This window comes from Grus americana, chromosome 26, assembly GCF_028858705.1.
Source record: "Grus americana isolate bGruAme1 chromosome 26, bGruAme1.mat, whole genome shotgun sequence".
Lineage (NCBI taxonomy): Eukaryota > Metazoa > Chordata > Aves > Gruiformes > Gruidae > Grus > Grus americana.
In genome coordinates, this window is record NC_072877.1 from 624543 (window position 1) to 695611 (window position 71069).

Sequence of the window (71069 nt, forward strand, 5' to 3'; positions counted from 1 at the left end):
TACCTCTGCAGCTGGGGACAGGTAAATCTCCCCTGTGCAGAATGCCTTGATATGTTTGTGATTATCTGCCAGATATCTGTACGAATATCTGGTTGCCATGAAAACCCTGGCTAGATCTTAGGGGCCCTGTCCTACAGGGGGTCCAGCCTAGACCTCTGTAAGCCATGCCTTAAGATGGCATGGTGGCTCATACTGGTCTCTTTCTTTGCTTGTTTTCACTGGAGAATGTAAGTTTTGTGGAGTTTTGCAAATATCCAGATTTCAATGGGATCCTGTCTTGCATGATAAATTTTGCACCCACTGGAAGTATTAATAATTAATTATTTGCAATAGGAAGAGCCCCAGATTTGGAAGTAGCTGCTGTCATATATTTTAATGATGGTATTTTAATGGCAGAATATACTGCTGTAATTTCTCGCTGGGTTCTTAACCTTTAAATAATGCTGAAAATTCAGAATTTTCAGCAATTGTCTCACCTAAGGATGGTAGGCAAATAAAGCAACATAGAGCTTATACTGCATTGTTTCTAATTCAAATCAAGTTTGATCATTCAGCCTTACCCTGCACATGTAACTATGGCAATGAAATGTAATAAAGCATCATTCGATATTTAATGCATGAGAAGTAAGTTGGCACATCTCGGCCAGACAGAATAGGAGATCAGAAATCACTAGAGCCATTGATGCAACACAGGTTAGCGAAGGAGTCCTGTGCTCCTGATTTTTTCTAGGCAGGCCACAGATGCCAGAGCACTCTAGCATGGAGGGAGTATTAGTATATAAGCAGAGACCTAATTTCCCACATATTTGGCGAGGAGCCTGCCTACGTCATATCTTTGTGCTCGCATTCTCCCCTCTATATCAATGTAAAATCTTTTTGCAAAAGGATCCGTGTGAAATCCTCGTGTTCTTCATGCGGTCCTTTTTCTTGTATTCGCCAGGGCAAATCCCCCGGCAGGGAGAGTCTTTTGTCATGTGGTACTGCAGTGCTTAAGGTAGGGAGCGCTTATGTCACTTAGGACTTTTGTGCACTACATAAAAGAACCTTAAATTAAGCCAGTTCTGCCACCACTTTCCTCTGCAGTTTCAGGCAAGCAGTATGAGCTCTCCGTTCATCACTTTCATTATTTGCAGTGTTGAGACAATACTACTAGAAGTTGCTTGCCCAGAAGTGTCCTGAGTGTTTTGATGTTTCAAGCCTGATACTGTGATTCCACTCAGTTTCCCTCTTTCATTCCTTTTTATTATGTGATGTGTGGATAATATTAACTGATAAAATTAAGTAATTTTTCATGTATTGCTAAATAGCGTATCTGCAAATAAGTGTTCAAGTTGGTTATTCTTGTCTGCATACCTGTATCACTGAGATACTGCAAGGACCAATTAATACTCATTACAGAATCAGAATGTGAAAGAAAAAGAATATCTTAGGAATAAAGCTGTGGAGTCATGTAGGCATATCAAAAAGTTTTGGTTCAAGAACAACAAAAAGAATGAGTAAATTTGCTACAGCTGGGCATTTCTCAAGATCTGATACATGAGTTTCATAGGTGGGAATAAAAACTTTTGAAATTACTCCATTTTTTTCCTGGTGTCCATAAAAGGACCATAAAGACAGAGAGAATACTATACAAACACCCTGTGAAATATCCAAAAAGGAGAATACAGTCAAAGGAAGGGTGCCTTTTGGTAGTTCAGTGATTCTTTCGGAGTGCCTGAGTTTCCACATAGGTGATGGAAGTCATCTTTGTGAGGCCAATAAGAGACTCAACAGATCAGCCTGTGGTAAGGTGGCTTTGATAGCCTTCCTGTGAGCACAACTGGAAATACAAACAGAACGTAACTGAAGACACTGCTGAGTGTGTCCTCAAGTGTCTGTGGAAAGGGGAAATACTTGGAGATGGCTGTTCGATGTGTGATCATTGTCCATGTTTTGAGGATTTACTGGAAAAGAGAGTCAGATCTGTATGGTGGGAAACCTCAGCTTTTGGGAGTGACCTTTATCAGGCCTGAAACATTTGGAAGCTGCAGTCTTGTCTGCAGGATTTCGTTCTTGTCTCAGTCACTTCACAGCCCCTAGGCTAGCTTACTGGCAGATCATTCTCTTTCCATCCCTTCACAGAGGCCCGTGTCTGTGGCCATCTGAGCATCTTCCAAGGATGTGCCAAGTGATGAATGAGCTTTATTTAAGGCTATCCCTGAAAGCCACTGCATACATTTCAGCCAACTGCAGAACGTGTCAACACAATCGCTTCAAGGCTTTCAGCTTGCTGGAGCCTCTGTCAGCACTCTCTGCAGCTTCTGTGGACTGCCTGATCAGCAATGCTAAGACTATTAATATTTATAAACCTTAAATAATACAGGACTTCAGTGTACCTGAGAGACCATATGTTGGCCTCCAATCCCCAACAAAGCACCTGAGATCAGTATGGCTACAACCCTGGCTGATCCACTGTTGTGGTCCCAGAAGGGGAAGGAGGTGGAGCTTTTCCCCTGGAGGGCCTCTGTCTTTGGATTTCTCTCTCATTAGTTACCAGAGCACATCATCTTCATCCTTTAGGGCCAAGCTGCAGGCTTTTTTTTTTTTCTTTTATTCTGGAGTCTTTTATCATTGTGCTGTGCATTTATTACAGGGCTTCACTTGGTTGTGACCTTGGTTTTGGTTTGGGTTCTTCCCCCCCCCCCCTTTTAGTAAAAATGCATTGATTTGGGTGTGGTTTGCAGGGAGAGAAGGCTCTGAGATTATTATATTTATTTATTTATTTATTGCTTTTGGTGGTTTATTTGGCCTGAATCTTATAAAGGTGCTTGGTAACCATTTGGACACAGATGCCTCTAAATTAACATTTAATGTATGCATGTGCAAAGATGCATATCAATGAATAATGCATACTAATAAACAGCTTGGTGATTGGGTTTGGTTCAGAGCGATACTGCATATGGATTAGCCTTAAGGACCCAGATTGGAGGTGTTAACAACGTGTATCAGGAGGAGACAGCCAAGCTAAACCTATTGTGTGCTGCACCACTTACCTTTGTGATAAAAATGTCTCTCCTCCCACGTACACAGCCTCAGCCGGACTCGCAGAGCCATTCGGTGTACTCTGCTGAAACAAGCCTTTCGGAAATGACTAAGGCAACTCTCCCTCTGCATCGCCAGCTGCTGGAGCGGTTTATTTAGGTACAAACCTGAGAGAATAAGTTAAAAAAAAAAAAAAAAGGATCCCTGACACATGCAGCTGTACCAGCCCCGAGGAGCAGGAGGGTGTGTTAGAGCCCAGCAGCTCATGCGAGGCGCTTTGGGGTGGGGTGGGACGTGGCTGTGAGCCCCCCCGGGCCGGCTGCCGGGGCCGGGCGGCGGCTGGTGCTGAAGGGACAGCGACGGCGGCGCGGCGCGGCCCGGGGGGCTCCCCCGCCCCGGCTCCCCTGCCCCTCGCTTTCTCGCTCTCTGCCGCCTTGCCTCCGTCTCCCAGCATGGGCAAGAGCCGGGGAGGCAAGGGGCTGCTGCTCTGTCTCCTCCTCTAGAAACCTGCGTTCAGCCGGAGCCGCCTTTGGCTGCCTCCCCTGATCCCCCGCAGGGAGGGACTGGGGGCTTCTGGCACTGCAGAGGCTTAATTGACTAGCAAGGTCACTAATTTCGGCTCCTGGAGGTAAGTCCTGGTTAACGGCTCATTTTCCTCTCTCCCTCGGTTCCCACACCCCTCTCCCATCTGTCTGTCTCTCTCCAGTGCCATCAATCAACCCTTTCCCCCCTGAAGAGGCTCTACCCGAGGCACGGCACTAGCGATGCCCCAAAACCCAGAAAGATGAGTCAGCATTTTGCCTCCCACTAACCCAGCCGCGATCTCCCATCCTCTCCCCGCCCTCCGGCTCCGCTGCTTTGAGAAAAGTGAGGAACAAAAGGATTCTCGGAGCACTCCCTGACTCCTCCATTGCGGGGCTAGGGGAGGAAGGGGAGAGGGTGGTGGGAGGAAGGAAGAGATCCTTTCTCCCCTGCCTTGGGAACACGCCTCCAGAGCAGCCGGAGGTGAGGGGGGGTTCTCGGTCCCCCATCAGCCTCCGTGCAACTTGTAGCAATAGCAGCACGCTGCTGGGGAAGGGGAGGGGGGGAAAGGGTGTGCGGGGCTGTTGCTCCAACCTGATCGAGTCTATTTGCCAATTCACCAGTCGCATCACTTCCGGATCAGTCCTCAGTTTCTGCTGCAGAGTGAGGATTTTTTTTTTTTTCTCTCCTTTTCCCTCCCTCCCCATCTGGATGCTGGGAACTTGAAACCTCCTCCCTCGATTGCAGCAGGATCTGCCCCAACCTTCCCTCAACTTTGCACTGCATCAAAGAAAACAGAGCGAGCCACAGGCTATATTGTACCGATGGGGGCAGGGGATCTGCCAGGCACAGCCCTTTGCAATTGATGTTGCCGTATCTCTAGGACCCAGAGCGATCTCTCTTTCTTTTTCCTTTTTTTTTTTTTTCTCTCCTCTTTTCGTGTGCGTGTGTGTGAGGGAACCTCCTAGTTACCGCTGTTATTATTTTCCCTTAGCAGGTAGACCACACAAGCCATGGCTGAGAGGAAGCAGTCTGGCCGGCAAGGTGAGGAAGAAGAAGTGCCAGCCTTCTTCAAAAACCTGGGCTCGGGCAGTCCCAAGCCCCGGCAGAAATTCTGTGGCATGTTCTGCCCAGTGGAAGGCTCCCTGGAGAACAAGACCATCGACTTCGACTCCCTCTCGGTGGGCCGCGGATCTAACAAAGTCGTGGCAAAGCAGAAGGATGTTGCCCACCTGAGTCCGGATGCTCAGTCCGTCTATTCCAGGCAGAGCGGGAAGGGAGGGGAACCATCTGTTGATTTCTGGAGAAAGGTGGAGATCAAGAGTGCCACTGGGAAGGAGGCGCTGCAGAACCTGAATGACAAGGTGGGTGAATATATATGTGTGTGAGAGATGCAACTTGAACATGCGATAGGCTGCAGAAGGGATGTATCCTTTCCACCTTGCAGTTTCTTGCTTTTATGTCACTTGCATGTATGTGGCAGCCAATATATTCCTCTAAGAAGCAGCATCTCTACTAGAGCCTTCTTGCCAGACCTCTGATGTTATCCGTGTGCTCTCTGCAGGTGTGTGTGTATGTGCACAGGGAGGAGGGCAGAAGAAGAAAGGAGCCCCCGCACCCACAAACACCCTCCCTTTCCCCGCCCTGCCTTCCTATTTGGTGATAGGGACCGACTTTTTTTGTTTCTTAGGCGATTCCCCCCAGCACAACACACAACGGTAGCAAAATGCCCCACCCAGCTAGTGAATGCAGCTCACGGGAACAGAAATGCAATTGTTAGCAAAAGAGCATCAATGAGCCTCCACCTACAGGGAGCAAACCCCTGCAGGCTTCTTCCAGGGGAAAATCCTACCCCCTCCTCCCAGGGGAGGACAGACCAAAGTGACCCCTGGGAGCTGTATTTCAATACTGATTTTGATCAAGGCCTTTGGCTACGGGAGGAATTTTTCCCTGAGGAAGATCTGGGACTTTCACAGGAATGTGGCGTTCTCTTAGAAACCCACTGAACTCCTCCCAGTCTTTTAAGACTCCTGAAGCTGTTTTCTCACTCTCTGTATGTGTCATGGTGTAATAAAGCCAATACTCTTCCTGAGGCAAAACCCATTCAGCCCCTAGGTCTAGCTGACCATGCACATTTGCTTTCCTCGATAAATAGATTTAAGCACGCTTTATTCAGATCTGAGCCACGAAATACTCTGTGCGTTCCTCTGACAACGCTGGCACCTATGCGCAGGCTGGAAGAGCAGAAATGAATGAAGCACCAACTAGCAAGCTGATAAACTTCTAGCATACTGGGAAAGAGTTTCTGTGAGTGGTGTCCCAGTGGGTTTATGGAGCAGTCCGTCCTTCTGGAAACTGTTTCTAGGATGTGCGTCCTGATTTTTATTAGTAGTATGGATTGCGTAAACAGGGCAGAAGTCTGCGTGGAATTTATAATATGGGCTTGTTCGCCACTTTCTCCTGCTTTGAGAAATGTGAACTACTACTAGGAGTATTACTGGGGGCTCATCCTCCCCAAATCAGACCCTGCTCTGCTTCTTTGTACCACAGTAACCTAAGGGTTCCACCCAGCCATATTTGCATGCATGAACAACTGCTGTTTACGGTGAGGTCCGAAAGGTAGGCCCTGATTTTCAGAAGTGCTGTGCACCAACCTTTAATTAGGAGTGGGATATGCTCCATGCCACTTCAATCTGGATTTGTCAAACCCGAACAAAAGTTTGCCATTGCAGATGCCTATGGTTTGGTCTGACCATGCTGAAGTCCCTACTAATTGAGTAACTTTCCATGATTAATTAACCTTGTTGGACTAGCCAAGGTGCATCTCAAGAGTAAAGGGCATGCAACTTTTCAGCTTGGGGAGTCAAAAGTTTTGCAATTCAGGACATTTTCAGGACTAATTTTGGACAATTTGATGCAGTGATGTCCTGCAAGACACAAGTATAAACAGTTAATATATTAATTCTGCAAAGATTAATTATTTTGTGATTGAAAGGTACCAGCATAATAAAAAAGTGTGAGTACAATGTGGTGAAAGATCAGAAGTCCACACAGAATATAATCACATTTTTTAAAAAGTGTGGGGTTTGGTTCTATTTTTAAAGATTGACGTATAAATGTTAACCGAGGGTATGAAATAATGGAATAGTGCAAAACAGCTGAGTTGTTTCACATTAGCTTTACATGGCACTGACACCAATGGATTGTGTTGTGAGGGGTTGTGAGCATTTGGGTAAGTGCAGTCTTTTATTATAAATGTCTCGTTATGGATTGGCACTTTATTGCAGGAGTGTTTTAGCTTTGATGGTTTTCCAGCTGACTGCATCTAGAGCTTGAATCAAAGGTTAGATTCTCAGCAGGTAAAACTGGCTTTACTTCAGTGTAGTTAATAGAAATGTGTTTATGATGATAACCAAAGCTCAAATTATTAAGAAGAAAAAAGGTAAGGAAAAATAATGTTGCAGGAAGTGGCATTAAAGGAAACAGTGCATTAAAATAATTTCAGATAGGAGTTAAAAGGCTTCTGAAGTTTTGCAACTGAATTTGGCCCATTATTTTCAAACCTCTGTCTTAAGCATTTAATAACACATCTGAAAGAGGTTCTCCCTGGATAGACACAGTTTCCATGTGATAGGAATCTAAATCATAGTGGAAAGGAACAGGATGCTAATTTATAGGATCCTGAATTTATAACTTGCATAAATTATTTCACAATAGGTTAGAAATCTTACTGCTGCTTTTTCTTTAGCTCGAGGCTGACAATAGTTGCAATTTTTGTCAATCCATGTAACAATCATCACACAGGATGGTCGCTGCTCTGTTTCAGCAACCAAAGGACCACATTGTGAGCTGATGGGAATGGGTGCCGATCAACTGGAGGCAACAGAGATAGGTGGAAGTATTTTAGCCAGTGATTGGATCTAATGTGGGTTTAAAACACAATCATCCCTTCTGTCACTATATAGAAAGATCTTGTATCAGCCTCCACTGAAATAATTAACAAAGCAAGATGGACGAGCTATTTTTTTTATTTTTCTGAGGTCTTCACTGTCCAGAGGATAAAAACAAAAGGAATGTAATTATTCCACATTAAATTGCAATATATTGTTCCGCAGGCAAAGATAAGGGTAATCAAATCTCTTTGTGTCTATGCTGTCTAGGGTATTCTATAGGCATCTATCATGGCCTTGCTTTATTGCCTCTGGGCCATGCCGCCTCATAATTCAGGGTTAAGATCATCTCTAGAGGCACCGGGAAGGCTCTCTATCTTAGTTTAAGCAGCTCTTTACAGTTAGGCCTCTGGAGGCAGCGTGACCTATTCAACAGGTCTGCAACTCAGCACATCTGAGGCAAGCTCTGCTTCTTCCCTGCTGTCAGGCCTGAGAGAAATAACTGTGCTTCTCTTTCCCATCTTAAACTTTGCCATCTTCCCCGTTTAGACTGTTAATGCCTGGTCCTGTTCAACGTCTGAGCACTGCTCAGTGCTTTGAGGTCCTGACCTTGGCTGAGCCATCGCTGCAGTCTAAGAACCACCAATGTCATGTTCAAACCCTGGATTTTTTGAATGAGATAATGAACACTTGGCCTGGCTTTCATGAATTGCCATGCACGTGCAAGCCCGCTTCCTACAGTGGGGTTTGGTATTTGGATAGCATCAGGGCAAGGACCTGCGGAACTTACTCATAGCACTGCTGTGTAGTAGACAGCATAGAAGCTGCAAGCTGCCTTGTCTCGGAGCAGGGGGACTAGTAAAATGGCTTCCCAGGGTATTAGTCCTCTGTGCCTTAGATGAACGGTCTTGAGACACATGCATTCATCTGGATTTTGAAAAACCTTGGCCATTGTTTGCTTGACCTGTGTGTATTTCCAAGATTTCCCATGTGTATAATTGGTATTCCTTCTGTCTTGCTCATCTGTTGAGATTCTTTGGGACAGAGATGTGTCGTGGTTTAGCCCCAGGCGGCAGCGAAGCACCATGCAGCCACTCACTCGCTCCTTTCCCTCCCTGGTGGGATAGGGAGGAGAATCAGAAGAAAAAGGTAAAACTCCTGGGTTGGGATAAGGACAGTTTACTAGGACAGCAAAGGGAGAGGAAAAAAACAACAATACTGATTACAGAGTATACAAAGCGGGTGATACACAATGCAATTTGCTCACGGCCTGGGTCCCCGAGCACGGATCCCTCTTCCCTGGCCAGCTCCCCCCGATAAACTGAGCATGACGTCATATGATATGGAAGGCCCCTTTGGCTAGTTTGGCTCAGCTGTCCTGGCTGTGTCCCCTCCCAGCTTCTGGTGAAAATTAACTCTATCCCGGCCGAAAACCAGGACAAGACGGTCTGTTAGGGACCATCTATAGGCAAAAGCAAGGTGTGATTGCAAGAGGGGGGATCAGCAAGCTGGGACTTGCTTTAATTGAGTTTGCACAGAGAGCCTGAGAAGGTGCTAACACACTTCAATACAATACAAACCCTGGGATCCCAAATATCTTCTTAACTTGCTAAAGTTCCCATTGCCATCTTGTCATTACTCCAGTGATTCAGGTGGTTCCCCAGTGCAACAGAGAGTCCCCTTTACATACCTTTTTTTGCATCCCCACCTTTGGGAAGTGCAGAGGACTGAGTGTAAACTACCAGTCTAAACCAACAAAGCTATGTCCTATTGTAATAAGATAAGTAGCAGTAATGAATAAACAGAGACTAGGAAAATATTTTTATTTTAGAATTGTCAGGAGAGGAATCACTTGCAAAACACAGTGTCATGAACCTTTTGACATGACTGGACTTTTTGCTAAGACCTCAAAGCTCTCAGGATCATGGTTGTTCATTCCTGGAGAGAAATAATGAGTAACAGGACATTGTTGAGAGCTCAAATAATCATAGACTCTGGAACATTAACAGAACTGTTGTGTAAAACAAAGAGGCTGTTCCAGACAGCTGGAAATGCAGTTCTGAGTTTAATTTGTTACAATGGCTGCAATTTTCCTAGCCTTGTTTAGACAACCATTGCTTGCAAAATAATCATACAGGAGGATGACTTGCATGTTCTTCCAATGATCATAACAGTTTGTCTGACTACTGAAAAAAACCCCCAACATAGAGAAGCTAACAATAATGAGCACAAAAGCCAAATTCCTCTTAACTTCTTAGATCCCTCTCAAAGCCATGAATCTGCATAGCTGGAACGTGGCATACATCTGATGGGTGTCCTGTGGAGCGGTCTGTCGATGTTGTGTCAGGAATTTACCAACACCACTCTCCCTCACGCAGGAACGAGCAAGGGGCTTTGATATGGAGCCAGCTGATTATTTGGGCTAAAGACTGGAGGGAAAACTTAAATACCTGGGGCCAGATCTCGCCACCCAGTTTGGAGCTAAGCCAATTCAGAGGTCTGGTCTTTCAGCAGCACATTGCGATGCGGGCTTTATCTTGGGGGATAGATACAGTACCTGGCACGATGAGACTGGCAGCTTATGGCAATGCTATGGACATCATTTGACATGAGCTATCTGTTTTTAGCAGGTGCTGAGCAGTCATTTAGGACTGCCTAAATTTTTTACCTGCAGGGCCGTTTATAACTCCCCATATCACTTGTCTATCTTGTGGCACATTAAATCTGAGTCTGTTGTCTGTGGTGGTGTGACAAAGTTAGGAAATGATGTAGGCAGCAAAGCTCATGTGAAGCTGATGTGTGTGTTCTGCATGAACTCTCTGACTGCAAAAAAGGGACAGCGTCAGGGAGCAGAGCTGTAGGAAATCTACCAAAACCAAACCTCTTCACTGTAGGATTCACACAGAAGTGAAGTGTTCCCAGAGATCTGGAATGAATCTCAGGGTGGGAGAATAAAGGTCTGAATTTCATTTTCTCATTGTCTGTAGTAATGATTGTCCTGTACACCAGAGGTAGGCAAAGCTGGCTGACACAAGCAATGACAGCAATTGCTGACAGCCTGATGCTTTGCCCTGTAGGTTTTTGGGGAAGGAGAAGGGATTATAATGTTAAGAAACAGTGCAAATCACTGTGAAAACAGCTGTTTCTTAGACTCTACCCATGGTTCCCATGGGCCAGGATATGCTAAACTCTCTCCACTGCATGCAAGGGAGGAGCAATGACAAGGATGCCCAAACGTCCTGTGCCGTTGTTCCAGAAATGCTGTGTTTATAGTGAAGGTCACAGCATGAGGCTGTAAACTCCTTAGAGAGGAGAGCACATTTTTGCTATGTATTCTACTACCTATGGCAGAGCAATCCCTGTCTAGAACCCTGAAGAGGGCCGTCTCTTTCCCAACAACATGACATGATAGTAAATTAATTGTGGAGCAGCAGCTCAGGCTTGTTGAAGGACAATTAAGACTGCAGTGCACCTGAAATGCTCAGGGCAGTTCCTCTAAGCAGCACACTGTAACAGTAACAGTCTTCTTAAATGATTATTTCTGAATCTTCTCAAGGTTTCCTGGGATTTTGAAGGAAACAAAATCAATTGGAAAGTTAATTTTAATTTGCAGATCAGATGTACATTTTTATCGACCTGTTTGTGCAGCTAGAAAGTGAATCTCCCCCCTCGCAATCTCAGTCTGTATTAAAATAAGGCTATTTCTCTGAGAAGTTGTATGATATTACCTCCTCATAGCAGCACATTTGACCTCTATGGCCATTTCCATATCATGACACTTAATTTTAATTTTCTCCTGTAAGATAATAATAAAACAAACCAAAGATGCCCATTGGCAAGTATAATTCCCCTCTGTAATTTAATTTATAGTGATTAATAATGGACAGTTCTTTCATCATCTTTTGGGAAGGACAGATGGACTCCTCCTGCCATGTATCAGCCTGTATTTAATCCTCCCAGCACTTCCGAAGATGCAGGGAGGTGCTGGATTCATGGGAATCTCCTTTCAAGTCACTGAGGCTCGGAGCCGATGCAGCAATTGGCACGGGTAGAATCATGACAAAAATGAGGGCCTGATCAGTGAGTTCATGAAAGCTCTTTTGGCCCGGTCCTGCTGCCTCTGATGGCAATAACAAGAGCCTCGCTGACTTTGGCAGGGGGTGATTCCCCAACAGGGAGTAGGGATTATTAGCATCTAACAAGCCTAAAGGGAACTCTAGAGCTTGTTGATGCTGTAGTGCTAGAAGTTCAGATACTTCCAGAAATGCTTTAAATCCATCTCTGATCCCTCTTTTAATTACATTTAAAAATGTGTGTTTCCATTTGCAGGCTTTATAATTTCACGGTGAAATGTCCCTGTGGGTAAAACTTTAAGAATTTGGTAGGAGTAAAAGCAATTGGGTGTTGCAGAAATTCTACGGGGTTTGTCGCAATGACACTAAAAATCCACAGAGACACACACTCTTAATAGTTTTTTCCCAACCATCCAGTCACTCCACAGTGGGAATAAAATTCCTTGCTGAGTGCATTATGGTAGTCCACGGAATCTGTAAAGTTAAGATTCAGAGTTGATGTAAATTGATTTCCACCGATGCCTATGATGATTTATTTTAGCATAGATTATCGCTGTACAGAAATTCTCATGTTCTTGTGCCGTTTTCCCTCCAGACCTTTCCAGAAGACAAATTTAGACGTAGATGTTCCTTTAACATGAAATGTATTACTGCTGCAAAGAGCCTGCACAAGATGTCCTGCACCAGCTGATATCTGTGCAGAAATGGCTGACGACAACCTCGCGTATCCACTGGCCAATATACCCTGACTACCCTTGGCCTAAGGATGGCCAGAGACACTCAGCTACTGCAGAGCAGAGCTCTCTGTGTGGCTCTGGTAGAGGCTGGCAGTGCAAATGTGGACGAAATGTTCAGTTTTGTGCATTTTCTCCCCCCTTTCTGCCATTTGGGGAACGTGTCAGAAGTGCTGATGTAGCGTCATTGAAGATATTTATGTTCTTTTGCTGTTCCTCTACTGCTGATGTGACTTGGCTGCAGCAACCTTGCTGGTCCTGTTGTAGCGGCTGCAGTCAGGGAGCTGGGCTGGGTTGGCCAGCCATCCTTCATCACTTTCCTTCGTTAACTTTTGGCAAGGAAGATTTGGCAGTGCTCATTCTCTATAGCGCCTTCTAATTTTAGCTTGCTCAGCCTGCCGTGTGCATTAATAGATCTGTAGAAGACAAAGTGCACCACCATTATCTAGAAACCCCATCACTTCCCACAATACCTTGGCAGGTACCAGCACTGCTGTATGACACCTGGGCTGGACACAAACCTGCAAGGATTTAAGAAGCGAGTTCAACTCTCTTCTTTTAACCTAGGACCTGACTCCTGCCCCTGACACTTCCTAAGTAATGTTTCTTATTCTAATTTACAGGGAGAATTTATACATAAACCATAGCTTTACCAGGGGAATGGGAAAAAAAAAAAAAAATTTAAAAAAAAAATGCAGGTGCACATCTTGGTATTTTCTGACTCTCTTCCCCGCTTGTTCTCATCCCAACACTGTCCTTTAGCTTCAATAGCTCTTCTCCTTCCCTCCTGATCACCTCCCCTCATGTGTGTTTATACAACAGATCATATCCATTCCTTGCCTTTGTTTGGCAAGGCTAAATACACCAGTTGGCAACTCCATTAATAATTTTTAAATTATTTATTTTGACAACCTTTTAGCTCATAGCTAAAAGGAAAGAAAATTGGGTCATATTGGCACTTGGTATAATGGAGCTAAAAGATACATCTGGAAGCTCAGTTCTGGTCCTCTGGGTACACACTAAATTGTATGGAATTTAAATCATTAAAATTTGGTGCTGTGCAGATGTTGAACATTGAATGACCATGTCTTTCAGCCCTTTAATCTCTTCATTTATTTTATTCTGTATTACTTAGGTTCTTGCAACATGGTGATGGGAAGGAAAAGCTAAGTGTCACCTGAAGATTCGTTATTACTTTCTGAACCTAGTCACTATTGGATTCGAGTTATGGAATTTATTCAAAGTTCAAGAACTGCTGTTCTGAATTAGATCCATGTGCAGTAAGGATTACTTTTTTTTAAAAAAAAACCATTTAAATTTCTATCTTTGAGTAGGTAAGAATAGCTTTAGAAATATTAGCCTGCTGCTGACACCATCCCCTTAGAAGGTGCATCTGTTTCTTCTGCCAGTACCGCTGTTCCACAACTTTTATCATGATGTGGAGGAACGACCTGCCCAAGGTCAGGGAGGCAAGTCAGTGCTGGAGACGAATGGTTTCCTGCACCCATGTTTGTGGTCGTTCCTCTGTAATCACGTTGCTGCTGCCAGGGCAGAACCTTGAAATGGTAGGTGGTGGAGGCAGCGCGTCTCAGATCAGCTGCCCAAGGGCCTCGGTGCTCTCTCTCAAACCCTCAGGCAGTGTTTGCTTCCTCTCTGATAGCTGAAGACACTCTTTTACCTGGCAAGCAAAGGCAAGAAACTATTCAGATATGAAATTGAGGAGGAAAGCTAGCATTAAAGAGAAAAAAGGAACAGTTGTGCTGTCTAAATTTAGAAATCTGATGTAGATGGTTTCTTCCATGTTCTGAGCAAAAATATGGTGAGGTTTCAAAACTTCTTCCAGCACAGATCAGAGAGGGGCAGGGTAACTCATTTAGTTTGTCTGTTCTAATCATTAAATCAAAATAAAGCCCTACAGGCTAACAAATTAATAATTTTGCTACTGTCACGAGCTACTTTTTCATTTGCTACTAATTGGATATTAACTGATTGGCATATTAGTTTCTTAAATGTTGCCTGATGCCCTACCTATACCCAGGACAAGCTCTTTTACTTGTCCTTACAGCCTCCTGTGAACTAACGTACATAAAAAGTCCCGATGGTCATCTCTCTGAACAGATGTTGCCTTTATAATGATTTACTGGAGTAATATACTGAAGGTTTTAATTTCCTATGGGCTGTGCACAGTGTGTTTCATGGAACTGTTTGGGTATGTAAAGATCTCTGCATTTTGTGATAGGAGAAGCTTGCGGTTTGCTTTGCATGACATGAAATTCACCTGCGATTGAGGGATGAAGGTAAGTCTTTGTCGGTCATTACTTGTCTGTTATAACCTTCAAGCAGAAGTGGTTTTGTGCTATCTGGGTGCTCCAAAAGGTGTCTTGTACCTTCCTCCACAGCAACTGATGTAAGAGGAACTGGTGTGAACAGATGTATTGTGAATGGTTATCCCACACTCTGGCCATGAAACCCATCTCTCTTCATTGCACCAGGGCAAGTGCACTGTAAATAACGAGGAAATAGTTATGCCATTTAATGCCTTTCTTTCCTTGAAGTACCAGCTTATGGAGTTCAGGGACTAAGAAATTTAAGACTCCAAGTGTGCCTGAAACATTGAACCCTGGATTAGTAAGAAATGGCCAGAGTGACTGGAGAAGACCACCCTGCCTGCACGCCTAGCTCTGATCCCACATTTCCCTGGCAGTAAAGCTCCAGGTCAGTGACCACAGGAGGGGGGACTTGAATCTGGGCTGTATTTTCTGGCCGAGGAGGTGTAGGAAAAGGCATTCAGGAAGCACGGCTGACATGCTGGGAAATCAAAGGCTCGGGAGTGGCTTCAACCTTATTCTCCCCCCCCCCCCCCCCCCAATTCGCTAACGCTTCCCAACAGCTCTCTGCGCCGGTAGCGCCAAGAAGGGCGGGGTGGGACAAAGAAGATGAAGGCCACCGCGTTTTCCAGCGCCCCGGCTTTCCGGGCAGCCTCCTCCCCTCCCGCCGGGCTCGCAGCCCCGCCGGCGGTAGAAGGCGGATGGCCGCAGCCCCGCAGGGCGATCGCTTCGCAGCGCCCCGCATCCCCGGCTGCCGCGCCGCAGGTGCTGGGCCCGCTGCGGGGCGCGGCCGGCGGCCACCGCGCCGCCCCCCCCCCCCCGGCAGCTCCGCTAACCCGCCGCTTTGCAGCGCGGGGCCTGGGCGGCTCGGCGGTACCGAACGGCGTTGGGGGGGCCGGGGGCGGTGCCCGCTTCCCCGCGCTGCAGGACCCGCCACGAGCGCGCAGCCCCGCGTCCGCACTGACGTCGCCATTGCGCCACTTTGCATATCGGCGCCTTCCCCTCTCCCCATTGCACGGCGGCCGCCTCTCATTTGCATCCCCGCCAGGCGCTCAGCCAATGGCGCCGCGAGCTGCGCGGCTCCCTCCCCCCCCGCCGGGGAGAGGGAAGGGAGCGGCCGGGGGCGCATGCGCCGCTGCCGCCCCGCCGCCGCTGTTGTTGCTGGCGGCGCTCGCCCCCTCCCTGCGCGGCCGGGGCCGGGGCGGGGCTGGGCTGGGCTGGGCTGGGCTCGGCTCCGGGTAGAGGGAAGAAAGGGAGACGCGCAGGGGTGGCTGCTTCTCCCCTTCCTGCCATTGCGGAGAGCAGGGCTCGCCTCCCCGCCGCGCTCTCCCCGGCGGACCCCCCCCCCCCCCCCCCGCTCCCCTTCCTTGTGATCGCATTGATTTGGGTTGGGCTTGGGAGATTTATTTTTATTCTATTGTATTATTTTTATTTTTTTGTTTTTTTTTCTTGTGGAGGGGAGGTCGGGGAGCAGTTGCTGCACGGGAGACAATAGCGATACAGCAGCCGCCCCGCTTCTCCAAAAAAAAAAACCAACCCCACGACAAACCCCCAATATTAAATAAATAAATTGGGGAGTGATTTCCCAAGATGTCTTATCAGGGGAAGAAAAATATTCCACGGATCACGGTGAGTTGAGTGCACGGGAATAAAAGCGGGGAGGGGGGAGGGGTGCGCGGGGATTAAGCCCTTTGTGTGCTCGGAGAGCGACGGCAGGGTTGTGCAGGATAATCAGATCAGGGTCTAATGCAGCGCTTCCTGTGCTGCGGCGCGGCTGCGGGGGCCGCGGGATGCGGAGCGGTGGGCGGCGGAGCCGGGGCGGGGGTTCCAGCAGCATCGCCCGCGGAGCGGAGCCCCGGTAGCGCTGCAGCCGGGCCCGGCCGCGGGTGTCCCCGGCCCCGGGAGAGCATCGGCGGCAGCGCCGGGGGTTGGGGGGGGTGTGTGTGCTGCGGGCGGATGGGGATGGAGCTCCCCCCCCGTCGCCGTCCTGCCCCAGCCCGGTAAAGGGCGGCTCCGAGGTGGGATCGGCCGCAGCCCCCGGCGGGCCTGGGATGGAGCAGCATTTCCTTTTCTTCCCCAAGAAGCTTCTCGCAACGCGCGCGTTTCGGTCCGCTCCTCGATGCAATCCTGGGGGAAAAGGGAAGGAGCCGTTATATAAACCCCTCCCTTGATTTCGTTATTGTGGGAGCCGATTTAGGGCAGGTATTGCGGATCCAAGGGTACTAACTTTTCGTTACGTAAGGAGAGATGTTCGCATCTAACGGGCAGTTACAGCCATTTATTTTTCTTGACACGGAGTTTTTCATTATTGGCAGCGGCGCAGCGGTCACACCCATCCTAGTCCTCCTTCCTCAGCCTCGGAGGCAGAAAAGTGAGCTCTGAAATGGAGCTTTAAAGTGTGACATTTGTGCAGGAACCGCTGGGCTGTACAGTTAGGTTTTAAATGATGTTTATGAAATGCAGGGGATGCACAAAACTGGTACGTGATAAATGGAGCATCCTCCTTTTTTGGGGGGGGGAAGAGTTTCCCTTCAAGAGTCCAATGGTAGAGAGTTTAAAAAGGTGCCGGCGTTTAAATAACGATGAAGGTTAGTGCTGAATTGCTGTCACGGGCCAAAAGTAGTGTGACGCATTTTTCTTATGACTAAATGCTCTGATTTGTGTTACGTGCACCCGATGCAATTCTCTTGTAAAGATAAGGGGTAGGAAAAGCCAGATTCTGGTCTTATTTGCTGGTGTATAAACCCAGAATTGATCTGTGGAGACTAATACTTGAAGAAGAAGGATAATCAAAGTCTAGCTGTCCTGTTTTGACTGCATCAGTAAATACATCCAGATTTAGTGGCAGGCCCTTGCACGGTTGCAAACTGCGTGCGCTTTTGTCTCCAAGGTGGTTGAAATGAGCAGAAGGATTTGCACTCATTTCAGAGCCTACCGTACGGCTGCAGCAGCAGACCTATTTACTAGCAGAAGCGTTCAGAGCATTATTAAAATGGTCTAGGCTGCATTTTTGTTGGTTGCTATATATATATATGTATTCTTTCCTAATTGACGCCCAGTGCATTAGAACTCAGGCTGTCAGTGCCATCGATGGCCAAACTAACCGATTTCAATAGTAGTTGGCCTTTTTAATAGCACAAGGAGTCTGCACTAGAGGTGGGTATAGATACTGCAGTGTTTCTAGAAGTGGTAAACATGTAGGACAGTTTGCTGTAGAGGCTGGCATTGAAAGACAAGTGGGTTTTTCACACCCCAAGTTAATTCATTCGGGCTTATTGGCATTCACAGCAGATCCTAAATTTAAATCTTGGGGTTTTCTTTCTTTGTTTTTTAAATTGGTGGTGTTTTTCAGGGAAAGTCTCCATTGCAGCAGTAGGAGGAAGAAGGAAAAAAAAAAAAAGGAGGGGGAAGGAGAGACATTTAACATCTCAGATGTTTAGCAGTTATATAAAAGGTGGACATAATGGTAGAAATCAGTAGCTGATGCAATTCATGTTGCCCTTTTGGCGTTGAAAGAGCCATGTCAGCATGTGTCAGCTGAGAATCGAGTGCTCCGACTCTTCAGTTTTATTATAAGCTCTTTGGGAAAATGCCTTATTCTTCTGGTGGACCAGCAGAGTCCCAGCTTGAGATAAGGGTCCCGAGCAACACTGTCACTGGCCTATATGTATTTGCTGTAAGTTCAAGGCACCACCGAGTTAAAGTCCTGCTCCCTACCCCTTCTGGAACTCAGCATTTGGCTTCGCCAGCCTGGCTATGCTGTACTGGTATAGCTTTGTTCTCTTGCAAAGACGTTTTTGGGAGGAGGAAAGAGAATCAGAGTAAGTACAAGCGCAGGCATAAAGGCCAAGGTGTAGTTTAAACTGACCGCTGCATAACGTGTATGTGCTTTGCTTTAAATACGTGCATCTGTAATGCAGGCAGTGAAGGAACCAGAGGAACATCGCAGTCGCTTTTAACTTTCCTCCCCATCCAGTGCTCTGCAGAGTGTGTTTCGCTCTTGTTTATGACTGCTGCAAAAAAAGATAAATTTGATTTTGACCTAAAATCTCATAAAAGCGAGATGTAACCTGGGCTGAGATAAAAGCACATCGCCTGATAGCTGCCTTGCTATAATTACCTTTCTGTTCCTGCCAAACTGTCTTCTAATGGGAGGGAATTTTAATAACTGTTTTTTTAAATCCTTCTCTTAAACTTAATTTGTTAATATATGCTTCTTTTCATCTGATGATGCAGTTGTGCTCTGGAAAGGCAGTAAAAGTATCCACTGCATTGAAACATCACTAAGTTGGAGAACATGAGTTTGTTTGTGTTGTGTAACCCGTGGTAACAGACTTTGGGTCCATTTCCCTGACAGCAGTTGACTCAGTTAGCCAAGTGGTGACTCCGATGTGTGGGTGCGTATAGGAAATTTTGCATATGACCAAGGCCGAAAAAAAATAGAGACGTGGCTATTACGCACCCCTCGAAGTGTTATTTAATGCTTTTGCTGTAGGTGATGGTGGCAGACTGCAGGTGTGAGTGAAGATGCCAAGTAGACAAGCCCACTGGAACCCAGTTCCTTTTCCCTTCTGATTTTTTTTGATCATTAGTCTGATGAAAGGACTTGCAGATGAAATAAAATATTTTATCTTCCCAGTTGAAAGTGCAGCAATTGACTTGTGTTTTGACATGCACTTTTGAATAATGCAGAGGTTGTTTCCGTCTCTTTTATCACTGAAGTGACACTGCAGACTGTCAGCGTTCTCACAGAATAATTATGTATTGTTGTATGCTTCTGTGTTGCAGAGTGATCGTCTTTTGATCAAAGGTGGTAAAATAGTTAATGACGACCAGTCTTTCTATGCAGACATTTACATGGAAGATGGGTTGATAAAGTAAGTGAAGCCTGATACCATGTTGTGATTGGAAATGTATAGAAATGTACTGCAGATGAGCAAGGAATAACTTAGTCTCAATCTAATATAGCTGATTGCAATGAAAAGTGAGTATTTCACATATATCCTGGTGTTTGATGGAGGAACTTTAAAAACAAGGTGTTGAATTAAATAAAGAAATGGGCCAAACCCCCACTGTTATTAAAGCGTGGGTCAAAGGAGGTACTTACATGCGCTTAATTTTAGCCATGTGAATAGCCCCATGCTGAGATGACACATATGTTTAAAGTTATCTGTGCTGTAACATTTTACTGAGTTATGACTTCAGATATTTTGAATCCAGAGTTCAGAATCCTAGTACAGTTAATTCTGGTTTAGGGTAGGAGGCTGGACTTAGGTGACCTCTTGAGGTCTCTTGTAGCGCTGTCTTCTATGATTCTATGATACGAGGATCAATCTAACCCCCCTCAAAGTTAATAATGATCCTGTCGTTTAAGGATTGAGGTTCAGAGACGCTTGTGTTTTCAGTCCTGAAACATGCGTTTCTGGCACGTTAAATATATTACAGATTTCTTTGGAAAATTACTCTTAGGAAAAAATGGACGAGCCAGAGGTTACAAACAAGGAATTTTCCTGTTCTGGCTAAACAGTCAGCACATGTGCTTTGTTAATCAAGGTTAAAAGTTAAAGGAGCCAGCCAGAGACAGCTAATTAATTGCAATGTGTCATCCACTATTGCATTTTTAAAAATACATCTGTGAAGAGCTAGACTAGAGAGAGCTTTGAGGGTATCATTAGGAATTTGGTAACCGGTGTCTGCAAGGGTTTATATTTGTCCAGGGACTACATAATATTTATGCGTGAAAGGAAAGTAGACAATATAGAGGCAAAAATCCTTCCCCTGTTCCCAAAACAATACTAACATCGAAATTGCTGTTAGATAGCTAGAATCAAGTGTTGGACTGCCACTTGGCAGCCCCAGTCCAGTCCCAATAAAGCTGCTCGCAAGGCGCTTGCTGTCTTTGGTGCAGCGATCATCTGATTATCTGCATGGTCCCCTCTCCAGCTGCCAGTGTGGCTCCTTCTTTTCCTTCCTGTTAAGACTAATACTGCCCTGAGGTCCTGCAGTAATTGCACACTTTGCTCTCAATTATGCAACTGCTTCAAGGGGAAGAATAAAGTATTATCAGCCATCTATGCTGATCCTGTACGTTGCTTTATATGGAAAAAAGCAAACACTAGCTGGGTTAAGTAGCACAAGGGTGTATGTTTACAGGCTGTTTGCCTTGTTTGTGTCTGACTTGCTGTTTGGAACTTGTTTATTCAGGCAAATAGGAGAGAATCTGATTGTGCCAGGGGGAGTGAAAACTATTGAAGCCCATGGCAGGATGGTGATTCCCGGAGGGATTGACGTTCACACCCGCTTCCAGATGCCGGAGCAGGGGATGACATCTGCTGATGACTTCTTCCAAGGGACCAAGGCTGCACTGGCTGGGGGCACCACCATGATCAGTAAGCTGGCTGTTCTTTCTCTTCCAAGAAAGCTTTACTTTTCTCTTTCTCGGATAAGTACAGAGACTGTATAAGTCGTGTGATATTTTGGAGCAGGTACCCGCAGTGGGGGGTTTCTGATGTCTGTCCAGGTTGCTGAGAAAAGCTTCGTAAGGGTAGTGAAAGGGGTGGAAAAACAAGACCCCAGGATTTCTACGCCTTGCAGCTGTCAGTCATTTCACTCTTGTCTTCTCTGCTGGCAGGGTTTACCTTGCTACTTGTGTGACTTTGCCAGATGCTTGGGTCTGCTCCTACTGAAACAAGTGTCATTTTGACCTCAGGCTCCAGTATGAGTAGCAGATTCTCCACATTCCTGTGGCCCCGTTCCTTTCTTCACGATGTCTATGGATGGATGTCCATCGTATGGTTCATGCCCAGAAGCTCGATGCCAGTGTACTATGTGTCTTTGAAAACTGGGCCACTTATTTAAGGATTTACACATGCCCGCTTACGTCCACAGCTTTAGCACCAGGATTTTGTTAGCATTGTTGTTCCTTTTGTGCTCATATCCTCTTTTGGAGGAAGAGAGAAATCGGGAAATGAAAATATCTCAAAATAAAGACAGACAGACTGACTGTTTTGCAGACAGCAGGATTAGACACTCATGGTGTTTCCCTCTGGCTCTAAAATGCCTCATGAATGACTTCCAGGCTACCTGTGCCCGCTTGCATTGGCTACAGATGCTTGGCTTGTCAGAGCCAGGACCTTAAAACTCCATGAGTGAGTCATTGTTGTTAACCTTGCTTGAGCCAGGAAAAAAACCAACGCCTCTGTTGCAGTGCAGCTGTAACACGGCGTCCTGCAGTCTGTTGCCGCATATGGGATAAACGTGTAAAGTGATACAATATCTGAGCATCTTGCATTCTTTCATGTACTGTGAGGTGCTGCCATTTCACAGGAGGGGAGTTAAGGTACAGAGAAATAAAAAGAGCATGGTTCAGAACGGGTACTAGTGTCTATTGTCCAACCCGCAGACATAAAGAGATCTTAGGTGCAGCCAGGAGTCAGCCTAACCCTCCTGAGCTCAAACCTAGCTCCTTATGGACTAGAACATCCTCATCTCTTAGAGGATGGTTATGAGCACTCTTTGATCCCCAGCCTGGTGGGCAGACTCGGATTGATTGACATGGAGGTTGGGAGTAGGAGCCAGTGGTCCAAACACAGCTAGATTGTGTTTCAGAAAAAAAATCTTTTTCTGGGTCTGGGCCTTGCAAAGAGATTGTGTCTGGCCTATGAGCTTGGTCTAATGTTTCAAATAAATAATCTGGGAAATGATTTTTCATCATGTTATCACTTTACAGTATGAAGTTTGTGTATGAAGATAACCTCACACATACAGAGAATGTAAAGTGAGAGTAGCTGTGGATGGTCTTGTGCACACTAATATCCAGTTTTTCTTCAAATCTTTGCTGTCAATTTAAATTAATAACACTGAAATGGTATTTTCTTTTCAGCTTCAGTTCATTGACTTTGTTTCATTGGTTCTTCCCTTGTTATTAGCACACCTGGTTCACACTTGAATTATCTTCCTTGTTAAGTTGAATTAGGTCAAAACAACATTCTCTGTCATCTGCATCTGAGCTTTTACCAGCATTATTTCCCCCAGCGGCGCTTTTTAAAACATTGTAAGCAGAAATTGCTCAGTCAAAATTTTCTAAAGTAGCCCTTTACTTTGGTTGCCCAATTTTACCTATACAGAGCCTCATAATTCAGAAATGCTGGGACTTTTCCGTGTATGTGTAGATATATACGGCCTTTATGACTGTAGTATCTGAATATCTCACTAATGGTGGTCATAACACATCTCTGAGTTAGGGAAATTGGAGGAGAGTCCCCCATTTTCTAACTTTTCATTTTACGGCTGTGAAAAATGGGCACAATGTAGATAATGACCATGGGCAAACCATGTAGAGGAGGCCGGTAGCTAAATTTGACCTTACTGCCTTTGTGTCTCGGATTAGGATACCAAAATACACAATCATCTCTGAACAAAAAACACCTTCCTGAAGCATAGCAGCAAGGACAGTAATCGGACTGCTTAGGATGATGGAGAGACATTGCTGATGGGCAGGTATCAGCAACTGGAGCTGAACAGTGGAAAGCAGGAAATATAATCCAGCTAGACTTCAAAGCCTTGGAGAGACTGTCAGCTCAGCTGCTCTCTTCTTAGCAAAATTATACCATTTGCAAAAATGTTTTTCCACAAGAAAGCATGCGGAACTGCCCTCCAGAACATGCTCTTGGTGGGTGGCCTTTGAGTTTTCCCAAAGCAGGTGGGAGTCCTGGCTGATTGTGGCATTTATTCATTTTATGATAAATAGGACAGCGTTTAGTGAACTAGATTCATAGTATCACAAACAAATTGCAGCCTGAAAAGGACACGCTGATGTTTATGTCATTGTATATTTTAATTACTGTGCCTGGGCCTTTTCAAAAGAGAATATGCTCTTCTTGTGGAAATGTCTCTTAGCTGTGTGCCTCTGCTCTTCGGGCTTTTTTGGAAAAGCTAGCCTCATGGCTGTGAGCTTTGTCAGAAAAACCCCCATGTTTCTTCATTTGTGCTTCAAGCAAACTTTGTGTTATTTATTTACAAATAGCTTTACTCCATCTGTTTTCCTCTTGTATACGTAGCCCTCATTTTGTGCAAGAAAACAGGTTAGTCAGCTTCATGCTTCGATTTGTTTCACATTTTTATGCAGGAGGGCACTTTAAGGCTGTTTACTTTACAATCACTGTAGGGAAATACTTGTTTTATGTACATTTTTCAGTCAAATTAAACCAAGAATCTTGGATAGGTTTCTATTGATTGTTGGTTTTCTAAAAACTGTGGGTGAAATCCTGGCTTTGGCAAAGTAATGGCGAGTTTTGTCGTTGACCTCAGCAGTGCCAGGAATTCACTCTGTACATCTGCTATGGTTTCAGTGAACTTCATTTTCAGCTCAGATCAAATTCAGCGTTGTTCCTTTAATTCTCGCGGCAAACACATCCAAGGGAAGCACACAGGAGTTCAAGAATGTAACCTATTGTTTCCAAGCCCTGTTCTCGTTTACTTCCCTTCCCCTTTAAAGTAAATTCATTACTACAGCATCAGAGATGGGAGAATCTGACTCTCAGGGCTGCTCCGTTTGGTACCGGTTGTTTTCTGTGTGGGACCAGCGGAGGTCTGTCCTGGTGGGAAGCAGATCTGGCTCCAATCCAGTGCTTCCCAGCTCATCCCCTGGTCAGCTGGAACGAGGGAGAGTGGCTGAGGATCTGAGTTAGCCCTTTTCTGCTCTACATCACCTGCGTTCCCACAGGGCTCTCCAGTCCTGGGTTGCTTCGCTCAGGAGTTAGGGCTGATTTCTTTTTCTAGCTGCTCATTCCACGGAGGCCATCTGAACAGGAATTCCAGCTATGATCCTTCTGTCTCTGCCCTCTTCAGTGCCAAAGGCAAGACTCCAACTGACTTTGCTAACGTATGAAAAAAATATAGTTGGTTTTGCTGTGCAGAGCTGAGAAGTGAAATGATGTATTGTGATATGATTGTTTGTTTTCCTGAACCAGCAATTTGCGTGAGCCTTTCTCTGTCCCTACCTTAAAACAATATTAGTGTATGTCAGCCGAGGGCAAACAGCACTGCGCATGTTTTTAGGATAACATTACTCTGGAAAAAAACTTGGATTCTTGCCCTTTTAAAACGTCAGAATGCAGTGTTTGGGCATTGAGTTGAAGGGAGGATTCCAGGATGATCCGCAGAAGACTTTGGAGGAGAGAGGAGTATTAGCTAGGCTCCAGCTCATTCAGGGTAGCTTCCCTAAGCTCCCCTGTATTCCATGGAAAAAGAACAGTCCTTGCGGAGTTTTGGAACAGGACTCGTTCGAAGGTGCCCTTTGCAAGAGGCTCTTTCTCAGCCATGGAGCCTATGGAGCCACAGTTTTGTTGAGCTAAAGATGGCAGTTTTGAGTCCCTATTGTCCCGATTTGAGATAGGTTGATGCCCTAGGATGTAAAACAGTCCCTGGAGCTATTAGCGAAGGAAGATATCACTGCTAAGAACAGGGTGGCCTCTCCAAGTCTTGTGATGGTTTGGTCGCTTATTAACTGTGATGGGTGAAATCCCCATCAACATCAATGGTAAAACTCTCCCTGATTTCAGTAGAGGCAGGATTGCCTTTCTCTGCTCCTGACCCTTCAGAAAGACTGAAGCTAAGCTGTGTATATTTACTGGCTCTCTGATCCTCTAGCCTGTTTAATGTCCTAGTGAGAACTGCACCTATCCCGGCCAGCTCCCACACGCGTTTCAGCCCCCCCTCCCAAAGACTGTACTTCTTCCTGGGTATCTGCTGTCCTTGAGTGAAATTGCTTGCTGACATTGCCTGTGTTGACTCAGTCAACCACTGTTATAATCATAGAGAGAAATTACAGTGAGAGAAATTATAGCTCTTTCTGGCTTGGTGACTTGGAAGCCAGCTGCCTTTTGAACTTGACTAGTAGTTATCCTAATAACACGGAGAATGTACGCTAGGGATATGAGCCCTTGTATCTTGGGAGGTTCAGAAAATGAAGGGGAACTTCCCATGGGCTGCAGTCTGCTTCCCAGTGCTTTACCATGCTATTAAAGCAGGAGCTCGTGTGCAGGGCAGCAGAGGTTTTCAGGAGTGTGTTAGCTGCTTGGCTACAGTCAGATTAGTAGTGAGTTCACACCAGGTCTCCTAGGTCATCCTGAAGATCACCACCTTGCTAGAAGGAAATGTTTCCAGTCTAGCATGCTTCCTCACCTCTTGGTTTTTGAACTGAGCATGACTTGAGAGAATGGAGCCACTCCAAAGGAGATCAGAGTCTAAACCACAATGTGAGATTAGAGTAGGGTTTAGAAAAGGGCTAGGCAGTGTTCTGGGGCAAGGGCAACTTGGCATGGGGTGGTGTTTAGACTCACCAGCGAAGACTAGATCATATTCTACCCTACTGGGTGCTGCTATTTTATGTTATCGGGGTTAGCTCTATCCTGGAAGAGAGGTGGGCAAAGGAGGAGGACGGAAACAGAGAGGCAGAAGGAGGTGGCACAGCAGCGGCTGCAGTGACTTGTGGCTGAGCTGGAAGCGTTTGGAGTCCAAGGGCAGTGACCACAGAGCTGCTGTGTCTCACCAAGTCTCTGTGGCTGTGTGTACACAGCACTGCATTGTTCCCCAGACACCAGCCTAAATTTTGTTTCTTTTTGCACCCGGTAGCAGAGATAAAAGGGGAACTGTGCAGCTGGGGACTAGCACTTCAGACGGGCTGCGTTGGGGTGTATGGCTTGTTTCGCTCTCTAGCAGCTGGCGGTGGTTCTTCTGCAGCAAAGAAATGTTTAATTCTCTAGAAATGTAATGAAAATGCCCACTTTGCTTGTATAACAGATTATTGGTGATTTATATGGGTAGAGGCTCCCTTGAACTCTGTTACGAAGATGATGACATTACCACACAGGAGTGCAGAGTCCCTCCAGCCCTTTCTCTCCTCTCCCCAGCTCCCCTTGGTGCTTTTTATACCTCCACGCTCTTTGGCCTCTGCACTGATTCACGCTAAATCTTGTTCGCTTCACCGACTCCCAGCTTCCTGCTGATGTGTTTGTTGCTTTCATTCAGAGCGAGCTTAAAATCATTAGTGAGAAAGTCGGTCCATCAAGAGAGATGGGCACTCCCCTGTTGCGAGCTACTCTTCTCAAGCTTTTAAACCCCTCTAAGTCCATTAGGCATCTCAGCCTGCCTTGCCGGGGCCGGCTCTGCTTCCAGCCATCCCTGCAACACTGGCTTTCTGCTGGGTGGGATCGCCTCTGTTGTTCCGGTGGGGTTTCCAAAGGGGGGTCTTCTTGGAAGTGAACGAAAGGAACCTGCCGAGCCCTCGATGCCTCTCGCCAGTTAGCGCAGCAAGAAATGGCTGTTCAGTCCTCAGCGTAGGTTGTGTGTTAGTGTGTGTGTTTTGGGTTTTTTTTGTCCTTTTGGGTCGCAACTATTGTTTGTCATCTCTTTGCTGCTGAGCGAACAGGCTCCTGTGAGGAGCAGGGGAGGACTTGAGGGGCTGTGCAGGAGGCCTGTGGGGTGACTGTGTTTACCCCTGGCTCTCAGGTGTGCAGGCCAAGGACCCTGCCCACCAGCTGGGCCATCTTTGCTTTTAATGCTGAAAGGTGAAATCAGCAGTGTCTGCTGTTGGGCCGCAGTCCTCTGAAACCACTGCAGTCCAGCGCGGCTGGTTTGTAAGTCAATCGGTAGATTTTCTTCCCCCATTTTCCCATCTTCTGCCCTTCCCAGAGCTGCTCTGGATCCTGGCCCTCGCTCCTGTCCCAGCCTTCTGCCTCTTTGGCATCAGTGGTTATTTTTTTTAAAGTGTGAGCAGGGCCCTTGCTCCATTTCTGGTTTGCCCCGTTCTGCTCTGGACCCGCTCCACGCCTGTCGCTGTGGAGGAAGGAGCGGATGGAGGCTGTCCCGCACGTGCTGCAGCCTGGAGACTCTGATTTAGTTACGAACAAATGGATGTTGAAATGGCAACACCACTGACAGCGCAGCCGTCTTCCTGCAGATGTGACTGACCTAGATTTTTCCATGCACCCAGAAAGAGGGATTTGGCACTCACTCAGGAGAAATAACCGCTGTTGTCTGTTTATGCAATAGCACTTAATACCTCTTATTCCATATAATGGTTGGGATCAGTAGTGCTGTTTTCCCACTGCATGGGGAAGAGTTCATGATCTTTTGTTTGAAGAGCTGCTTTTAAATGCTTTTCTTGCTTTCACAAGTCCAATGCTCTCATCCCCGAGTCCCATACATTATGGATGTCACGCAGGAAAAGTAAAGAGCTGACACCAATGTGTTGTGTCTTACACAGCCCCTTATGTCGATGGAAAATGCATGTGATACGTTGAAGGGTGCAGGTGTAAAAGTTGGGTCCTCCAGCTAAAGCCTGTCTACTGTAGATGGAAAAGCAATCTTAAAAAAATAAAACACAATTATCCACCTCTGTTAATGTCACATCATTAGCTGTCTGTGGTAGGTTTTCAGGGTATGTGTGTTAAATCTTGCTAGATAACCTGTCTTAATCACCTTCAAGTTGAGACAAGGTCTTAAAAGAAACAGCAGGAAGTGGTGCCTCCAGCTCTTTTCTTTGCTTGTTTTTCTGGGCACGGATTTTTGCCTTCCTACCAGTGTTCAATCCCTTGGCTTCTTTTACCTTCCCGCGAGCTTGACTCAGCAGAAACCATCCTTGTCAGACGGGAACTTTTAACTTTCCACGTTGGGAGTTAGCTTTGCATGTCAGGGGAAGGAAGCAAGTGATGCCTGAAGGAAGCGATGGCTAAAACTAAATGCAGTATTTCTCACTTGGGGTGGATTCGGGTGAGTGCCATCTGTAGAGTGGAATTTGACGTCTTGGGGTAGCAGAGCCTTTTTTCATCTTTCCTTCAGCCGCTATGGCTTTAATTCATAGATCCCATCTGTTTCTTAGAAACTGGATTTTTTTTTTTTTTTTAATCTTTCTGGTGAGAGGGAGAAATGTTTAAGGAATACAAATTAGCTCCTCCTGTCTAGCATACTTTAATCATGCTTATAAATTGCCAGTTGTTACCAACTTGGGGCTGTGCCTGCATCTTTGCACAACCCTAACTCCCATGGAAGCCATGTGCATTTAAAAGGAATGCAGCGATGGGCACTTAAGAGTTATGGCTTCTGGGAAAACTCTTTTCTTCCCTTGATGCACTGCAGTTAGTGTTAGGACTACCTCTGTGGCAATGGGTATGTAATTTAATTTCTCCATGTTAGTTGCTAGCTGTCCGTAATGGGAGGTGGCTTTGTTGCCGAGGGGTTGTAAGCTGTAAGTTCAATTAGCTAAGTTCACCTAGACCCTCGTATTGTAAGTACGAAGTGATTATTTTGATGGAGAGCTGCCTTGAGAGCCCGACGTGTGAAATGCTGGATGCCACCCAGCAATGAGATGGTCCTTGTCCCTCCCAGCAGACACCCGGTCCCCACAGCTCATGATGCACGGCTCTGGTTACCATCAGGAGATGAATAAAAGGAGAAACCCTGTGTGAGGCAGAGAGGAGGTGAGCCCTGTGTGTGTAAAGTGCTTCTGGCTTCCTGGATCCTGAAAGCCTATTTTAAGTCATAGGAGGAACCGTTAGACTTTAACATGCAAATGTTGACTGGGAAATCTCTCGGTGAATTTTCAAAGCCCATCAAAAAGGGCTGTACTTTCAGAAGTTCCCCTTCCTGACCGTTTCTAGGGCATGTTTTCACCAGATTGCTTTGTTCCTGAAAGCGGTTACATATGTGCAGTGTGTATATTTTTGGAATCTGGGGGACTCTGTGGTGTTTTCCATATGAATGAAATTCCCTGGCACAGCCTACAGGCAACGTGAGCTGGTAAAGGAGTTCCTGGAGTATGATCCCGTATTACTACACAGCGCTGCTTCTGTGCAAAGGAGAAGGGGGAAGGCTCCCAAGGTATAGCACAGCAAGAGATAGTGTAACCCAATATTGCTTCAAAAATCTCATTCCCAAAACGTGTGTCAGTTAAAGAAAAGTCTGTTGGGATGTAGTGTTATTTCAGGTAACGTTTCTCAGGATTTGTATCAGTGTCCAAAGAGTTCAGTTACTAATGGGGTACAAAGTACTTTTCAGGCTGATGTGCAGAGACTCTTTATCCACTGTGAACTGAAAAGGTTTTGTAAAGTCCTTGTAGCACAATGGTAGCTGGAGAAAAGGGTAGATAGATGTGCAGGATGTTGTTATGTGAAGTAGAATTAGCCGATGGTCCCAAGACCAGAGTTTGCTTCTGCTGCCTTGTGAAGCAGTTAGTCCTTTTGCTATGCACACACCCTATAGAAGGGGAAGATGGCAGCTGCATGGAAATGACTCACACCGAGCTGTCCTGCAGCTCGGATCCAGGGCCAATTCAGGCTATTGATCACTCTGGCTTTCGTGTTTGAGACAGGAAATTAAGTTGATGTCTAGAATGTAAGAGTTGCCTGTAAAAGCTTAGTGCATGGAAAAAATAAAAGGCAGCGTCCTGAATGCATGCGTTTTCCTAACCAGTTTGCTGTAGGGGTCCCGGATTGGAAGAGCCGCAGGCTTAGTGTCTGTCTTTGGGTCAGCCAGATCAGTGATGCCCAAGAGCGCATCCTTTCCTACCTCAAACATGGTGCTTTGTGCCCCCAAACAAGGGGGGTTCATGGGCCTGGGAAGATACCAAACTGCTTCAGAGGCCGGACAGGGCTATTTCAGACCTGGAAGAAGGAAATTCGGCTGTTGCGGACTGTGTCACAGAATTCCGATTTAAACTAAGGACGATCTAGTTAGGGCCTCCTACAGGTTATTCTTACTTAATCTCAGTAGCTATTTTTGCAGGCAATATTAGCCTCACAAAGTTGATAGAAAACTGGCAGATGGCTAGGTGTAATCAGAATATTGGCGTGCGCAGTGTGAACGTGCTGCTTGATCTCTGTCCCACAATAGGTTCGTTAGAAAATAGGTTCTGCTGCACCTCCACATCAGATCCCACCACAGTTTTCTCTATGGACACATGGACATTTGGGTCTGATTCAGTCCTCGCTTCCTTGTCTATAGTTCTGTTTGACAGTCATCAAAGTCAGTAGTTTATCTGAGAGCAGAATGGGGACTCTTAGTGTCTTACCAGCAGAAGTGATATGACAGTGATTGATGAAAACCTTCCTCAAAGCATGATGTCACGTCATTACAGCCATGAGAAGAGGAAGTGTCTGGTCCTTGTCCAGCAAAGGGAGATGTTTATATGGCAAATACAGAGAGGGAAAGGACAGGTTCACCAAGCAGATTTTTTTTTTTCCCCCATTTCCCTCACAAGCTGTTTTAAAAAAAAAAAGGTGATTATATAGAATCAGAACTCTTTGCATTTAGTTTATTTTGTTGGGGAAAAAAATTCATCTTTCTTACCTTCTCAGAACCATCACAAATTTCCATTGTAAAAATTCCCCTTCTGTGATTGTGTTCCTCTTCATCTCCAATGCCCCCCTGAGACAACCACAGGCAATGAAATGAAGCTGAGAAGCCAAAATCTGGTCTTGGCGACAATGATGCAAATCCAGGATTGTTCCAGCTTCCCGGCTGGTGGAAAAAGCCTGACCGGCAGGGGATATCTCCACTGACCTGAGAGGGACAGAGCTGGCTTACGGCACTTGATCTTTTGTCCTCTTGTTTCTGATCAAACTTTTGCCCCTTGGATGTGTTGTTATAGTTGTGTTTTGTCTTGACTTGAAATCCATGGCTACAAACGGAGGTTTTCTCAATCCCATTCCCTCCAGGTTTACAGGCCAATTTATATGGAAGTCTTTGAAGTCCTGTGGACTTCTTTTTTTGCAGACTTCAAGTGTGTAGTATGCCTAAAAGAAAGAGTAAACCTTGGAAACACTTAAATGTCTTTTTTGAACTTGGCTCCCTGCCGCCTCTATCATGGTGACCTCCTGAGATACAAGCATAGCTTGGGTGTACAATAAACCTGTACTGTAAAGAAATGGGACCTTTTCTGATCTGATCTAAATGTGTAGTCTTTCCAGCTGTTGAAGAGGGTTATTAATTACTGTTTGGACATACAGACCCCTATTCTTTACATTTGTGTCCAGCTGGCATTAAATTATTAATTATATTTTTGGATCTAATCAGCTAAAAAGACAAGTGAAATATCTGTATGACATCAGTGAGGGAATAACAGAACATTGCAATCTGAAAATGTAATCAGTGTAGCATGGATATGTCTAATTCTTCTGAGCCTGGCCCAGCTTCTGATTCTCTGCATGGAGTCTAACAAACTGGATCTAAACTGACAGAAAACAACACGCGATGTCATTCAGCCTGCCTTTTCTTCTGTTAGTTTGGCAGACACATACAAGCGGACAGTCCTTGTGTAGTTGTATTAGCATGGTAAATGCTGTTCTGAGCAGAGCGTTGTTACTCTTCAGAACAATCTCTGTATTTCACTATTTTTTCTCGGGGGGAAAAAACCCCACAGCAATAATAAAATAATGTGGGAATAAATCCCCAGAAATAAGCAAGGCTGAAATCTGATTGCTGGATCCAGGATGTAAGAAAATTCTTCATTTGACTTTTCATTACCTTCAATTACCTTAAAAGTGATCTTGTAGCTATCCTTTCTTGTCCTAGATCAAAAACATGACCCGGAGTGTGGTTTAGAGGAAGAACTGGGTATGAAATCAGAACATAGGAGATGTGAGGCTCTTCTAGGTTACTTGGCTTGGGATTTTTGAGCTCAGAAGAAATGCTGAGGTCTCTTTCTAGCCTAAATTGATGCAGAGCTGGTGAGCTGGCAGTTGTCTTTCAAGACTTCAAGCAGAAGTCTGGTTGCTGGGAGGCTTGACTTTTAATTTTGTTGCTGGACAAGGCAGTTTTCGGCAGCTCAATTTCTTGACACGTAAAAGGCTCATAATGATATCTAAGCAATAGCAGAAGGGATTGCGGTATTTTACTAGCTGAGAGTTTTAAGTCTGTGTATGAAATAGGGTCTGTGATTATGGGATAATCTTCTGTGAAGCTTCTTGGGTCAGTCAAGGGTCTGACTTTCAGTTCATGTATATTGATTTTTATTCCACTCGCTCTCATAGCACTACTCCCAGTTCACACCAGCGCCGGGAGAATACTGCTGCAGCCATAGACTAGCAACAACTCCAGACTTCTAAGCAGGGAGCTGCGCAATTACCAGGGCTGAATTTAATTACAACCTCTCAATAAAATGGCTTGTGACAGAATGTACAAGTCAATAAATTCACCAGATTTCATCACATGCAGTTGCTGTGAAGATTAAGTAGTATTAAAAAGGCAGATGTGTTTATAGTGATCAAGCTGCTATTTCAAGTTTTGGGTAGGGTAAATCTGACTGCTAACAGTTAGGCTTAAATGTTAAGGATTTTCACCTTATAAACTCCTCTTAAACAATAGGCACATTTAATACTAGTAGGAGCAGGAAATAATGTGTAAAACTGCAGTTTATAATAGCAACTGGAACCCTGCATACATGGTTTTATTACACACACAATTTTTGTAACATCTGACCCTAATTCACGTTTATATTGTTCATATTAAATAGTTTTTCTCTTTCCTGGTAGTTTTTCTCTTTCCTGGTTCGTTAGCTGAAGACCAAGAAGAATTTCATGCATGCTTTAGATGACACGTAATTAAACCAGCTGAAAAAACTTTTACAGAGGAAAGCTCGATCTAAGGGCTGTTAATAGAAACTCCAGGAAGGGTTGTTAGCAAGCCAAGGCCTGCTCAAATGAGGCAGGATGCAAAAGAGAAAAAAAAAAAATTGAACATGCCACAATAGCAGGAAGCTATAAAACCCATTAATCCCCACCCATGAGGACATCCATCCAAAAAGTTTTGTTTTCAAAGCAAGGCTAATAGCTGAATTCAGCTTTCCCACTGAAGCAGTAATTTCTCTTGAGCTTCGTGAGGGGTCAAAAATATAAAGGCATGGCTCTTAAACTGCCTTTTTTTTTTGAGAGAGAGAGCTTCAAAGTGCCAGAGAGAGATTATATGGGATTTTTTTATGGCTTCAGTCTCAAAGCATCCTGCAGGCTGTTGGTTCAATTCCCCAGCGTTCTGCGAGTGATCCCTCGTGCCCGTGCAGAACAGCTACCTCCGTTCCCAAACTGGGCACTTGTTCAGGGCCTGGGCGAGAGCCGCAGATATCCCCCGGCTTCAGAAAAGCTCTTAAGGACCAGAAAGCTGCGGCGTGTCCGAGTTTGTCAAAGGAAGCCAAGATGTGATGCAACGTTTTATAAAGCCACTGTTTAAAGCTGAGATTAGCACCATCTTAGGAGTGCCGCGCAGCTCGCGGGGCGGCATGGTTTTAAAGTAAGGGAGACGACAGGGCAGCTGAGTGAAGAACAAAGATATGTTTAAAGCCAACGCGCACTGACCGGTGCTGTGATGAGTAACGCTAGTGCTTTATAAACCGATGCTGTCACTTCTACCCTACTTAGATTTTTTTCATGCTTACATTCAAACAATACTACTTTATTTTCCCCCTGCTCGGAAAGTTCCCTTTAAATCAATTCCTCTAAGTTTTTGCCTTCCCCTTTCCATTTAACACCGAGTGCCTGATGCACTGGTGGTTGTTATCTCTCCCCCGCAGCACTCAACCATTTTGGCTCATTGGAGACGTACCGTTTCAGTGTGGCTGAATGCCAGCTCTGGTGTATTAAAGCCGCACAGATAAGCTAACAGCGGTTAGTGTTGTTGTCTCACTTCGGCTTATTGTCTGCCTTTAATCTCGAGCCGATTAATCTGTCCAAGGAGGAGCGAAGGATCATGAGGGAGACAGGCAGAAAAACAGCCATGGATGATGGGTGAGTGGGAGCTGAAATACTTGGAAGTAAGAGCAGATGCACCCTGTAAGCAAAGTGAGACTGTGTGTAGTGACGGGAGAGCAAAGCCAGGCACATCGGAGGGGTAATTAAGAGTCTTGGTGATTGTGGCTGGAATAATCATGGCATGTGGGTACACAGGTGCTCAAATCCCGCTCCTTCCAAGGGGACATGAACGCTCGGTTTGTCTGGGGAAAATATGAACGGATTATCCAGTAATTTTGGAATCTCATCGGTATTTTACCAAGGGAAAAATCAGGTAATTTGTAAAATACAAAATCCTTTTTAAATTTTTTTTTTAAAAGCTATTACTTTGCTGATGTAAACGGGCTTGCTTGCTTCTAAGCCATAGGCTGTTGCATTTTGGATTCTGCATCTCAGAAGGTTAAGAGATAAATCTACAGAATGTTTTCTGTTTGTAGCTGAGAAACCACTGTAATCCTAACCTTGGCTTTGCCATGTAACTTGCTGAGAGTGTTTGTTAAATAAAGAGAAACATTAGGATTAGGCCTGAAATTCACTGTGATTCAGGGAGCCACTACAAGGACCACAAGCTATCTAATTCCTCCTTTGAAGGTTTCAGTACTGCTGAAGTGATACTTAAATGATCTTTTCCTTTTCTCTTTTTTAATTCGGTTTGTTTCTGTTTTTTGGAGCAAGCTTTGAGCTTAAATTGAGCTGGCAACTTCCTTTTCAGACCTCAGCAGCTGACTTCATTTGTACAGCAATAATCAACAACAGGAAGAAAACATCTGGGCTTGGAAGGATGCAGAGATCAAGGCTGTAGTGGTCTAGAGAATAAAGGGGTGACAACAGTCTGTGTTGCAACAGTTTGTCTTGAGTGCGTCCTGCAGACGTGAGGCCACTCCAGCGGCTGCAGGAATTGAACATTCCTGGTTTCCGAGATGAAGGAACGAAAGATGGAGCAGTAAGCTGTTGGGTTCCCTAGAGAGAAGTGGTTCAGTGAGGTCAGGACAGCACGCTGCTTTTCGCATGGGAAGCCTCCAGGGTAATCTCCACGGCTGGGTTTGCCGCGTCCTCCGGTGGGTCAGAAGACCTTGTGTCCGTGGTCCTGTGGTGGATCATACCCAAGGGTCATCTTGGGAACCTCGGGCTGTGGGAATGTGGCGGATGGAGCTTTCATCAGCTGCTTTGTACTGCTCTGAAGCACAGGGACCTTAAAGAAAAAGCTTTTTGTTTTACTCTGAGCTGTTGAGCTATGCCTGAGGACTGGAAGGAGGACTTCCTCTGAGCTGCGTGTGGGTGATTCTATCCATACCAATAGGCAGAAGTAGTTGCAATGATCTGTTCTTTTAACGGCAGGCGAAGAACCAATCTTGACTCTTCTCCTTTAAAGGATCTAGGCTCACTCTTACTTATTTGGGCTCCCGAAAACCCCAACCCTAGCATGTGGGGATGTAGGCTGTGATCTTGCAATGTAGTTGTTCCCCTCCATTGTAACAAGGGATGGTAAAAATGAGGAGACCTTTGCATTTATGTCTGAATTACCTCTGGACAGCACTTAGGGTTACATCCACCTTCCTTGTGTCTTATGTGCAGCCTTCTGCTGCCTCACCTGTGGCAACGCAGCTTTCTTCCTGCTCCAGGGTGCTGTGTGTCAGGTACAGCAGCTGCAGCACTTGGAGCCCTGTCCGGGGCTGTCCCTGTCACTGTGACTATCCCATGGTGTGCTCTATCATGTTGCTCCTTCCCCGAGTCTCTTTGGACTAGTTAAATCACAAGCTTTTGAAGGCTGTTGGCTTACCTTGCACATTCAGGCTGCCTTCTTGCTGGCTTCTTCCACGTGAATGTAACGGAGCAGAAAGCTGCTATGGAAACAAACTGTGTTCTGTTTTGATGGGGATGATGGGCGATTTGGCTGTCGGTTGAGCTCAAGGGACCTGCTATGAGATGTGTCGGCAGCACAGCTTCCATATGAGATACTCCTAATCCCCAGAGCTGACTTTCACGCACATATGCACCACTACCTCCATCCCTTATCCTTATTGTAACCAGCTGTGGTTTGACTTTGTCAAAGATCTGATAGAGCTCCCTTACCCCCTCTCCCACTCCTTCCACAAACTCCCATTAGTCATACTTGGGCAGCGCATGAAATAAGATGGTGATAAAGCTCTGATCCTAGACACCGGAGTCGTTCCTAGGGGCTCCATGCTGGGCTGTGAAGACTCCACTGTGTTAACCCCTTGATGCCTCCAGGCAGAATTTCCTAACGCCCAAAAGCCCTGTAAGATCTTGGGGTTGATAGAGCTCTTCGGGCACCTTTCGTCTTAAGTAGAGATGGATTTATTACTGTGATGTGTTAATTAAATGAGCTTTTCTGGCTTTTTAACTAGTCAGTGGGCTGAGGAAGACAGCTCTTGTGTTAAGGCACTGGCCATTTCTGAAAACCTGGGTTTTCTCTGTATCCTGTTGGTAACGCAGAGAGAATGTTAGTTTTCTCCTTGTTGTTCATACTACTTAAGCTAAAGATTAACTTTGGCAGAGTGACAAGGGGCTACGTACTGGCCAAGAAACAATTCACTCTGGAAGTTAGTGGAAGGTTTCTGACCACTGGGGAGGAGGAGATCATGGAACAGAAATTGGATGATTTTTTTAAAAAACAGTTTATCATCTGGTTAAATTTGGGTTGATTTTCCCGAGGGTGGTGAAAAGCACATCCTTGATCTGATGCCAGTCACCAGGCAAATTTCAGAGCCTTCACTCATGGCATAGATTTCTCTGATGGGCGGGACACCACTATCTGGGCGGACGGAGGCCACCAGCCACCCGTGAACCCCTAAGCCACCGCTGATCGAAGCTGCAGCCATACTGCCCATGTATCAGCAAAGAACTGTACATCACATCCTTCCCTTCGCAGGCTAGCATGGGGCTTTGAGGGGAAAACACAAGCTTTTTGGAACAGCACAAATATTTTAACTGCTGTTTTGCTCTCCATCACGTAGTCACCTTTGCAAAAGGGAGAGAGGGTGGGCAGAGCTTTGCGGGAAGGATGGTTGTTTTGGATAATCCTCTCGGCTTTCTGCAGCCCTTGCACATCTCAAACATCGGAGACGTCATTACCGACTCGGGTGGCTGAAGTTGGCGGGTTGTTCAGGAGAGCTGTACTGCTTTTGCAGTGGGTCAAGAGCTCCCGGTGTAAATCCAGATCCTAAGGCAGTGCAAAACCAGTAAATCTAGGCTGATGTGTCTGCGTGGGGGCGAAGCAAAGCTTTGTACTTCACTGAGAGCGGGTAGGGCCCAAGGACTTTGTCTCTTACCCTAGTTGTGATTTACAGCTAACTGCTGAGCTGATGGCAGCCCAGATACTCACCAGTAAAGATAAAAATAAACTGCGTGAATTTCTCTGCTGATAATTGAAGTGACTTTTTATTTTTTTGTGCGACGATTTAATATCAAGCCAGGGTGCTCTCCTCCTCCCCAACAATGCCTGCCCGCCTTGTGACCCCTGAAGTCCCGCAGGCTTTTCCTACTCTCTCAGCAGCAGTTCAGTTTCTGAGATGCTGGCTGGCTTCTTTTATTTCACTGTGTTTAGTGAAGATTAATAAAAATTTGAATGCTATTCAGATTGCTGGGAGGAACACTAGACCTTCAGATCCAAATCTCTCTTGCTGCCCTGTTGCGCATCTGTAGCATTGCTGGGGTATCCTGTAGCTGCCGAAGGACCCGGTTGCTGCTGGACCTAATGAGGAGGTTCTAAAGGCTGGAACGAGGATCAGACTGAGCAGATGCCAGGCGCAAGCGGAACCATCCTGTTGCAGGAGGTCTCTCTCCAGCCATGACAGACTGTTGGTCCTGCTTCTTCCAGTCCTTGCTTGTGCACCATGCTCTCGGTCGGGATGCGTAGCACGAAGCAGCTCTGATCTACATGTGGAGTCCTTGGCTGTCACCGCGTACGTGCTAGCAGTAATACATCTTTGCGCTCTTTGGACACCTTTTGTAGCGCGTCCAGAGGCACAGACAAAGGCACTGCTTGAACATGAGGTGCTGAGTACCGAAAGCTGCTGACTGATGCTCACAGGGGATCTTGCCTGTGTCATTGTTTATTTGTCACCAAACAGGGGAGCAGTGTTTATAGAACTCTCTGCTTTGGTTTGTATTTGCTGCCCTAGGAGTTTCCTTTGCTCCATTCACAAACAATTGCAGTAAACAGGCTGTAGTAATTGAATTATTTCCTTCAGCTTCTGCTCCGTAATCAGCTTCCTGGTTGCATTCTCAGATGTGGGGCTTTAGAAACCAGGTCTTTCAAACTCAAATATTTTAAGGGGAAGGGGATCTCTTGTTTTTGCAGCAGCCTCTGCAAAATGTGCTTTCTGACTTGGACACCCAGGAAACTCTGTGCCAGCCATTTACCAATGCTTTGGTTGTCTTTCCCAGTCGATCACGTGGTTCCTGAGCCAGGGACCAGTTTGCTGACTGCGTTCGACCAGTGGCGAGAATGGGCAGACAGCAAATCCTGCTGCGACTACTCTCTGCATGTGGATATCACTGAGTGGCATAAAGGTGTCCAGGAGGAGATGGAAGCTCTGGTTAAAGATCATGGTAAGTTGTTACTGAAAGCTCCGGGAAGCCTTTCCCCTCTTTATTTTTCAGGACTGGCTCTTGCGATATATTTTACTCTAACATTTCAATAAAGCTGTTTTGGGACCTGATGTTAACTGGTGCATTCTGGCTTCTTGTGAAGGTTTGGACAGTCACAGTTGTAGAGGGCTCAGAGGGATGGTACACACTGGTGTCACTGCAGCGCGTTAGGTGGGTGAGCGTGGATTGTGCAGAGGTGAATCTCTTGCTGCTGCCATGCAGAGGAGCACCTTTGTTCAGTGGAAGCCCTTTGATTTTCATTAGTGCAGCTGGGTGATAGCTTCAGCCCTTAAACTGTTGTAAACAAGGGAAGAATTGGGCTCAGAAGGAACAATCCAGCACTGGTTGCTAAAAATGGAGAAGAGCTGAATAAAATGACCTCATAGGTCTTTCCCCTCTTTAATTTCCTTGATGTTTCATCCTTAGGCTAGAGTAATTTTCCATCCTGTTTCTAGTTTAAAAAAACCCACCCTTTTACATCCTAATGAGTGCTTTCCCACACGTCCTGGGTAGGAGCTTTTACTGGTTCAGAAGGCAGGAGAGGGAAAGCTGACTTAGGAGCAAGCGCTCCCTGTGTCTTGGTCAGTACGAACACGGTGGAGGGCGGGAATGCTCAGAGACACGGATTTCCCATCGCTCTCGCAGGAGACTGGGGGATCAGGCAGCCAGGCCCAGTCTCTGCTTTTGTGTGTGATGCATTTTTGCTTATTTTTTTACTCAGCCTCCTACAATGCTGAATCCACAGAATTATTCCTATTTCAGTGTTAATTGGAAGCCCTAGGGGTTTAACTACCCCACGGCTGGAGTGCAGGCTCCTCCGTTCTCATCAGTTGAGTTAATAAATGCCACGTGGCTGAGAAGATCCTGGCTTTACGCTCTGATCTGTTGAGAGTGCGTGTGTCTGCGCGCATGCATATGTGTATACACATTTCGCAGCAGATTAAAGTAATTTATTTGTCTACCCATCATTACTGCTTTCCGGGGGGCTGATTGAGGGGGACATCTTCTCTCTACGAGAAACGGTGTGTTTCGTAGCTTTATTTGTGCTTGCAATTTGTATGTCAAAGATGATTCCTTTGCTCTCTTTCTACCAGGTGTGAACTCCTTCTTGGTTTACATGGCTTTCAAAGATCGTTTTCAGCTAACTGATTCTCAGGTAGGAAGGCTTAATGTTCACATGTTTCTGTTGCTGCAAGCTGTGCATTAGTCCCATATGAGGGTTTAAATTCAATACACGGGGACCTGACATTCTCTTCTGGTTTCAATCTTTCTGTGCGTAACGGTACCTGAGGTTTGCAGCAGTACTCAGAGCTCTCGTTTAAAGATTTTTTTTCTTTTTAATAAAAAGTCTGCAACAACAACAAACCCTGAAAGGTTTGGCTGGGGAAAGCAATGGCAAAACTCTTATTTGGAGGGAGCTAAGGTTTTATTCCAGCTCCTTTAGTGTGGAAGCAGTGGCAGTTTTATAAATTGCTGCTTTATGCCTAGGCAGAGGGCAGAACAGTGAGATCTCTGGTGTAATTTTTCTCTGTGTTTATCAGCCGAAACTGATCCTGTCCAGAAGTGGGTTTTTGGCTTTAGCATTCAAATCGCTGGGACCTTAAAAAGGAATTGTCCTCCCATTTGCTATTCTGGTGGATATGTGTGGGTACATTTAATTATTGAGATGGGCAGTTTATATTTCAAAACGTGGTGGGAGGAGAGGAATGCCTGGGAGTCATTTGGAACAGTGTAGGAGGCAGTGGCGTATGACAGTTATCTCTAATGACTCTGGTAAGAATTTTAATGAGTGACCATTGACGGAGCCGGCGTCAGTTGTGGGTTACTCAGCCTGAGCCTTCTCAAACCAGTTGCTGGGGTGGGAAATCCCACTGCTCCTATCCCAGGCAGGGAGAGGGCTGGGTGCAGGTTCCCCGTGCAAATCAAATGTAAGGGGTTTTTTTCACGCCAAGCACCAGTAAATGAAGGCATGAAGCAGGTACAACTCTGTGGGCCCTTTAAAATCACTCCAGGCGTAGGCCTGTGCAGTTGCTGTTTCTTCCTCCCACTGGGTATACTAAACCTGGCTTTTGAATAGTGCTTCTTTGCCGCATCAGTAGCATCTGACTGTACAGATTGGGAAATTCAGCTACAGGTAGGAAAATGGATCATATCTATCCAGCAAACCCCATCTTATATTTTTTAATGCTTCTCTTTCTCTTTTCTATTCTGCAAAATTCTGTATGCTGAAGGAGTCTGGAGTGTATACTTTACAATAGGTCTGTACCTGAGTGTACACTCAGGGTATATTGTAATGTGTATTTTCTGTCTTCCAGATATATGAAGTCCTGAGCGTAATCCGGGATATTGGTGCGACAGCTCAAGTGCACGCTGAGAATGGTGACATCATTGCTGAGGTATGTTATGTTTATTCTGTGGATTATTAACTTCAAAATGCTGGGAGGGATTTAAACTCTTATTTGCAAACAGAAAATCACCAAGACTGTTAAAAGCATGGCATAGCTGTATCAAGGATGCAAGCAGAGCTCTACATCAAATCTTATGCCCTTCATTGCCACTGATAAAGCAGGTTTTTGTGGCAGCTTTCAGGTCGTGGTGGATATCGGCCACCTCTGCCTTTCTCCCCATAAGTGAAAGGCTGCGTCTGGGTGTGACTGTCACTGCGAACAATAAAATGTTCTGCAGTAACTAAGACTGGGGGAGTGGGAAGGGAAGTAGCTTCATAGAGTACCTGGGATGCTGATGTTTGGGATCTGTTCATCCTTTAAACAGCAACAAAGAAGAAATCTTAATAATGTATTTGGATTTAATCTGATCTTCAGCTCATTTTATATACTATGTCTCAAGCATGCAAAACTTGGTGTCGCAGAGGGTTTCTGCGTTGTCTGACTGGGGAAGAGCCCACCTGAGTCTTTGTGCCTAGTTGCCTGGAGTTGCAGGATGATTCTTTCGTGAGATGCCATTTTGCGGTGTCTTAGAGGTTATTTTATAGACGCAAATGAATAGTGAGATTTGAGGGGCTATGAACCCAGTGTGAAGCAAATCGAAGTAAAAGGTTTCTCTGACCTCCTGTGAACAAATCAGCGAGGGTTTTGTGAGCTCTGGTTATTCTCAACAAGGGAAGTTGGACAGGACTTGGGTTGTAAGGGCCTTATGTAAAGCCCCATGTGATTATTAGCTAGCACAGATGCCTAGGATCTCACTTGTCCCTCTTTCACACAGCTGTGTTTGCAAGAAAAACTGCATGTTGCTTTAAATCTTTTTCCTGCTCTTTTTTCCCCTCTGCCTTAGGAGCAGCAAAGGATCCTGGAACTGGGGATCACAGGCCCTGAAGGGCATGTGTTGAGCAGACCTGAAGAGGTGAGGACTTCACTGCCTTTGCATTTTCTCCCCCAATTTATAACATTTCTGCATTGCCATCGAGTACTTCTTATTGGGATGAATGTGGCCGGAAACACGATTTCACCCTGGCTGTAAACATTAGTGCCGCATGGGGTGGGGAAAGAGGCAAAGACACTTGTAGGGACTAACTAGTAACTAGTCCCTTCAGAGACTAACTGCTCTGGGTACTTAAGAGGAATTGAGGAGCCCCATCCGCTTCTGTACTGGAGAAGGGGCCATCTCCAGGGAGTAATTCATCCAGCCTAATATTTGATTCATCCTCTGGAAAAGCTCATCTCTTACTGTTAATTATCAGAGATAGTCTATAAAGGCTCTGCTCAGACATCTAAAGTGAGATGAGATGTGTTTGAACCGCAGAGCCCATGAGAAGCACTCAAAACACGGAGAGCTGTTGGTACTTAGCACGTCTTCACTTCAGCCCTTTGATAGCCCAAACTGGACTCCTACGTTAGGAGATGTAGAAGACGTTGAACCTGGAGCACAGGTAGAGCACAGTCTACCTGAATCACCATTTCCTTGATTCAGCTGCTGCACAGGAACACACTTAAGATGGAGTCCCTGAAGAGTTACATGTTCTGGTGGTCTTTACACAGCTAGACCCTGAAGTTCTTGTAGTTTCCTGTCACTTCAGTCGAGTTGTGGATGAGTAAAGACTTCAGAATTTGGGTTTATGTAGGCAGGATTCTGCCACTGACTTTTCTAGATCCCATCTCTTGGGCTTCTCTTGTGGTTCTTACTTTATTAAGACTGCCTCTGAATCAGCAGAAATTTTTACTATATGCCCAAATCCTGATGTTCTTAGGCACTTGCATAGCTTCCATTACAATAACATTTGATCATTTGGTGAATATTTTACCGATGGTGGATTTTTTACACCAAGGGACTAAGTGGTTTGCTGAAGGCACAGAAAGTACGTACCAGAGAGGGGAGCCAATTCTCAGGTCTTAGCCCAGCATTTTAATATAGGTAACCTCCCTGCTTCTCCATTGATTTGTCTAGGGTCAAGCACCTCAGTCCCTCCTGCTCCCTCTAAGTCTTTAAAATAAATCTCAGGAGTAAGAACGAAAGAAACTTTGCTTTTCAGGTTGGTTCCTGTTGCATTCTTTGTTTCCAGTCTTTCAGTATCTCTAAGCTAGACATGTCACCATGGCATTCTGGGTTTGTGAAGTCCATCTGTTATGTACAAGCCGTTCTTTTTGTTCCTCCAAGATATTGGGGCTTTGCTGACTGCCAGATGTGGCAGCTGGAAGCTGGGTGTGTGAGATCATCCACACGTGCCCCTCATGCTCCCTCTCTATTTCCTCCCCTTGGTTCAGACAAGCAGCATCCAGAAACATTTCAGTAGGAATATAAATCATTCTATTGCTTCATGCAGAAGAGGGGAAAAAAATGCTCGACTTGGGCAGTCTGTGAATCCTCACAGAATTTGTGTTTGGCTCCGGGAGCTGGGATTTTTTGCTTCCTGAAAGTTGTGAGCAAACACTTGCACTGAGCTTTCCACCCACCCCTGCCTTTTTTTTTTTTTTTTAAATATTTTTTTGGCTTGCATCAGGAGAGCGAGAACAGATGCTGACATGACACTTGGGGCTCATCTGTGGAGCACCCCTAAACTTTTGTCAACTTCAAAGGAAGGCTGCTCCTTACCTTAAAGGATCTGGCCATCAAACTAGCCAAGTCTTGTCTGGATACTTCAAAGCTTATCCTTAGTGGAACAGGAGCTTTAAAGTGTGAACTGCGCGGTTCCCTGGCTCGGATGGTTTGTTACATCTGTGCAGAAACGTGTTCTTTCTCAGTACAGCAAGGCAGGCTGCCTGAGGACACGTGGCTGCCTCAGATGAGGATCAGTAAAGGCACCAGGCAGCCTCTGTGCAGCTGAACTCTGCTGAGCTCTCTGCCCAGAGTGGAAGTCCAAAATGCTCCTCCTTGAAAGTCATAGGAAGCAGAGCAGGAAACGATGTCATCTGGTTCCCTCCCCTCCTTTTCTGCAGTGCGGGAGTAACTTTGTGTTTTTAAAAACATACAACTCCCTCTAAGCTGGCTGATGACAAAGGGTGGCAGCAGATCCGTAATTCCTCTTGCCTTCAGGAGGAGCGGATGTCCCTTGGTATCCCCTGGCGTGCTGTTAACACTAGAATTGGCTTTTCACGCTGCCCCTTATGGAGTGTAAAGCCTGTCCTAAGGACTTTGTGATAGTTGTCATCTTACTGAAGAGCTGCTTAATTCAGACCTCCATCTACAGCAAACTAACAGGAGTTGTCAAACAAGTCTAAAATATTTATTAAATCAAAACTCCTGCTCGGTTCAGTGAGACTGACCTCCGAGTGAAGCATTCAGGGCCTGGCCGTGTGCATTTGTGTCTTACTTGGAGCGTACACATGTTCTGAATTCCCAGGTTGAGCAGAAGGCATGAATTAAGGCTTACGTTTCACTGCTGACTCAGGGGTTTAGCTTGCTCACCTCAGTAACCTGGGTTGAGCCAAGGCGACGATACTCAGCATGTTATTCCAGCCAGCGAAGGGAGCCTTGATTAAGATATCGCCATCCCAAGTCAGCATCACCCATCACTTTCTGGAAAACTCTCCCCATCATAGCTCAGATCATTCTGTGATGACTTTTCGGAGCAATCCATCATTTTTTGTTTTTATTTTAGCCACAAAAATGCTGAAAGCACAAGCAGTCCAAGTGCTCCAGGAAATGTCTGTCTTTTTTTTTTTTTTTCCAAGAGAACTGCTGTGTTAGGGCTTCTAATGCATACTGGTAATTGCAAACATTCCCCTTTGGACTAGTCGTTGGGTTATTGTTATGTGCCTGTCACCATAGCATCTGGGCACAAGGCATGAATTCAGCAGCCTTGTTCTCTTCCGTGCAGAAAATACTCTCCTCCAGCTTAGCAATTGCTTAATGCCATTTGGTCAAAAGTTGGAGATGCGTGTTGTTTTATCCTTGCTTTGCAAGTGGGGAAACTAAGGCACGGGGTGGAAATGTGGCTGCCAAGTGCTGCAGTGGCAGAGCTGTGTGCAGCCCTGCTTTAAATGGGCGGTTTGCAAACTGATGCCATTGCCTGGAAGCATTGGCCCGTCTGAGTTTTCTCCTTCCCTCTCAGGAGGGACAAATACGCTTTTCTTGGCTCTTCCTTTCAGCCTCCGTCTCCCCTGCAAGTGCTGCTGTCTGTGGCATACTCGAGTCAAATGTCCTGGAATAAACACCCTTCCTCGCAGCCTTTTCCATTTGCGTGGGGCAGCTGGGCCAGAAAACGTCCCCTTCTGTACATCACCCTGCCTGGGGAGGGTTAGTCACAAGTCCTGGCACGGTGACAGGCTAGGGCTTTAACCCTTTTGGCACTGGAGACCAGCCTGCTGGCTCTGGGGGGCTGGTTTTCTTTTAAAACCTCCCAGCTGTTGTGTTGTTTTTCTGGAGCAGTCCAGCTGCAAACGGAGCAGCGTCACAGGTGGTGGCTTTGTCAGTGTGAGCAGAGCTGTTCTGGGCACTTGGACGTCAGCGTGGTGAATGCACCGTTTCCTAAGCTGAGGGGTCCTTAATTTCGGGTGGTACTTTCAGTGGATCAAGCACGGTGCTAGGAGCCAGCAGTCAATGCATTCTGATTCTGGGACTGGTGATGGTTTACAGCACTTGGCTCGTGATAAGTCGCCGCAGAGCAGATTTTCAAAAGTGCTGAGCATGTGCCAATCCCACTGGAGTCCACGGGAGGTGCTGGTAGCCTCTTGAATTTGGGAATCAGGTGGCTGATTGCTCTGGGTTTCAGTTTCCTCTGTTGTTCACTTGGAAAATGCCTGCGGTTATTGCAGGCTCAGTTCTCCATGGTAGTAGGCACTATGAGCATTACCCTGTTGTTAAATCTGTCATCTGGACTGCTTTGATTAGGATGTGTGATCTGTAAAAGTCTGCAGAGTGATTATGTTCATTCTAAGACTGTAGTTATAAAGGGACCCTCCGTCTTGCTGAGGTTATCTATCTCTCTACACGCGCAAGAAAAAGTAGTTGATTTATGGGGTGGTTCACACTCTGTCAGATCCCAAGCCAGATATTGTAGCGGAGGGTACAATTTAGGAGGCTTGTTTGGAAACGTGGCTTACCCAGAGTATGCGGCTACAGCATCTCTCTTCCGCGTGGGCTGGAACATGAATAGTTTTGTTGAGTCAACATTTAGTTGCTTATTTTTGTCTAGGTTAAAGAAGGGGCTGAATCATTCTGACCTTGAGCACCTGGAGTGTTATTTTAGGACTTAGTCTGTTTGCAGAGAAACTTGGAAGCAGCCGTGGAGAACAGGTAGTAATGAGAGGGGACTACAGCTCAATGTCATTTTAGTTATCGTGATGATGCTGTATGTTTTTCAAGCTCAGAATTGGAGAGTGGAGAGTCTCTTATCTCGGCCATGCAGAGGCTGTGACCCTCTGAAGGTGAATGGGATATGCTTACATGTGGGGATGCTACTAACTTGCTGCTGGCTTTGTTTCTCAGGTGGAGGCGGAGGCTGTGAACCGGGCAATCACCATTGCCAACCAAACCAACTGCCCCCTTTATATCACCAAGGTGATGAGCAAAAGTGCTGCTGATGTCATTGCTCAAGCCAGGAAAAAGGGTAAGTTATTTCCCTTGGATGCAAGCACCCTATTAGCTCATGCAGTTCAACTCCTTGCCAACATACACTTCATCCCTACAGGAGAGGTTTCTTTTTCCAGCGTTATTGTCCAGGCTCTTTTTTTAAAAGGTCCCAAGCAGCTGCTTCTGTCTCATCTCCCACAGAGACGTATTCAGTGGGTCATATCAGTGCCCGGAGCCGTTTCTTCTGTTCAGCCTGAAGCCTCTCTCTTCACACCCATCCTACCACAGTGAGCCATGCACCTTCATGTTATTGCAGAGTAATTCCATGCTGTCTCCATTTAATGAATTCCCCTGGAGACTGCAAGCTGTGTCTTCCTTCCAGTTGCCATGGTCTTCCCTTGGGGCTTTCTGATGAGCTGCTTCCTGGGGTCAGAAGTGGTTCCAAGTGTCCTGACGGAGATCTCTGACTCACGAGCCCTGTTGGATTTAGTTGGAGTAGCCAAAGAGGTTACCGATTCCAGCTAACCACTGTGCTCCTTGCTTGTGAAATAGATAATCTTCGTGTGCTGTAACTCGCAACCTGGCATCCGAACAGGAATTGGGATCAGTAGTCTGGGTTAGGCTGGGAATTGCAATCGCCTCTCATAACTCTGCCTGAGGATGCTGCAAGAAGCAAGACTCAGTCCTGCCATGGATGCTGCTGCCTTGTGTTTCCTCTCTAACCGAGGTCTGGGAGGGAGCTGCGCTGCTCGCAGTGATGCAGTAGCTTCTCCCGAGTTCTGACCCCCACGGAGCAAGGGTTACAAAGCACAGTGAGTGCCTGTCTCCCTGCTTAATTCTGTGACTAAACCGTTCATTTCTATTTAAAGTGGCTCTGGGTGGGTGAGTAAGCGGGGGGGATGATTTTCCCCCTTCTTTCCTCAGAAGGGTTTGATTTAATTTTATGCATTCTAAATAAGCCTGAATGGATATACAAATGACATCACTTTCCATCTGGGTGTTTGGTGCGAGAAGAGCTAATTTCCTACCGCAGCAAACAGATTCGTGTTTGTGTATTGGCTCAGAAGTATTTTGGTCCCATGATTCCTGTTAAATGAGTTCAGAGTTGGTGAGGAGGACTGATTTCCAAGGCATCTCTCTCTGTTCGTGACGTGGAAGCAGCTCAAGCTGTTTGGGATAAACCTTCCTCTCCTCCTAGCTCCATTAGCGGAGATCATGCTGGAATGAGAAGATGTGTTGACACAGCAAAGTGGCTGCATGTTGCATTACCCCAGAAAACAACTTGATGTCGTCGTGCAGCTCAGTTCTATAAGCCAGGGAGACATCCCTTCCTCTTTCTAGGTAAAGTGCTAGAGACATATGCACCGACGAAAACATCTTCTTGCTATGCTCGCTGTCCCCTGAGACCACTAGCTGGCAAGTAGAGAGGGGCACTGGGATGAGAGACCATACGCTTATATCGCAGAAGCCATAAAACACAGCCTGGCTTGGGTGGACGTTACCTGGCCTGTGAAAGGTGCTGGGATTTGTCTCAGATGAATGATCCACAGAACTTACTCACTTAGCCTCCTGAGTGAACTAGCATACGCAGTTTTCATTCAGATTGGAGTTTTCTCCTTATAAGGAGAATTTGGGGTATAAATGGCACGCCGTTCTCTGTTCCTTTATTTAAATAATTCAATTTAAATGCTGTGCAGTTACCCAACTGGGTAACCCAGGAGGGCCACACACGCTAGCTTTGCCCTCCCAAGCAACAGAGGAAGCGCAACTGAAGACTATCCAAGGCGAAAACAAAACAGAATTGATTTGCTAAATGGAAAAGAATGAATGTTATTTAAAGCCAGATGTTCCCAGTGGCATTTGTACGGAGGAGATTCCCTGCAGACTCTGTCGTTGGCAGATCTGGGAGCTCAAAACATCGCTCCCTGCAGAACAATCCTCCCAATGTACTGGCCCACAACAGGCCTCCCGTTATTAGCCAGCGTGTGTTTTGCCTTGTTCTGATTTCATAACCCTATCTGTGGCAAGTGATGTCAGACGGCCTCTTCCTCTGCTGGTGGATCCCCCCTGACAAACTCCTACACCTCCTGTTTCAGTGTGGTCCTGGAAACAGCACGAAGCCAGTTAATGCATCGTTGTGCCTCAGCTAATGTACTCTCTCCCAGCTAGCTCGAGAGCCTATAGACGTAACAGTAGCTCAAACAATATGTGAAAGATCATATTTTTGTACTCTGCGTGGTGAGGTGTGTAAGATCCTGCTGACCGATTCTGCAATCTTTGCCAGTCTTTTCTGATTGAAATATTTAGGGTTAGTATTTTAACTACCCACATCTTTTGCAGGCAGATTCCAACACATGAAGTGTCTGGGCTCAGAAGCCAGATGGATAGGCACTTAACAGAGATTTCAGGAAGGTTGCATTTGGTGAGCAGATCTGTGGGACTACCAGCTTGCACCGCTTTTGAAGTTGCAGCATCTTGCATCTGCTTGGTGTGCAGATGTTGCTGGTGCATTCCAGCTTGCAAAGTATTGTGGCCTTAAGGATCCGCTGTTCCTTCATGTGGTTCCAAAAATGTTAATAAAGAGGAAGGATGCACTGGTGTTTAGTGCACTGGACAGAGAGGCAGAAGATCCAATTTAATTTCCTAGTTCGGCCACAGATTTACCCTGTGCCCTTGGGGGAATCAGTTCCCCTGACCTGCATTTGTGAACCAGAAACACTGACCCTTCCTCTAGGATGGGCTTCCTCTGTAGGCAGGAAACTTTCCTGCTAGGCGTATTCTCTTATCTGATCTATGCACAGGGTCTGCTTCAAGAAACCCAGCCTTGTTAGATCTTTAATACATAAACATTTAGAAAAATATTGCAGGTGCTATTTTTTTCATTCTTTTTCTTCCACATCCCCTGTAGATGAGACTGGATCTCCTCACGCTCTTACAGTTCCCCTCAGCCTCTTTCATAAGGTTCTTGGCCCAGGATGCAATACAATGAGTCTTTACAGTAACCCTTTCCAGCACAATTAACCAGTGCCAACCTCAGCAATTGTATAAAGACATTGTGCACATTTTGCTGCTCCAAGCTCTTATCGGTAACGATATCTTTATTATTAACTCAAGTATTTACTTTTTTGGATGCTTCGTCCAAGGGACTGGTTTTTGGGAAATGCTCAGTGTTTCTTTAGCGATCTCAAGATAGACGTGTAAAATTAAGAGTTTGCTTGTGAAAACACGCCCCTAGTAACATAACACACCTTCCCAGGAGCATTGAGCAGGCCAGGAGTTTAATGATGTCTGATCATCTGGTCATGCAGGCCAGTGAATTCAATTCAGTGTTATGTCTCTGTGATCACATACTTAAGAGAAAGTACCAAGAAGCCCTGCAGTGTGCAATGCTGGCATAACTTACCCAACTTGTCCTTTTTCAGAAGGATGCTTTATGCCTGGAAGCTGGGCTGGAGAGGCATGTTGCTTGGTGCTCACGGTGGATTTGTCTGTATTCCTGTCCTGTAGGCACTGTGGTGTATGGAGAGCCCATCACAGCCAGCTTGGGTACCGATGGATCTCATTACTGGAGCAAGAACTGGGCTAAGGCAGCAGCTTTTGTTACTTCCCCACCACTGAGTCCTGACCCAACCACTCCTGATTTTCTCAACTCGCTACTGTCCTGGTGAGTAGAGCTCTTTGCGTTCGTACAGCGTGTGCTTCATCATGAGACAAGAGGCTGATAAAAATAATAGCTGTTGTTGCCAGCAAGAAAAAGGCTGTTTTACCTTTAGGAGTTAAACATGTGACAATAAAATATCATAAATACCTGTCATTGTCTTTTCCAGTGGAGACCTCCAAGTTACTGGCAGTGCCCACTGCACCTTCAACACTGCCCAGAAAGCTGTTGGGAAGGACAACTTTACCCTGATCCCCGAAGGAACCAATGGGACTGAGGAGAGGATGTCCATCATCTGGGATAAGGCTGTGGTATGTCACACGTGTCTAGGCTGCAACTAGACATGCAGAGCTGAAAGAGCTGCAGCAATGTGTTGTTATCTGCCTCCCAGACGCTTGTTATGGTCCTTGGGAATCTGCTGTGCTGTCAGCTATTTGCTTTTCGGAGTCGTCCTCACCTGGCTAATGCAGTGACTCCTTTTGTCTTTCCCCAGGTGACTGGCAAGATGGATGAGAACCAGTTTGTTGCTGTGACCAGCACAAATGCAGCTAAAATCTTTAACCTGTATCCACGGAAGGGCCGTATTGCAGTGGGCTCGGATGCTGATCTGGTTATCTGGGATCCTGACAGTGTCAAGACAATCTCTGCCAAGACTCATAACATAGTAAGGATATTTTCTATGATGTGAGCCCTGCTGCTCATTTCCTCCTCTCTTCCTTCAATGCCAGACTCTGCTGCCAAGAACTAGAGCTCATGACAACTCAGGGCTTTGTTTTCTCCATGCCCCAAGCCCTCTCTTGTCTTACACCCAGTACAGCCCAGTTGTGTGAGCAGAAGGGAAGACGACTGAGTCCAAATCTGAAATCACATGAATACCCAGAGATTGCCCTCGGAGCAATGAGGTTGTCTGCTCTTTCCGAGTGTTGGATGCTTGGATCTGAGCACACAGAAAGCTCTTTAAATCTTCTAAAATATCAAAAGGCCTGTGATCACAATGTGTCACGACCTTGCGGCTCGCTAGCAGTGGGAACGTGAACTGCCCCTTTTCTGGTTGGGGTCAGTGAAGCATGTCAGCTCGTGGGCACCTTAGCTGGAGATCTGATCCAGATCCATGAGTCTGAGGGGATTTACACCACGTACTGATCTGGCACGTGTGTGTGGAGTCACACTTAGCCATGAGTTTACTGGTGATCATCCCAATGTCAGCTGGCACAGGGAGGCCCAGGGCAGCACCCAGACTAACCAGATCTTCCCCCCGTTTCTTTTGTGATGGCACTCCTAGAGGCACTGTTTGCTTCTGGCCCACAGCTGTGTCCCACATCTTATACCTGGCTGTGGGAAACTGCAGAATGGTCCCAGTGCAAAGGGCTGGTTGGAGTCTCCCTGTGACATTGGAGCACTGTCTCAGAGAAAGCAACCACTGTTTGCATTTGTTGACGACTTGTTTCATTGCTGGCGATGAACCTATGGAATGTTTCCCTGGAAAAAAGTCCTTGTTCTTTTTTCCGTGAATGCTTTCATTCACTCTGGAGCTGAAGGAGCAAAATTTTCTTCCACACTTGGATCCCTGGGCACATTCACAAAGAAACTTTTTTTTTTTAAAGGTTTGGTTCACTTCCCTGTGACTTAACTCTGTGTCAGAATTGGTCACAGATGGCCTGGATTCATCCTCCCTGTGCTTAGACTTCTAACAGAGGCATCCAGACTCAGAAGTCTGGTCACTTCAGTCGCCTCAGAGGTGCTTCCAGACTCATCGCACCTCCAGTCCGAAAAGGAATGACTTAGAGGAGGGAGCCCAGGGACTTAGTGCTATTAGGTGCTAAATTTAGTGGTCTGAACCTGGGTTTGTGCTTATGAATGGCTCAGAGAGCTGGAAGTAGCTTGCTGGATGGACTGTTTGAAGGTCATTGCCACTTAATGGCTGTTGTCTTTAGGAAATGAATTGGACTCTTTACGTTTCCTAACACAAAACTCAGAGACTTGATCTTTTGTGGATATGCTCCAGTACAATCAGGACTGACTGCATGATGTTGCCACAGATCTGGGCTCGGTTGAAGGAGAACCAGATCCACCTTGGAGCGACCATTCAGAAATGCTTGATAGGACCGCAGATCTCTGTAAGAGGCCTCAGCGCTCCACGGTCAGCTGTTGCCAAAGGCTGCGTCTTTATGTTGTGCCAAGGCTGTGGAGGATGAAGGCTCTCGTTTTCAGGTGGTTTCTTCAGAGCTTGAAGGGCTGTCTAGGAAATAGCAGCTTTTTTTGTTACATGCCCAGCTCTAACCTCTTCCCGTCTCTCATTACGTCGCCTGCTATACCTGGCATTACACCTGCTGGGTTTGTTCTGTCTCTAGCTGCATGCGCGCCTCGTGTGAGAGGAGACATTGGTACGAGTGATGCCTTTAGAGGCAAGGCACCCTAATTTGGTCAAGTATAAAACAAAAGCCCCTTTCAAAGTCAGGCAGAGCGGTTGCTGCAACACGAGGAGACGCAGTGATTATGTGGCATCAGATGATTGTTACATTTTTAAATGCTACAGCAACATACGGATGTTTTCCAAGAATTCACACTGCTCTTGCCACTGTCTGGCAAGGAAACGTTAGGAGCTAGAGAGGGAGATAGTGTTGTTCTTGGAACCAGCCTAATTCATACACTCCTAACCAAGCCTCCTCCTTTGCCACCACAACTTTTTTTCAGCTGGACCCAGTTCAGTGTCGGTTTAACCGCCATTCTAGCTAATTGTAAATCTGCAGTCAAGCCTACCCATACTTATAACACACTTCAAGAGCAAACTCCATTATTAACTCGGTAAAAAAAGACCTGGATTTGTCTCAGAGATGGTCACTAGAGTAATAGTCCCCAAATAACATGGTTGTAGTGCGTCTCATTCCAAGATGCTTCATGGGTGGGACATTTACCAGTGATTCCTTTAAAAGTTCTCTTTTTTCAGTGGTGTAATGTTTCCAATCCTGTTAATTGAGGATGAGCAATCCCATTAGAGTAAAACAAGATTGTCCTGGTCCCTGACCCATCAACCAAAACACTGGTTTGAAATACAGCTTTTCAAAATTATCATTATTTTTAATATGGAACTTAGATAAAACTTTATTTGGCTCCTAAATCCGCCGCAATTCAGAAGAGATAGGTGCCTGAATGCATTTAAACAGGTAGCTTGTGAGGTATTCTCTTTTGAAACTGTATTTCCTCTTGTCGCGATGGAAATTTCGCATGACTAAATCCTCAGTAAATTTAGATTGATAATAAAGACCAGCCTTTCTATTAAACCACAGCATATACAACTCAGGTAACCGCTGTAGAGTTTGCTTCCATCTGCCCTTAAAATTTGGGCAATTAGCATGACTGGTGATAGCTAATTAAAGCACAGCAGGCTTTGCTGGGATGAATATATCTGCCTCATGTCGTCTTTTTGTTTGTTCTAGTCTCTGGAGTACAATATCTTTGAAGGCATGGAGTGCCGTGGGTCTCCCCTGGTGGTCATCAGCCAGGGGAAGATCGTGCTGGAGGACGGGAATCTCCATGTCACTGAGGGATCTGGACGGTATATCCCCAGGAAACCGTTCCCTGACTTCGTTTACAAGCGCATCAAAGCGAGGAGCAGGGTGAGTATAAATGGTTGGATGCACGTTTGTTCTCTCGCTGAAACCCCTGAGTTAAAGGGGTGGAAAACAGACGCTATCCCCTGGCTCGTAGGCACACACAAATGTTTCCTGGATCGGAGCCGTATTTATCTCATTCCTCTTTCATTTTTGCTATTCACTTGAGTCATTACGGGAATATGCTTTGGTTTGAGCTTAGATTTTCTGCAAATTTTATTTTTCTGCTCCTTAATTCTTCTCTGTCTTGGGATACCGAGACAGAGCATGTGTCCAGGAACTGTCCGGCTTGGACGTGAGTCAGTCTGCAAATAACCCGGCAGGCTTCTCCTGTCACAAGAGAAGTTATTGATGGCATTTATATATCAAACCTTTCAGCAACAATTTAGAATTCTAATATATAATGTTACAGATACATTATGCTGCTTTCCCTTCTGTCAGGTATGATCAGATGCTCTTGTCTGGTGACTGGTGAGTCACAGGCACAGCCTACTGACTGTTCAAAAGTGAGAATTTTCTATTTTTAAGAGGCTAAAATTGTTGGAGAAGTGTCTTTGTAAAATAGACCCGTTCAAAAGAGAAACTGCCTTTAGATATGCCTTTAGTTGGTAAAATCTGACAGAGAAGATGGCGCTGAACTCTGCTGCAACTTAGCTGCTGAGAATTTAAGAAGTTTGTTTCTAGATGAAGTCAGATTTCTGAGTAGAAGAGTATTTTGATGTTTGAAGTGTTGCCCTCTCCTGGACAAAACCAGAGCTGTGTTAGTTCTGCTGATCATAGGTAATCTTCACACCCCTTGCAAATGATCTTTCCGTAATTGTTCTTTGGAAGAAATTGCAAGTTACCAAAATTACATCTCAAACAGAGAGCAAATCTGTGGTTTCTGTTGTGGTCGGATCTCCCACAGAAATCTGTGTCTGACCTATAAATTCAATTGGGCAGTATCTCAACTGGAATAATTGCATTTAAGCCGGTCTAAAGCTCCCAAGCTGGCGATGTGAAGCTAGCCTGGCTCCTCTCTAGGCAGACCTGCCTCTGTCTCAGCATTGGTGTGCTTTTTGGGGACAAGTAATAAGTTTCATCTGAGAGTTGTCAGGAGCCTTTAATACAACAGCAGGTAGGTTGAGATCATTCAAGGACAGAACCTGCGGTGCAGGGGACGCACCAGCTGGCTGCTGTCGGCTGCTTGCATCAGGTACCTGGAGCCACAGCAGTCCAGAGCACGTTTCATTTTATCCACGCTGCTTCAGAGAGCAGCCACCGCCCGAGGATCAGCACAGAGGAGATGTCGCATGATTTCAAACCCTCTTACTAAAGGCAAATCTTGAAGTGTGTGTCTGTGGCTTAGCAACATCTGGCCAGCTGTTTAGGTCTGGTTTGAAGGCTGGTTTGACCCAGGAGGTTGCCTGCTTCTGTGTTTTGCAGCTGGCCGAGCTGCGGGGTGTGCCTCGAGGCCTCTACGACGGACCTGTCTGCGAAGTGTCAGTGACACCGAAGACCGTCACACCAGCGTCTTCAGCTAAGACATCTCCTGCCAAACAGCAGGCCCCACCCGTGAGGAACCTGCACCAGTCTGGATTCAGCTTGTCTGGTACATACTTTTTATGGGGCTAAATTATTCATTGCTTTGAAATCACGGCTTGTTTATACTCCCATACTTTGAATTAATTCTGCTGAAATGGGAAGGCAATGAGAGAGACTGTGAGGTGGATTTTAGCTTGGAGGTTATCCCTTTAGAAAGGAGAAGAGCAGTATTGGAGCTATCACAAAGTCCTGCTTGTTTTCATGCCATGGCATGAGTGCTGAGTACCCCATTGCATTCTGGGCTCAGTCCTCAGCCGGGTGTCTGAAGAGGGCAGATGGCACCGACTTCAGCGGAGCTTTGCCAGCTGAGACCAGCTGTGGATCTGGTATGTGACAGGTTTGATTTCTCAGCGTGCTGTTTCAGTGCAATAAGGGAAAACTATAAAAAGGAATAAAAAGGCTTGCTAAGGGAAAACCATTTAGCCAGCTTGTATCTGTGCAGGGCGGTGTGGCTCAGGTGTTCGGTGCGGAGATATTAATACAGAACAGGTTTCAGCAGAATTAAGGCACTGGAGGCCAGTCAGGGCTTTTCCTCCAAAGATGCTGCATTTTGGTGCACACCGCTGGCGCCTGGCCTAAGAGAAGGGTGCATCAATGGGTTTCCATGCAGCTGTGCTCTCTCCCCACTCCCTTGTCCTGCAACTCACTCATCTCAACCTCTCGCTGGCCCGCAGGACGTGACGTTGCTTCTCTCTCCCGCAGGGGCACAGATCGATGACAACATCCCACGCCGCACGACTCAGCGCATCGTGGCTCCGCCCGGCGGACGTGCCAACATCACCAGCTTGGGCTAAGGACCGACCCCTTCCGTGCCCGCCTAGCGGACCAGGGGACGGGGGCACCTGGAGACCCTGTCTGATTCTTTTAGAGCCTGTGACAGTTACTGCGGGCAACCAGTGAGGGGGGCTGAAGTAAGGCGCCTCTTTCAGTCCCCTCAGATTCCCTCCTCATCTTCACCAACCCCTCTCACTTCTCCCCTCAGCCCCTACACATTTAAAGAAATAAACCTTGTTTTGACACCTCTGACATGCAAAAGTAAATGTAAAGAGGATGTTTGAGATCTGTGGCCTCTGTCCCATTCAGCATCTTTCTTTTAATAAAGGAAGGATAAAGTGAATTCCCCGGGAGCTGCCTTTAAGACACACACAAAAAAAGGAATAAATGAATAATAAATGTAAAAAAATAGCTTTTTTTTTTTTTTTTTTTTTTAAAAAATGTCAAGCAGAAAAGTAGTTCAAGGGTTTTAAACTGGATATTCTGTAGGGTTCTGTATTCCAGCAGAATAGCTAGGCAAGCTTGGAGGGACCCGAATCCCAGCCTGTCTGTAAGCATTCCCCACCACCGCCTTTGAGGTCACTGAAAAGCTGTCTGCTGCCGAGAGAGAGAAACAGGACCCAGCACTAGGAATTGACAAAGCGCATCGCACCCAGCCATCGGGTGAGCTAGAATTGTTGGGGACTTTGGTTCTATTGGTTTGTTTTTTCTTTTTTTTTTTTTTTTTCCTTCTGGATTTTGCTGCAAATTAGGTCCTTGAGGAAACTTTTTTTTTAATGTTTGTGTGTGTGCGTTTAATATGTTTGTATCATTGTGTTTACGAAGCCTTATCTCAGAACTGGGGACCTCCCTGTTCTTCCCGGTCCTTCCCAAACCTCATTCAAGTTACAGACTCCCGCCAGCGTCACTGCCACTGCCACCCTGGTACTTCAGGTATTCCTAGGTCGCATCATTCCAGCCGACGCTTGCCACTTAGCTGCGATAGGAGGTTGCGGAGCAGGTTCATAAGCTATGATCTTCACTTCAGTGTACTAGGTCTTGAGCTGGTGCAAACAAAGGGCTGGATACCAGCTGAGGAGCTGGGAGAGAGTCTCTCCAGAAGTTTTTAGCAGTTAGTTTGTCTTTTGTTCCCGGAGGTGGAAATAGATAAGCAGGGGGCCGTGGACAAAGAGCAACGTGTTGCTTGAAAGATTTGCGTAGCGGCCACTTTCCCCCTGCCTGGCCATCGATGAGTGGTTATTTAAAACTTTACGAGAGCTTATCTTTAGCTCTCATCGAAAGGCCGGTCAGTTGAGTGCGTGCCTGAGCATCTGCGGCAATTCCAGTCCGGGTCCAGATGCCCAGCTGTTGTATCTGGGACCCTCGGCAGCTCGATGGGTCAACAGCAGCTGAGAATCTCTCATCCACGGTGCGAATTTCACAGTCAGTCATTCCTACAGGAGTCTGCCTTTGTGCAAATGTTCATGAGAAGGCCCGGTGGTGGTTCCCCACCCTTCCTCAGATGCCTGTTGCCTCAGATTTGAGAAACCAGAGGCCACAAGCGGTTCTTGAGTGAATTTAGGAGCCCCAGCCTCTCTGGCAGTCAGTGGGATCTGGGCTTTTAAGTGTCTTCTGGGACTGAAGGTCTTTTAGCCCTAGCGCTGGAGGCTCATTATTTTCAGGACATGGAGAATAAATCTGCACCGTTAGATTCCCAGTTAAACTTAGCTGGAGGGCTCGGCGGTGCCAAGGACTTGGCCTGTCTCTTAGCACAGAGCTGTTCTACCCGCAGTTAACGCAGCGTTGCCTCCGCTGTCTGCGTGCCCTGGCACTTGGCTGCATCTTCTGCTTTCTCTTCTGTTTGTGCTTTGCCACGCACGTTGACCTTGTTTTTCCATGTTTTTGAGTATTTCCTTAAATGGTGTTTACAGGTTGTTTTGGGGAAAAACTATATATATGAAGGCTTTTAAGAAACAAGTACCAAATTTGTTGCTGGGATTTGCAAGAGATCTGGAAGCTATGTAGGTGCCCAAACCCTCCCAGCTTCAGCACCTAATTCCTTTAGGCCCCTTTGAACACAAAAGCTAAGAAAAACATTGCCATTTCATCCATGCATTTTGCATTTAGGTTTAACTCTTGGGTCTTTTAGTTTTGCATAAAAGAGTTTGCACTTTGTTTGTTAAGTAATCCGTGAACTTAATATATATTGCAGCTAATATTCATTTTTTTTTCACCTGTATGTTAAAATCAATTTGAATGAGTTGGGGAGAAAAAAAAAAAGAATTGCAGATCCGTTTCAATTCTACGAAACACTTGCGGCTCTTCAGTATTCACTTAAGTCTTCCTTTTTTTTTTTTCCTTCACTGACTCATGATGACTTTTTAGTTTTAATTTGTTCTTCAAAAGGAAAAAAAAATGACAAAAAAAAAGATTTTTGCAGGCTATGTAAGCATGTTTTTTCCTGTGAGAGCTCGTCTGCTTTGTGTCTGTTTAATGAATGTCATATGTAAATGCTTAAAGAAAAAAAGATGATGACTTAATTAATTAACCGCAGTGACTTGAAGCTCTAAAAATAAAAAAAAAAAAAGTAGGATTTAATACTAGCTGGATTTAACCCTTGGATTTGTGATTGTGAACCATGAGTGGAGGAGCTGTAAGTGCTAAAGCTGATCATGTGTGTAGACAAAAAGAAGTACTGATATTTGACCATTGTCTCAATGGCAAACCCCCCTGCCCCCAACCCCAAGTCTTGTGTTTTATTCCTTAAGAACTCTGTGTTATATTACCATGGGAACTCCTAATAAAGACAAAATGTTGTTGTTTCACTAGGTGCATCTGTGTCTCCAGGCGCTACGTGTTCCGTGTAACTGTGCACCTTGGCTGGTGCCTTCAACAGATAAAAACTGAGCTCTGAAATCAGTGCTAACGTAGGCGGGTGGCAGTCCTGTGTGGACTGAGATGGACAGCAGCCACGGTTCCTTGGGAGATGGTGATGGTAAAGAGGAATCAGCGGCCCGCAGTGTAATTTCTGTTAGGGGAGAGCAAGCCTCTTCTCGGGGCAGTTGTGTGCTTCAGGCGGTATTTGGCAAAGCAGAGACGTTTGCCTGAAAACCGGCTCCGCATTGCAGAGAGCACTGATGAAACGCGAGCAAGAGAAGCTAAAGCTATTGGCGGAGCCCTCAGCCCTCCAGCGTTCTGCTTGGACCCTTGTAATGGCGATGGAGGAGGGGAGAGAAAGTACGGCTGTAAATAGAAGCCACACGCAGATAACTGAATGGGGAGTGTTAGAGCTGGCTGGGAAAATGCCAGCGGAACTTTCGGTGGTGGTGGTTGGGTTTTACTGTGTTGCAGAGATGCTGTGAGTGAGATCGCAGCAGATCGTGGGAAGAGCTCAGAAAGAGCCAGCATCGCTGTCAGCTGCTCGCACCCTCGGCTGCTGCATCCCCGTGTCCACCAGGTCGACCCTCTTGGTGGTTTTCCCCAAAATCCGAGCACAGCTGGCGTTTGCAACTGACTTTGCAATGGTGTTTAGCTCTTGTTCCTCATCTGAACAAGACCTAATGTTTAAGCACTCTGTGAAACGCAATTAGCTTTCTGCACACAGCTTTAAACCTGGCACCCCTATCCAGTGGGAAGGTTTAAGAGGGTTTCCTTTTCATCTGTTGAGAAGGGGCAATGGTCATCCACTACTAACAAGACCTCTGGTTAACGTGGGGGTCCTGGCTCTGTCACCAGTGACATGCAGTTATGTGGCTCCTGCCAGCTTAAATTAGGTACTAGCATATATGCCATCAAACCCCATCGAACAGGGTTGGTGGGTGGCTGTGTATAAGATTTATTAGCTTGTCCCAACAGTAACATCCCAGTGAAAGATACATCCAGCCTACAGCACTGGTGTTTAGTTAACGCACATCTGCAGGGCCTCCTTTTTTTTATTTTATTCTATCATTATTTCTTCCTCCAGCACCTAAATTGGAAAGAAAGAAACCTCTTCCCCAGGAAATCAATTCCAGGGACTCAGTGAAGCTGGTCCATGTTGGAACAGGCCAAAAAATATCAACTGAAGCATACAGAAGTTTTTGAGGTCAGAAGTAAGTCAACAGGCAGATCTAAACGTAACGTATGCTGGGGAACCAAGCCAGTGAGAAATCTCGGGAAGCTATTCAGGTCAGTGGGGCAATGCTGGTTTGCTGCTACAGAAGAGCACGGGAACAGCTGTATTTTGTCAACCCGTTAATCCAGGTAACTCATTATGCTGGCAGCAACGAGGCCCAGCGTGTGGCTTGTTAGGTACGCGCTGATTTGGTTCTCTGCAGGCATCCCATTGACTGCTCTGCGGCCACGCGTCTAAGACCCAATACAGATCTAATTTCATCTTAACATTGGCACAGAATTAGCGGCTAAAGGGAGAAGAAAGAAAGTAGACGATGAATTTGACTCAGTGACCTGGAACGCTAGCTGTCAGCTCGTGAGGAGAGGTGGGTTATCAGAGCTGGGGGCAGCCTGGCATGATTTATTGCTCAGTGGCAGGGTGTTGGAAGCAATAGCTGTCACTGTCCTTGCATCTCCGCTGCCCTGCTTCAGCGTGTGCCGCGGCTTAGCACAGAATTTTCAAAGCCAAGGCTTCTGTGACCTAGGACTCATTTATATCTGCAGCTGTAGGTATATTCTATATACGTATATAGAAGCACATATACGTACCTCCCTCTAACCCAACCAGTTTTGCAGCAGACAGTGTTAATTTGCAGTGTTTTGCATTTCCTGCAGGCTAAAACCAATGTTTCTGCAGCTTAATACCTCGCACCGCAGTACTTTGGGGGTGTCTGGGTGCCGAGGCCCCCAAGGCTCCCTGGCAATGTGCACCTAGCTGCTTTGCACTTCAAAAATCCCCGCTGTTGGGTAACCCTTAGTGGGGGTAACCACGCCTGGCACCTTCACGTGGGCTGGGAACGCAGTGTCACGCCGCTGATGGAGGTACCGTATACAACTCTAAATAGCTTGTGCAGGAGAAAAATCCTATTAATTAATACTAAGTTCAATTAACTTAAATTTCTCCAAATTTTTATAACTAAAATTTAAAGCATTTAGTACTTTTAGCTGCTTGCTCTACACGGACGGAAGCTTCAGAACTGTTTATTTTCCCCCCCTTTTTTTTTTTAGCTCAGAAGATGAAGGGTGAACTCACTGCCGTTAGGTGGCAGCAGGACACGCAAAAATGAAAATGCCAAACTCCCCTGGGACCGTGGATCCTGCTGAGGATGATGTAGGATGTAATAAATGTAGAACATGCACAGGGCTTGTGATTACTGTGACAGAGAGATGACATACACATATATCCTCTCTATTATATTAATATATTGGATAGTATTTCAATGTTAAAATGGTACGAATCATCTGAGTGTATTCCGTTACAGTTTAAGCCTAACAAGACACCCTCCTATCATAAAATATACAGCAAGCCATAAACTTTATCATTTTAGTTACAGGAAAAAACCCCAAACATTCTTTTTTTTTCTAACAGATTTTGGCCTTTCTGCACAAAAGCATGGTGTCCAAGAACAGAGGTAAGGTCGATTTGAAGAAGTGGCAGGGTTTTCCTTCCTCTGAACTGGTTCTGTTTCTTCCCTGCCATTTCCTGCCCCTGTTCTGTGGTTAACAGAGTTTTTGGCTTTTGGCTTTGTGCAGCTGTTTCCTGCATAAGAAGCTACTCGTGGAGGGGGGAAAAGAGGGAAGGAATGAACAATAGTTTGGTTTATTACATTAGTTGTTCCACTCCTTTCTCATTGAGAAAATAGTAAAAAATAGAATTACAAAAAAAAACCCCTAATGATTCTTCCTCTCTAACCCGGAAAATAAGCAGATTTTTTTGCTCTGTGTTTTTCTTACCAGCAGCAGGAAATGTTTTCCCTTAAAAAAAGACACTCAGAAAAGCAAATCATTTTCTTTCTTGAAAATAACAAAACCTAATTCTGTTCAGCACTAAGCTGTGCCACCATTTTTTTCCAAGAGCTAGCTGCTGGCTAATGTCTGCAGGAGAATCATTTCCCTCTTTGCTACTGCTCCTCCTATTCCTCTTTCTTCTCGTACAACTGGAGACTTTGCCAACTGACTGCTCTACAATTAGAGCAGATTATCTATTTTTTCTCCCCTATAACGCGGGCCAGAGAAGTTGCCCTCTGCTAACTCCAGTAAGTTGTGATCGACTTACAGCCTTGGCACTCCCACAGTGGATTTACCACTATGTGCTTGAGTGTGGTATTCTTTCCACAGGCATTTTCTTCAGCTATTAACCAATAAAACTTGGCAGATACGCTATAGCGAGTCTTTCAGTGCTGACTTGCAAAGCCTCACATGGCAGAAAAAAAATCCCTCGGTTATTTATTCCATTGATTAATCATCTTCATGGTTAATTTTTTTCCCCTGCTTCTGATTTGAATTGGGCTGCCTTTCGTTTCTCGCCAGTAGTTCCTGTTACGCCTTCCCGCAGCAGAGACCCCTCTGAGACCCCCGTGGGACTGTTCTCTGGGGTGGCAGCGCTGGCTGAAACCGGGAGGTTCAGCTGCCCAGCCGAACGCGCGGCTCTGGCCGTCTTCCACCCCGTGTCCCGCCACGTCCTGCTGCAGAGACGCGGCGTGTCCCCTCGTGTGATGAGAGCGATAGATCTGCAGCCGACATCGCGCTGACTCTTCATAGCCTCGTACAGCTAATGAGTGCTGACGAAGGCTGCGACGCCTTCCCCTCTCTGACCCTTTGCTATTCATCTGAGTTACCGTCCGGCCAGCCCAAACTGATGACCCGCTGCGTTACTATAGAGGATTCATAACCACCGAAAACTGTGGGAGATCTGACCCGACGAGCCTGCATTCTTCCGGTTTTGGGTATGGACGTGGATTCCTGCTGCTGGCGTATGTAAGTGCATACAGGAAACGAAGAGCCTCTTTCTGCAGCAGCCCTTTTTTTTCAGTTGCAAATAAGGCCAATATTTGCTCCCCATAAATACACTTTAAAAAGCTCATTGGTCAAAAAAAAAAAAAAAGTTTTAAATCACTCATTTTTCCCATGTAAACTGTGAGTGTAAGAGTGATCGCATTTAATGAATAGTGTTGAATTGTTGGGATTGCAACGTAGAGGATGGCAAGAAATTCATGCTTTGGTGGGCAAGCCAGACCCCATACAGCAATTGAGGGCATTTATATTTAATGTCTGTCATGCAAAACATTCCTAAGATATAAAGTAGTGCAAAGGCAAGAAAAAAATAAAGTAGCTCACAAATCAGTGTAACCTAGACAGTTTTGGCTGGTGATAGCTTGTTCTGCTTTCTGAATTTCAGTTCTAAAACGTGATGATTACTACCCTCTTTTCTGCTTTGTTTCATTCAGATTTCAGAGACAAATGTTCAGGAATTTTATTTAAGCTCACACACTTAAATTTCAATTTCATTTGTGCAACAGCCACATCTTATCCTCTGCCAGTCCCTAAAATAGAGGCAAGCAGAGTAGAGCGTTCCAATTCAAACTGTTGTTTCCTAAGGGTTAGGTGACACGGGAATGGGGTGTGAATATTATTACAGCTACTCAAATAATCTGTAAAACTATCTCAGTTGTTAGCCCAGAAAATCATGCAGTAGTTTTTTAGAAAAATGATTAGTTAAATTGCTAACTGAGTTCTAGTTTCTATCATTCTTAGTCTTATTCTGAGACCAAAAAGTAATCCCTACCCCAGAGACTTTTCTGCTCCTCAAAACCACCGGTATTTGCTCCTTCCCTCCAAGTGACTCGTTTCCACGGGAGGGCACCCGATACACGTCTTTACGCTGCCGTTCTGTTCGTTTCTCGAGGCTGTCTCTCCCTCCTATCCGCCTTACTTCCTCCACAAACAGATATGGACCTACTTAAATACAAAGTACACGGGCCTTGGCATTTCTATTTCTATCCTGCTTTTCAGCACCAAAACCTGCCATATTTTACTTTGTCCTAGATTAGATAAATGCTGATTCATACACAACTGAAAGAATTTTCTAATTTTTTTTTTTTCCCAAATCAAAATTGGCTGTAAGTGTGGTAGGGAATCATCTCTTTTTCACTGCATTTTTTAATTTGCACACAAAATTCTGCAGCAAAGCTATAGTTTTACTAGTGATTTTTTTTTTAAGCGCCCCACCAGTCACCCCATAGGCTTTTTCTACAGATTCTTGCAAGATTTTTGTTACAGGACAGTCAAAGCACGATGAAAACTGCTGCGGCTCTCTCCCTTAATGATATCAATTAAGCAGGAAAATGTCTTGTTTTATTTGCGCATCTCTTTGTAGCTTTTTTCCTCCTAAAGGACAAAGGCAAATGTAGCACAGGAGAGGCAGAGAGGTTTGGAGGTGGATGTCACCTTGGTGGAGCGTTGCATTTCTGGGACAGGGAAGGGAAATCGGATGCCAAGTCCAACAGCAACTGGGGCTTGGGCTGGGACTAGATGACATTCAAATGTCACAGCTCATCAGCTGCACTCGGGCTTCTGGCTCCAGGTGCTAGACAATTCCCAGGAACGGCCTGCTTTGTGTGGTACTTTAAAGAGCAGGCACACCATGAGATTTAATGTGGCCTTCCTTTCTGGGCCATTTCATATTACCTCTTGGTCAGAGAGAAGCGCGAAGGCCCAGAGGACTCAGCCCAGCTGGACGTTTCAAGGCTGAGACACAAATAGTCTGTGGATTGACCAAAGCTCTACAGAAGACCCTGTGGTTTGCTCCCCTACGCTCTCTAAAGCTTGTCTGGTGATAGGACCAAGCTTTCCCAGGCTCGGGGCCAATTCTGGTGAACTACCATCCCACATTTTTGCTTTAAGCCAGTTGTATTTTGTCCTTTCCTATTCTGTCCTTTCCTCTAACAAACTTGCAGCAGCCGCGCTGCTGAGGGCATGGAAGACCCTACAGAGGTTAAGGGGGCTCCACCGTGGCCAGGGCTTAGCAATCAGTTTGAAGTCTCCTGAGAGTTTATATTTGAAGAAACACAGTGAAAAACTCTCCCTCCCAGAGGATCTCAGGGAAGGCATGGAAAGGAGCCCTTCCTGACCGCTAGCATGGAGGCTTGGAGGAATCGGCATTAATTTTCCAGCCTCCCGCAAACCTCACTCCTATAATTAGCTCCACATATTGTGCCCACGTGGAGACATAACTGGGGCTGGGAGGTTTCTTCTGCTCATCTCCAGATGTGTCTCCTGCCTCAGCCGAGGCAAATGCTAGGATTAACAGCTCCTAACAGGCAAGGTCATTCAAGACGTCCAGTGCCCCAACAGCCACAGCACTGGTACGATTGCTGTGCCTAGTTCGGGGGCATCACTGAGGTTGTGTTCATGCACATGACATTCTTTATCCTTCCAGTATGCTAAGGAGGAATTTGTTTGTATGCAGTAGGCTATTTTTACTGCACCTGAATTCATTAATCTCTCAAAAAATAACGTCGAAGGCACATGCATAAAAAGGCATGCTTTCAGCCTGCCGTGGATAGAACTAAGCACCCCCAGCGAGCGCTTTACTGATGGCATTGATTCAGTATTTTTGCATGCATGCAAAATCAAATGCCAGAAAAGCACAAGCAAGTAAACTTTATCTGAAAAGGGGGAGGGAAAGGACCTCTTTTCCCTGAGCTACCATTGATTTACTGTGATGAGAGTTTTAATCAAGCCCTTGTACCTTTAAGCCATAAGTTATTAGAGGAGAGCAGGGACAGTCTTTCTGAGGACTTGCTGACACCCTGAGCTTTCAAGATTATTAATCAAAAATGTGGTATTGGAGGAGGGCTTTTTTTGGGTTTGGGGTATTTTGGTTTTTTGCAGGCACCACTAAACTGCCAAATAATGTCAGATGGTAGAGAACAATGTGAATCCCCATAGAGATCTATAAATAACAGCTATAAACGTGCCTCATAAATTACTCAAAGGGTTATTTTCTCCTACCCGCATTCCCTCCCTCATGTTCAAATTCAATTTTATTCATCCGGTTCCTCACCCTGTGCTGCCGTGTGGGAAGCTGGGGTAGAAATCTCTAAATGGACAAGGCTGGAGCTCTGCAGGGGAGACTTCCACTGTAACAGGCACAAACCAGTGCCACGGAGAGACTCCCACACCTAATGCCAGAGGCTGTCTCCTTGTCATATGTCCCCCAAAGGGGCCACGCACCCCACACAGCCTCTTGGTTCACCCACTGACCGGGTTTTGTACCTGAAATATAAACCACAGCGGGCCTGGGTCACACTCCATGGAGAAAACCCATCGCATGACAAAGGTTTTTTCACCCCTGAACAATGTATTGATTTTGTGAAGATCCTGGAAACAGGGAATATTTCTGGTTTATTATTTGAGGAGGACAGGCAGAAGGTTTAAGACACGGAAAACACAAGCTAAACAGTGACAATGGAGCGGAAAGGTCCTACCCACCATCCCAAAATAACTCAGTACGACAGCCAGGAGAACAGAGAGACTGTCTTCGTTAAATGGCGTTGTTTCAGGAGGCATAAACCAACCCAACGGGAGGAGCAAGACACAGACGGCAGATGCTGCGTACGTCCGTGTGCGTGTGTCTGTGCATAACACCTCAGAACGGGCAATTATTGTCCACCCGTGCCTAAGCCAAGGTAACCGCCGGTGTGGCTGTCCGTGGTTGGAAGTGGTCTCTGCTTATATGTAAACATTGCCATATCTAAAAATGATTAATTGGCAGATTAGAAATGTGACCCCAAAAGGTATTGTTCTCTGTGATGAAAGATGAGCCTGGCCAAGGATTTACAGCCCAAGAGTCTTATTGCCATAGTAGGGCTGTGCTTGCAGGCGAGGTTATTATGGTGAATGTTAATGATGACTGCATCTGGGTAAAAGCCTCTCCATCACCTCTCGCTGTCGATGCCTCTTCCGTAGCTATGGAAATGGCACCTTCTGTTCAGCTGCTGCTTCTGATTAAAATTCAAGTGGAGAGGGATGGGGAAAGAAAATCCAGGGGACAAACACAGCTGATGAGCCAAGCAGCATGGAGAAGAGGGAGGCTGCAACGTACCTGTTCATCTTCTCAGAGACAGAGGGTGCTGGGCTTAGCTACTCTGATGGCAGCAATTTAGGATGAGAGCCACTGTCCCATTTGCCCGGCATGAAGTCTAGATTAAGCAAGAGTCCCTGCCATGAGGCACTTGCACTTGAATTACCCATGGGGACGGCAAAGAGAAAGGCAGAGTGCTTTGCCCCAGACGTCTCTAACCCTACAGAGCCAGGTAAAGAGATGGGGTTTCCCGGCTGCTGCATTGCTTCCTGTGGTTTTGGCTGCTGATTAAAACCCTTCAGTAGTTTTTGTCTCTTTAAGTCTGTAAATACATTTGCAAGAACAATAGCAGCTTAACGGCAGATTTCAAAGGCCCGTCATACATCATCTTCTAATGCCGATTTTGTGTAACTGCCTCTGGCTTCAAAAATTGGAATAAAGAAAGGGGCTCCTGCAGTATGTGTAAGAAGAGAACCACAACTCGGTTATTATAAATTCATGCTGTTATGACTATGACACAGTGGTAGTAGAGGAGCATCCAGCCAAAACCGGAGCTCTGCATTGTCTGAGGCAAACACGGCCATGCGGAGCGTGAATGCTAAAGACAGATAACGGCGGTGTGCTATTGCCTATGATGCTCCCCGTTTTACAGCTGGAGACCAGATGCCCGGAGAGATGAAGCGAGTCACCTCAGGTCCTGCAGGAATCCTGTGGCAGAACCAGGCGATGAGTCAATCTGCTGATCCCAGCCCAGCGCTGGGCTGCAGAGCACAGGTAAAGCGGCTGCTGCAACATTTAGGGCTGGCTCCTCAGCCTAACCCTGGCTCCTCAGCCGCGTCTCCTGGAGCCTCACTGAGCCACAAGGGCAAAGGCACACTCGGCAGCCTGAGCTTGGAGGGCTACTGGGAGCTTTGGCGTTGTGACTGGGGTAACATCTGCTCACTGAGCGATTTACGGAGTCAACACCTCGTTTTGACAAATTTACCACAAAGCAATAGAATTTGGAGCTGTTCCATGGCCCTGCTGTGCCATCTTGGATCTCATCCTCCAAAAGCTTTTAAGGCATAACAACATTCTTTTACTGTTGAAATCCTGTGTAAATATTGAATTATCTGCCTGGTCTCAGCACAAGTCGATTCCCTGTGTTTGGAAGCAGCATATGCTGTCAGCGTTGTGCTAGCATTGCCGTCCTCCAGCGGCGCACAGCCTCCTGGGGTCAGGCGTGCTGTCCCTGGACCGCTGCCTCGCTGGCTTCCTTGTCACCTTATTGCTCAGGCATAGGTCTGGAGCAGAGTCTGAGCTCAGAGACACCTGGATCAACACGCAAATTAAAGGTCCAACCCTACTAATTTGCAGATAATGGGATATGCCATGCCCTAGCCACTAAAGGGCAACCATGGCTCCCAGTGGGGTAATTCAGGTTAGCATGAGTGGTAGTGCAGAAATACTGAGTCTCTTTACCGTTCCGTGAAGGCAGGAGCTATAGATGACAGAGCATCGGTGTTTTCTAGGAGACGCCCAGACGCGGGGGACTATAAAAAGCAGCTGTGCAGGAAAGTGTCCTTTAAAACTCATGCTAAGCATAAACTTTATCCTGACCTGCCCCTTGCCGGTGCAGTGCTCTGACACTTGTGGCTCGGTAACATCGACCCTGCGCTCAGGGTTCAGCCTTGGGGCACTGACCCTTACTGGAGAAGCCTACCCCACCTCATCAGGCGTCTTCAGAGAAAGCACAGGTTTGACTCTAGACCGATTCTGACGTTCGCAAGACGTGACGTATCACTTCACTGCTCCCCAAAGTGCTAGAATTGCTATTTTGGGAAGCACCCTTGCTGACAAGGCCAAAGCAGGTTTATCTTCCCTTCTTTAAATGTGAAGACAGTACTGGTAACAGGTGCTCCAGTCCTTGGGATGTCATTAGGGCATTTGCTTACCATCACTAGATTGCACAAGCATAGACTGTGTGGTCTATGTATTTGCCCAACTGCTTAGATGTGAAAGATTTTTTTATTTTTTTTTATCGTAACAAGCTTTGACCCAAAAGTCATAGCTTCAGATCTATTTAATCTGTATAAATTTTCCGATTTTACCTTAGCAGAGCTACTGTGGAGTCATATCAGATTTTGATCTCAGTTTTACTGTTGTGACTCTTACTGTTTTCACAATGTTCCTGCATATCCACACTGGGTTTGAATCTGAGGTTATAAGGTACAAATCATCCTTGGCATGGAAAGAGTTAGAATGAGCTTCATGGACTGGTAATTGAGATCAGATCCTGGCTTATAGCATCTCCTCCATCCCTCCCTCCAGCTCTGCCTAAACAATTGTGCTGGGAATTTCAGCTAGAACAAATCAGCTCAAAATAATTCTGAACAGTTTGTTTTCTCAGTCAGACAGTGCAGACAGAGAGAGAGAGATAACCCTATGAATAATTATGGATTTTTTTCCCTGCTAAACCCATCACTTTCCCTCTTCCAGGTTCCACATTAGCACCCAGAACATCACCTGCTTTAGTGGACAGCAGTGACTCACGCAGGCAAGGGCGTACGCGTTCCTCGCAGCCTGGCAGCCCCGCGGGGCGGAAGACGAAGCAGTAGTTGACATAGGGTGAGCATCGTGCCTTCCTGAGGACTGCATCCAGAGGGGAGGTGAGCTATTCTTAGCATCAGCGTAGGTGCTTTCAGAAACACGCTAGGCTGTGGCTAAAAGAATCGGGAGGGGAAACAGTGTGCCGTGGCAGAGGTGCCTCTGGGAGCTGTTGCAGGAGATGCTTTTCGGTTCATCCCACATTGCAGCCACACATCTGGCTTTGGACCATTCCTCTATTGTGCGTTGTTTTACATGCGCTGATTTTAAAGAGCCTGTAGGACCACTTCAGGTTCCATTTGTAGGAGTGGAAAGAATATATTTTTGGCATTCACGTTATTGTACAAACAGCTTCGCTGGCATCTTCTTGCCTCGATAGAAAGAATAAGGAAAACAGCCCCAAAGGGGCTACTTAGAGCTCAAATACAATCCTAGTGCCACTTTGTGATTCTGCATGTTCAACCACCATTTAAAGCCTTTTCCCCCACAGACCTGGCAAGGGGAAAAGGTTTCTCCCCTTGACAAGCTGCAACAAGCCTGAGTGCTTCTCTCCCTGTACTGAGCAGCAAGAGTCTCTACTCATCTAACTCAGCTGGGGATGCCTGCACTGAAGATTGGTGCCATGCTCATGTCTGCATCTGGTTTTGTGGCTGGCTTCGTGCCTCAGTTTACCTTCTGTAAAACAGAAATACAATTCTGACCACCTTTGTAAGCAGCTTGGAGTTCTCCCAGTGAAAGTTGTCACACGGAAACTATATTATTAAACTAAATATGCTTAGGTTTATTCTTATGCCAGAGCAATAAGTCAGATTCTCAGAAACAAAAGAAAACCTTGGGCTCAGCATTTTTCAGCTCAGGTCCATTTTCCTCTCTTCTGACAGTCCAGTGCTGATTTCAACAACATAGACCGTGTCCTTTGCGACCAAACGGCTCTGG

The 71069-nt window shown here is 45.9% G+C and overlaps 1 protein-coding gene across 3 annotated transcripts; it reads left to right on the forward strand.

The window, feature by feature from the left end:
- Positions 1 to 3337: 3337 nt before the first annotated feature.
- On the forward strand, positions 3338 to 59355 carry DPYSL2 (dihydropyrimidinase like 2). 3 transcript variants are annotated; one of them, XM_054804592.1, is made up of 15 exons: positions 3338 to 3649; positions 4538 to 4907; positions 19356 to 19444; positions 20772 to 20956; positions 38756 to 38920; positions 40054 to 40115; positions 41275 to 41355; positions 42251 to 42319; positions 46841 to 46961; positions 50432 to 50588; positions 50752 to 50893; positions 51076 to 51246; positions 54020 to 54199; positions 55619 to 55784; positions 56480 to 59355. In XM_054804592.1, exons 2-15 carry the CDS (start codon positions 4557 to 4559, stop codon positions 56569 to 56571), a joined length of 2031 nt encoding a protein of 676 aa, XP_054660567.1. In that variant the 5' UTR covers positions 3338 to 3649; positions 4538 to 4556; the 3' UTR covers positions 56572 to 59355. The 3 variants fall into 3 exon arrangements, with proteins under 3 accessions (XP_054660567.1, XP_054660566.1, XP_054660568.1); XM_054804591.1 differs by lacking the exon at positions 3338 to 3649 and adding an exon at positions 4190 to 4206; XM_054804593.1 differs by lacking the exons at positions 3338 to 3649; positions 4538 to 4907 and adding an exon at positions 15782 to 16196.
- The last annotated feature ends 11714 nt before the right edge of the window (positions 59356 to 71069 follow it).

Coding starts and splice junctions, on each gene's coding strand:
- DPYSL2 (XM_054804592.1), top strand. CDS start 4,557: ATGGCTGAGAGGAAGCAGTCTGGCCGGCAAGGTGAGGAAGAAGAAGTG. Junction 4,908..19,355: donor TGCAGAACCTGAATGACAAG/GTGGGTGAATAT, acceptor TCTGTGTTGCAG/AGTGATCGTCTTTTGATCAA. Junction 51,247..54,019: donor CTGCCAAGACTCATAACATA/GTAAGGATATTT, acceptor TGTTTGTTCTAG/TCTCTGGAGTACAATATCTT.